Below are 65000 nucleotides of genomic sequence, written 5' to 3'. Positions count from 1 at the left end.
TTGGTATATAAATATTTATATGGCCTCGTATAATTGGATAATACACTCTCCAAATCAGAATAATCCACGTCTCCAGAATATTCCGTCAAGCCGTGATAATTGTTACGCAGCCAAGTCGCCTCTTTAGTATAAAGAATTCTCGCCGGCGATTTAAATAGCCACGTATTACAACATTTGTTCTGGACAGCGATGATTGCCAATTCCTTGACAATAAATTTTCCATCGCTGGTCATAAATCCTTGAAATTCGATAATGGCACTCATCGCGATGTATGTCCAACTTACAAGGTTTTTACACCCAATGCCAGGGGTTGAACTTACATCAAGACCTTTTAACTTACAGAACTTTCATTCGTGCCAGAGGTTAAAAAGTCTTACATTCGCACACAGGAAGCCAAATACTTTTAGTCATCAGCCGAATCATACGCAATGAGTACCTTCTCCAATTCAAGCCTCTGTATATCACAATTTGCAATATTATTTGCTAATTTATTCGCGAGAAACTGTTTTATTTTTTGACGACTATCCAAAAGCCTCTGGAGAAATAGATTTATCAGTTTGAAGAGTTGTATTAGAGCCCCCCACTCATCACCATTCAAGTTGACGGTGTTTTTCGTTAAATTGCTTTTCAAAACCAAATGTCTCTTCCCAAAGTAATTTGCATATGCCAAGCAGGGTGACGTTAACACACCTTTTTCTCCCCTATAAAAGTACACGTTTACAGTCCCTATCGAATTTGAGATGCTTTCCCATTCACTTTGTGAAAATGTTACACTTTTTTTACCGTTAAATTGAACCACTGATTCAAAGTCACTTCCGTAACCAATGCACACGCTCTTTGTCTTTGTCTCATTCAAATAATACACAGTTTGAAGAAGTAAATTGTTCAAAAGTCGAGGCGGAGAGCAAGTCGAATGTCCAGCAGGTCTCTTTCTCTTCACCGGTGGTGACTGGAGAACCGCATCCACTGACGGCTGCATCACGACTGAAGTCTAGCGTGTATTAAAATTGCTTAAGAGATCGGCGATGGAAGAGGGGATGGGGAACAGTCATCTGGGCAGGGCTCAACCTCAGCCTTGAGGCGGTTGTATTGGAACCACTGCGCCAGAGAGTGCGCGTTTCTGAGGGCACAAACGCTACTGCGCAATTTATGACAGGGATTCAGGCAGGAAAATGAGGGGAAGGTACATTTCTCGGGATGGGGGCAGGCCAGCTCCTTTTCCATGCAAATGAACGTGCGCCCCGTGAGATCAGAGAGAAATTCGCACTCTGCCTCGCTAAATGCGTAAAGCCCCGTGACCCCCTCTATGATGGCTTCCAAAGCTGGGGCCAACTCGATGTGTGAGATGAAGCCGTGCTCAAACGAGGTCTCCTCGTTGCAATGCAGTGGATCTTGAAATCGAAGCTTCTTTCCTCCAGCTGTGAGCTTTCCATGACGACGAAAGCTGCCCCAGAAGAGACGATTGCTATCCAAATCGACGGCTGCCATCTCCGTAACTCCCCCCTTTGAAAAGCACACGGCCACGATGATCTGCATCCTTTGGCTTTCTCTTCCGCAATGGATGTTTTCCTCACCAATTCGTCCTATTTATTCTGGAACAGCACCGTTGAGCTCTAGGGTGACATCTGACGCGTCGTAGTTGGTTGAAGGTTAGACGGAACAGCTTCAAGGCTCGGCAGTCGTTGAGATGGGGGATGGTTTGGTGGAATTGGTTGAGGAATTTGTGTAGTTTTTGTCCTAAAGATTTACTCGCGGTATAGAGACAGCAGTATTCACCGCAAATATCCGAATGAAAGCTTTGAATTTGTACGCGATTTTGAGTGACTGTGAATGGTTTTAAAAATTGGCGTACGTTCGCTACGAAGGGAGGCAGACCATAAGAATCAAAATACTCGGCTGAATGATTGTCCAAGTATATCCCCACCCAGTGAGAACCCGGTAAATTAGAAGGATCTAAATTAACTATGTAAACTCCATTTTGAGGTGATTTTGGTAACCTATCAGATGCATAGACTCCGCGGAATATTTTTAATTGTCTTAATAACGTATCTATCTGCACGCTATCCATGACTAAAAGTTTGCGATAATGTTCCTGTCCTTATCTATTTCCAATGTAGCGTCATACTCTGCAAAAAGCAGACACGTGACTGTTTTTGTCAACTCTCGCTCGAATTTAGCCTCTATTCTCACAACACCTCTATCTCCTAAACTTATATGATCCTCATTCCCAGAATTGTCGGGGGTTAGATCAAAGACTAGCATGAAATAACCGTGTCCGAACATGTCGTACGTGATTTGATTACCTCTGTCAGCGTGCTTTATTCCAGTACCCGAAAATAATGTATCGTACGCACGTGCCCAATATTTTTTCCCGTAGAAATTACACTCCAAACCTTCCGAAGGAATCTGAACACCGTTTACAAACATTGAAAAATTCTCCAATGAATAATGAGATAAGGCGAACGGATTCCTCATCACACTGCCCGCATATGATTCATTATCTACCATTGCAAAAACGATTGTGTTAGGTATCCGTCCAACAATAGCATTATCGATATTCAAGGTTCGACCTCCGGCAGGTATAGTAAAAGTCTTTAGTTCAGTTCTTTTGTAATGATATTTCGCATTTTTCCCACTTTGTAATATTTTACTATGCGCCACCAATATGGACGGATTGATTTCAAACTGTTGCACGGAAAGAGTAGCGTCGAGAATTTTCAAGACTCCTTCTTCTCCCTCCATGAGATAGAAGGAGGGAGGTGCAAGCATCAACCTAATTCCAACATCGACTCGATCCAGCAATAGTTGCGACTGATTGAACACGTCCACGTGCAATTTACCAAATAGTTCCACCTCGGTGCTATTCTTGAACCATGATTTTCGTTTCGTGTACCCTGCATTGGAAGAATCCGTCTTATCGATATCATTTCCCGTATCTAATTCCCAGCCTACATTACGCAGGTGCGTTCTGCTCGCATCGACCCCATAGTTTAACGCGTTTTCGAAAAAGCTCCTATAGTGGTAATTATCCTCGGATGGTGTGACAAGAGTTCCATTGAAATATACATTACACTGTTCAAAGAGAGAATGGAGAAGATTGTTGACGACTCCCGGCTGATTGGTATCACTATCGGTAAAGTCAGTTAAATTCTTTTTACAGAGTTTCACCTTAAGTCTCAGATAAACGCTATTCAAGTCCTTGTACGCATCTCCAGAATCTTTTATTAGAAATTCGATAACGGATCTATTATCCAACGAAGAGATGGGTTTATATGATACAAGTCGCTTCGAGAGAATGTTCGTCTGTATCGGAGGATTGGGTTGGAATATGTCCAGCGAACTCAGCATGTGCTCACTCATTATGAAAAAATATCACTCAGCGCGACCTTTCCTCGTTTCCGCCTTCTACTCGAATGCTGTTTTTTCTTACCACCAACGGGTTTTATTTTATTTAGCCTTGGACGTTTCACGAACCTCAATCGTCCACCAGTCATACCTTTCAACTTATCCTCGGCCTTGCGTTTCAAGTTCTGCCCCGCCTCGTTTATTCTACTGCGCAGTATATCCTTTACCGGTTTAGTCCCAAGGTCCGCGAGTGCCGCCGCTCCCGCACTCGCTGCTTCCTTACCCACACTTTTCAGTCCGCTGAATAGTAATGGCTTAGCAAAACGCCACAGACCTGCGAGAAAACTTCCAATACCTCGTCCCTTTTGTACCCTGTACGAAGCTCTATACAATGGCCCAATCTCTCCCCCCACCTGCTTCGCATAATAACTGTAATATCGGTCCACCACCGATGCCATCTCGACGCAGAATGATAAACTAACGTGAATTAGTTCTTTTTTATAAAGTGTAACACTATTATAGAGCTTTGCTCACCACTACGAAAAGATATGGGCTCACCGAGTTTATCACTCAGTAGAATTTCGATGCTTTCGATATGGTTCTTCTCAACGGGGAAATAATATATCGGATTGAATGTCTGATATTCACCAATTTTAGTATTCAAGATGCGTACGCATCGACTGAGCGAATCACCCACAAATTGCGGTTTGATTATATCTGTGTAGACATATATGTTGGAAGAGGAGTTTGCTATGATTCCTTTTACCACATCGCTTTTGTTTATTGCATGTGCTTCCTTCGCTGCTAGTATGGATATTATACCTGATATGTCTCCACGAATGTAATTTCTACTAATCGTACTAAAATCTGACAGAGTAGTAATAAATAAATCTCGAAAGGAATTATACGTGCCCGGAAGTAAAGTGTAAGTAACGTTTTTAGCAGTAATTAACACGCCAGGTTCTATACGCTCACTCAATCCTGATACGTTTTCAGCGAATGGAAGATCATCATTATTCGCATTAAAGATTTCCGTTTGTACTGCTATACGTTTCGCTTTATCTAGTTCGAGGAATGGTTTGACAAATGCCTTACCTAGTGATTCGTATGCGCCAGTAGGTACCACAAAGAACGAACCATCTTTTAATGTAATTTTAACGTCGCTAGATTCATACCTCGGTCCTCCTCCTATCTCTCCGCGAACTAATCCCTTTTCATTTCGCGTTCTATTATCTTTAGAAGACGCTTCTTCTTCCTCCAAAGTTCCAGCATCTCCAATTTCCTCTCTAACTTCACCAGAAAGAATATGAATAGATGGAAGGGAAATTTCCGCCAGACCTACGTACCAATCATCATTCATCAAATCGATACGATGACTCAATTTTGTTTTGTAGTTAGCTATCGTATTTCTCGGATAGAAATCCCTCGAACTGTCGCTAGGTAGTGTAAGATAAAATTCGTTCATAATGTACGCACGGAGGAGGCAGGAATCCAAGAATTAAATGAGGATGGGTATCCTTCCCACTTGACAAAGTATTCCAATTTAGGTCCACTCCCTTTACGTCTCAAAACTTTTTCTATCCTATATTCCGTCTCGGAGGACACATTCACCTTGACTAGTTCTTCCACATAGAAACTACCCTTTATATCCTCACCGTTAAGGTCCTTCAATTTATATGTCGGTATTGACCTCGATCGATCCACGTCCGCGATTTTGAATATTTCACTAGTATAGTTTGGAGTGTATCCTTTGGTAAATGGAAGTCGCTCCTTACTGATTCTCACATAATCATTCGCGTTCAATTTAAAATCCTTGCTAGTAAGTGGTTTCCTCATGTGACTAGCGATTGAAAATGCATTTTTTGCATTCACTTTGGAGGGTGCGATACCTGTGCTAGAATGAACGCAATTGTTATAACTACTAATGAGTTTTGGGAGCACATCGACATATTTGTAGGTTGTGTATTTCGTGAAATACTTGTACATTTTAGACTTTAGCGTGCGATTGAAACGTTCAACGAGGCTAGCCTTAATGTCCGGATTATTTGTGGTGTAAAACTTTACCCCTCGATTCGAGAGAAAAGTTTTAAATTTACTATTAACAAATTCACCCCCTTTATCGCTCTGAATTTTCAATGGTTTGCGTTCGCGAAATATAGCCTTAAATACTTCAATTATCTCCTCCGGCCTCTTTGTCCTCAAAGCTTTCGCCCACGCAAAACGGGAGAATAGGTCTATTATAGTCATAATGTAACAGCACCCGTTGTTGTATTTTTTCAATCTTCTCAAATCATTCAAATCGCACTGCCAGCACTCATCAATGTAAGTTACGTTATAGTGATTTCTGGGGAACCTTTTCCTCACCGGTTTGTGTCGTGTATATGCCTCTTGAGATTCTAACCACTCACGAATCACCTTTCGGCCTATTCCCGTAGCTTTATATAATTTTTCAACCGATGAAAACCCGGCAGGGTGCTCTGGGCTATTATATATGTTCTCAATCACGTCGTGTCCCAATCCGGACCGTATGTCTTCGGTTTTCTTACGCGCTCGCTTTTTCTCGGAATTTTTCTTGGAGACGGTAGCTGTTGTTTTCTTTCTCGCGATAGGTTTCGTTTTTTTCTCGTTGACGTTACGCTTTCCATTCCCCCTAGCCTTTCGTGTATGCGTCCCCATGTCGAGTCTAAATCTTTATTCAACCTTTTCACTTCTGCCAGAGTTTTTCTCAATGCGGGGATTTCCTCTCTCTCGTCAGCAACTCGTGACCTCGTTGGTGTTTCTACCAAGGACTTGACTATTGGAACGTGTACGGGGGAGTTTATATCTGAGACGGCGTCAAGGTATTTATCGAGTATTCTTTTATACAAATGCCACTTATCAATATCCTTTATACTTTTCTTAACCAACACACCTTTCATTTCCTTGTCCAATGTACTCAACCTAGCCTTTACACGACTTCGATCAAAAACTTCCGGAGTCACGACTAGCATCTTACGCAGGCTCATTTTCCCAGCAGGCTACCGATGACACCGCTTAAAATTGATCCCAGCAATAATGGTAAAAAACCACCTTTTTGTACGAGCAGCGCACGTTTCTTCTTCACACTCGCCCCCCGCACAGCTAACTTTCTCAACGTGTTACGATGCTTGGATAGTTTTTGTTTTAACCTATTATCTATCTTATGGTTCCCGTTAAGTGTATTCAAACAACAATCGCAAATGGCTTTGATCAACTCGTCGTCCGAGGTTTTAACAATCGCAGTGCGAAGTTTTGGTTTTGCCGATTTTAAGACGTGGAGCAAATGTTTATTGTTCTTCAATCTTTTCATCGTGTAGGGACATGTAAACTACAGTTGCCCCGTCTTTAGGAAATATTTTCGTTCTAAAACGAAACCTCTCGTCTGAGTCCTGACCAAGATCCAGAACCAAATAACCGAATGGTTGTTGCGTAACTTGTTTATATACCCTCTCCAATTCCCCCGATTTTTCCGGATACACCTGCCTAGCCAAGTGACCAAATTGCGACCTATCTCTAGGATTCTTAAAGACAACGATATACTTGGAATTTAGCGAGATGTTTCTCGCTTGCGGGTTTTGATAAAAAATATTCTGCGTAATTAGGAAAACCGAAATGTTAAAGTGATGGCTTCCTCTAGTGAACAGTTTAGAGACGTCTTTGCTATAGGCCCCTTCGCTCATTAAATCATCAATCACGTACAACGTTGGCACACCACCAAATTCTTCGAAAGGCGGTATTTCGGTTCGAAATTGAACGGGTATTCTAATGCTTGGTTCACTTCCAGGAGCACAGCACCATACTATTTCACGTATCGGGCTATTCACCATATAATCTAAATTTTCCAAAAACTGCGTGACAAATGTGGTTTTCCCGCAGCCTGAGGGACCCGCGCAAATACAGGTAAATGGATGCTTCCAGGCTAACGTCATGGTTAACACTGAAATTTAGATTAAAAATATCTTTCTTTTATAATTTCAATCGCCGTTAAAAGCATCATTATGCGTTCGTTTTCGTGGAATTTTATAGTGACCCCACGCAAACGTTTTTATCCCGTCTTCACAAAGGTATCGCTTATCGTCGGATGCATTCAGCGTGACTTTATTCATCTCCATGGTGTAAATATTATGCATTTTACTCCGTATCACGTTCATTTTTCGAAATACCACCGAGTTCTCCCGGAGACATTGTACATAGTCGTTAAATTTTAAACCTTTTTCCTTAACAACTTTCGTTATTCCTTTTGCTTTCTTCTTTTCTTTACCTCCCTCTACCTTGAACGAATAAAGTTTACTACGTAATCCGACAAAATGTGTCATTAGGTTTCCATCGCATTCGTCCTTGAATTTACCAATTACTTTTTTATTTTGTTCAGAAAAGCAAAAGTGATCCTTTGGATAATTCGACGTGTCAAATGCATCTAGGTTCCCCAGAAAATCCCTATACACATCATCCGTTTTTATTTCATATATGAAGCTATCAGTATCGGTGTAGGCGAGGGATATATTTTCCCCGTATTTCGGAAGCATTGTTCTATAATGAAAGTCATACATTAAAGTCTTACTCAAGTCCAAGACACAGAAACCTATATATATAGGTTTATTCATTTTTATGACTGCCTTCCGCATGTGAATGGCAACTAAACACTCGTGAAAAATCGTCCTATCCAGAAATGTTGCCTTATTAATTAGTTTTTGTAGTCTTTTTTCGTTTACCACTAATTCCATATTCATACGTTTCCTCACGTTCTCCATTGTTTTCCCAAATACTGCATTGTTCATCAGTTTATAGAAATCCTTCTCAAAATCATTGACTGCCATTTTTCTTTTCTCAGTGTTCAAATCAATATAGGTCTTTAACCAAGGTGATTGACTAAACCTGATTACTCTATGCACCTTCTTCAGCACCAGTCCTAGTTCTAAAGCTTGTTTCAAGTTTACGTAATGAATTACATATTTACTCTTATTTTCGAGAGTTGTTAGCAGTTTTTTATGTTTACCGCCAGGTGGTGTCTTGTTTTCCGGGCAAAGAGGGAGATCTGAATGTGTATCGTGTAGCCTATGTGGGTACTCAAGATCAACTTCGAGAATATATCCAGTTTCACTGTCTTCGGGAACATTTTCAACGTTTAAATCATCAATTTCTGCCTGTGTTAACCATCGAAATTTACCGTAGGGAAGGGGTCTCGAAAGGGCCCACCCATAGAGATTGTTAGCGTCTAGATATGTCAAATAGGTTGGACCTGAATCTGGGTCATGACTTGACATGTATCTATTGTTCGATTCGCAGTACCTTTTACAGCATTGTGAAATTCCTCCTCGGATGCCGTTTTCAATCATTAGTATCATGTCGTAGTCAGTCAAAAGCTCTAGTTCTATTTCAGTGTATTTGAGCATTGCATCAAAAGTTAAACCTGGAGCAGTATAATACCACGCAGGATCTAGTTTATACGCGCTGTAGCATACGTCACGAAAATTTTCAAAAACATCAGCTAAAAGGGTCACGTCGCTTTTCAGATAGACATCGCTGTAATCGCCGAGTGTTTCACATTCAAATGCGCCCCAAACATTTTCTGCATGCTGATAATCTTCGTCAGATACATATTCATCGGTCAGTCTGTTGTAAAAATTCTCCTTTTCCGGGAGCAAGGTTTCATCGAGTTTATTCAACGAATCAGTATAATCATAGGGATAAACCCCCTTTCGTGTAACTAAATTTGTCTTTTCACCGAATATTGTGCTTGTGCATTTAAACTCTGTTAAATTGGCAACCAATGAAGCTAGAGAGGTAGGCATGAATCTAAACGTGTCAACAAACCGAATTTTGAAATTTTCCGTGATAGACTTAGAAAAAGATATATATTTTTCTTCAGAATTTGGAATTATAAATATTTCCCTGTCATCATAGTTAAGCTCTCGTACGATGAAATGCCCATCATATGATGAGAGGTTATGAATAAAGATTGGAAGGAAATTCGGCATTTTATATTGAATGTTACAAAAATAGTGCGCAGGTCCTCTATACTTTCCTGTCAAATGATCATGGTCTCTAACTTTATTCTCCTTCAATTCTTTACCACAAATGTGACATGCGTTTGCAGTTTCAAAATCTGAGTCTTCCTCTGGAGTGAGAGGATTCATTGGAATAATATTTTTGTAAAGTTTACAAACTTTTTCAGCCTCTTCTTTCATCCGTAAAATGAATACCCTAGCAGCATTGGGACCTCGGTACAGGTATGGGTCCTCGCATCCCTCAGGTCCCACTACGATGTAACTAAAGCTGAATGGGGTATGTCTCTGCATTAAATTAGTATAGGATGAGTAAGGATAAGGCTCGCAGGTACTAATATTTTCCAGAAGACATTCAAAGTCAGCGTAAATGACAAAAGGTACCCGAAAAGAATAATTTAAGTTTGTGAATTGTAAACTTTTATTGTCCTCGTCAGGTAGAATGATTTTACTCGGCTCGCCTGTACCTTTACATAGCTGTTGATGCTCTTCTAGCCTGTGCTTACTCTGGTAATGTGTGAGGCAGCGTTTGCAAGTGAATATTCTATTAGAATGCTTCGTAATTTGGGAGTGAATCAATTTATCAAAATTCCTAATCCAACAATAGTGAGCGGTTGTTTCGTTGCTAATGTAAAGGAGGTCGCGATGATCCTCGAGCTCATGATCTACAATTTTTAGTGGGTACACGAGGTTCTTATCTGTCAGACCAAAAACGTTGATTGAAATATTATTGACACGTTCGAGTTTGGGAATATCTTTCAGCTCCACCGGGTACGCGATGCAGTCCCAATTGTAACCCATATGGCATGCTCGTGTCTTATACTGGGAAACTCTTTGAGGATCCTTATCGATATTTTTGGCCCAAATGGCATACTTAAAGCAGTATTGATCATCATTTCTGATATTGATAACGGATTTAGTATTCCTAATTTTTATAGGCAGCTCAATGAATGTTGATCCTCGAAATGGCGTGTACTTGTTTATTCGCAGTTCTAAACCTAGCACATTTGATAAGGCCCATCCTGAACCTTTAGCTTGAAATTCGGACTTTTCTTTTAAAAGTTTAGAAAATGTCTCATTGATTACTTCCTCAATTTCATCTGCTAACAATAACCTGCGATTGTTGGTTTTGAAGGAAGCGTTCATTTCATCCCTCTCACCCTTTTTGAATTTGCAAATCAAAACAAGATTGAATTTAATGGCACTATTTTCCACTATTTGATCATTTATCTTTTCGATCAACTGAGTTTTGATGTTATTGAGAAATGAGATCACGTCCTGTTCACCATCTTCCACGGGAGTAATCCAAAATGTTTTCAGTCTGGAACGAATAGCTGATTCAATTTCATTGAATCCTCTCCCTATTTGCTCGTTGATTTTAATCCGGTGCGCGTTGGTATTCTCATGAGGCATAGCCTCGTCAATGTCATAGAAGATTTCACAGTAAGTGCAAAATTTTCTTCCCTTTGCCTTATCCAGCGCATTTTTCATTCGATTATACGTCCCCATATCAGAAATGTTATCGTCATCAAACACTATTTTCATATATATGTCACTTAATGCCTGTTCTAATTCTTCCGAATTGTGATAGCTACCAGCATTGTAATTTTCTAGAATTTCTTGGATAGAGGGCATGATTAAAGGTTCTTTGAGCTGTTGCTGAAATAAAATAAAAAAATGATACGTATGAAAAAATACTTTTTCATCTCATTACATTAAGTGCAGGATCTAGAGGTAGAAAAACCTCGTAACGAATATCATCTACTTCATAACCCCGTTCGAACAGAAACTCGTATTCTTCTGCAATAGTATATTGCTCAATATGATTAAACGTAGTGCGAGGTATTGAATCGGATAAATGGTACAAGATTATGTCAACTTTACTCTGCAAACAATGTCTAAATGAGATACCCGGTGATTGTCTCTTCTCCGTCTTAACGAATGCGCTTTGAACAATATATTTTGATAACTTTAATAATGATATTTTATATAGTGAATTTACGTTAGACATTGCTGTATATATATTACTACTTCTGATTAGTTAACAAACTATGCAATCCTATTGATAAAATCAATTATATATGAATTTCTTTTAGGTATTGCATATACCCTAAGAAATTAATGCGATTATTAATGATATGTACTTACTCCTGACGTCAATGAATACAGCTGATGATTCGGGAGGTGAAATCGGTCCGTAATAGCTCTCTAAGCTGCTCTGGAGGAAATGGAAACTTAACTCTCAGAAGTGGAGTTTTATAGAAATAAAAGCTAATTCCCTCAGCGGAACACCCGTGCAAGAAGGCCACCTAGTTAGAATCAAGTAATGTCATCATCTGTGCATGTGCTGGTCTGGATGTGGATGGAATTAACTAGTTCAACCATTTGAATTATCCACCGACCTAAGCATGTGCCAAGGTTTGCGGAGTTGGCAGCTTCTACTGAAAAAATGCAATGCTCAATGCCGAACATCCGCGCAAGAAGGTTACCTAGTTGAAATCAAGTAATTTCATCATCTACGCATGTGCTTGGATGGAATTGACTAGTTCAGGTATTTCCTTTCAATTATCCTTCGACGCAACCTGAGCATGTGCCAAGGTCTTTGGAGTTGGCAGCTTCTACTGAAAAAATGCAATGCTCAATGCCGAACATTCGCGCAAGAAGGTTACCTAGTTGAAATCAAGTAATTTCATCATCTACGCATGTGCTTGGATGGAATTGACTAGTTCAGGTATTTCCTTTCAATTATCCTTCGACGCAACCTGAGCATGTGCCAAGGTCTTTGGAGTTGGCAGCTTCTACTGAAAAAATGCAATGCTCAATGCTGCATTGCAAACTGCGAACTCCCTTTACCGCAACGAATATCATCAGCTTCTTCTATCTACTATATATAGACGGTACGATTGCTTAGCTTCTCACTTACGATCGTCACGAGAACTAGCAGCCTTCTCACTTACGACCGTTACGAGACCAGCCATCGTCTGCTCAGACCGTCGCAGCAATTGACACTACTAGCCATCGACCGCTAATCAGTCCACCGCAGTCAGCGTCACTACTAACCATCAATCACTACTCCATCACTTCTTTGACAGACTTCTTTTGTAAGCACAAGTAAGTATGATTATATATATATATATATATATACACACACATAGGTATATATATACATATGATTTTTATATACAAAGTTTTCGTTTTTACCTTTGTAGGATGGAGTCCACCCCCTCAACCACGACGCTTACCAGCACCCCCACTGTCAGCGTCACCACCTCCACCTCAACGTCACCCGAAGCGTTGACCTCTACATCAACTTCTGTGGTAGCTTTTTTAACTGGTTATATCAAATTTTAATAATGCTCGAGGTGTAATTAATATCTACTGACGGTACCTATTTTTATTCTGGCAGGCTAGCATCCGGGAAAGATTCTTTCGGTTGCAGGAGGAGGGGTCATTTCTGAAGAAGGAGGACTTAGAGGAGGAAACCCGCTACCGGGTGGAGAAGGTGGAGAAGATGACCACCCGATTCGGGGAGGGGGTGGTGGCGACAATCTTTTTTCGGGGGAGGGAAAAGAAAATTTTTCTCCCCCGAATGTTTACAATGACGGTGGGGGAGGTTATGATTTATAATTATAGCCAAGAAAAGTTTTTTATATGTAAAAAAAATAATCAAATAAAAATTATTTGAAACAAAATGTTCGTTTTAATATATATGAATTTCCACAATTTTGTATCCCTATTCCTTAGAGAAAACATTATATATTTGGTCCACCTATTTGGTATATCAAAGTTTTAGAAATTGGGAATGTTATACCCTTATGTCTGGTATCGTACAGAATTTTAAAAATGGTACCTCAATTAGGGATTTTTCCATACCCTTAGTTTTCCAAGGGTAAACACTTATAATTTTACGGGTAATTCAATGCGGAATAGATAACTAAATTTTCCCTGATAAACTTTCAAATTTAAACCATATTTTTATCTAGAGGGTTTTTTGTAAACGCCACCGCCTAATTCTTATCCTTTCTTTTAGGAATAGTGACCTACCTATTTGGTATATCAAACTTTTAGAAATTGGGAATAGTAAACACTTATGCTCCGTATCATATAGCATTTTGAAAAGGGTACTTCAGTCGGTGATTTTACTATACCCTTATTACCCTAGGGTGAACCCTAATATTTTTACGATTAATTCCACGCGGAATCGGTAGCCAGCTGTTTTCTGATAAACATTCAAATTTAAATCATATTTTTATCTCTTCAAACAACGGAGTTATTGAGCATAATTCCCGAAAATTTCGGCTTTTTTGGCCATAGGGCCAAAACCGCTGGTCCGATCGGTCTGAAAGTTCTGGAAAATACTCAGTACGATAGTACTGAGTACCCCCACGGTGCTCAACCCGCTAAGGGGTACATAGGGGGTGTCCTTTCGACAATGATATTCCCGTACCCTGAAAACCCTTGGATACCCTGGAAAGGGTCTCCGGTTTTCTCGCCGGGAATCGAAGGCGGGCATTGAGAGTGACCCATCTTCACATTTGCTCGCTTCTAGAGCGTATGGAAAAAATGAAAAAAAATCCGAAAAGCCAATTTGGCTAACGGGTCATACTTACCCCACAGCTTTTGGTGTTAGCCCCACGGAGGAAGATCTCATCTGGAACCCTACACGATGATTAGGTGGGCCTATAGATCGGGAATATTTCCCGATCTGCTGGCGACCTACCTCCGATCCGTCCCCTTTATATACTGCGTAGAAAGTGTGGTGGAAAGGGAAAAAGCTAGGGGTGAGGGATGGGCGTTTCCCGGTTAACGCAATTCTACTCTCTCTTCATGCCCTCCGCTTTAAATGTCAATTTCCGAATAGGATAAGGAGACTGATTAATAGGTATAGAATGAGAGAATAGCAAAGCGGAATTAAAGAGAAATAGCGGGAATTTCAAAAAATTAGGTCTTGAGAACTTTAATTAATTTTTACGGGCTTATTTAAAGTGCTATCAAAAAAATAATAAGGACCTTTTTAACATATAATTACGTTGTCTTTCCATTATTTTTGTTTATTTGTTGTTATCGTTATTATTAAACGAGATATTTGATAAAATCTATATATTGTCCAATATAAAGAGGACTCTTTAAGGCATTAATCTGAAGTATAATTGCCTCCCTTTTCACTTGGCACCGTTTGTTGTACTCTACAATCGATAGTTCTGGAGATATAAGAGGCGATGGCCTTGGGTCATGATTTTTCCTGCATGGGTTGAGTTGACGTTGTACAACTAGATTGCATATGAAGGAAAAATGCTCCCTCCCGCCCTCTTTCACGTGACGTTATTTGTTTTTCTCTGCGACCGATAGTTGTTGATGTATCCGGGTTTGAGTTTCAAGGTGAAACTTGCGCCAGGATGATTTTTCCTGCGTGGGTTGGGTTGACGTGATGCAATTATATTGCCTGTGAAGGACAAATGCCCCCCTCTTTCACGTGACGTCATTTGTTTTTCTCTGCGACCGATAGTTCCGGGTTGGAATGTCAAGGTCAAACCTGCGCCAGGACAAACATTTTCCCCCTACTAAGCTGTTGCTCGATGGAGTGGATTGAGAATGCATGTCATGGAAACTAGTGTTCGAAGTCACCGACCTGGGGACGTGAAGAGTGGCGGCGGTGCGTTCGAGAAAGAGTGCGTGACTCGATGCCGTCGTGACATGCCTGAGTGGTCAGGGTGCTTGAGGGTTAGGAAGCATAAGTGGTGAGAGTGGTGCGGGGCAGTGAGTGGGGTGGGCAGGGGAGAAGGGTGCGGGGGCTGAGTGGGAGAAATTAGCTGCAAACGAGTCGTGGGCGGACGGTCTGTCGGGGCCTATCCACATCCTGCTGGACCCACCACCCTGTGTTGATCAGAGTGCAGAATGTTTCGCTTTACTTCACTTGGCACAATATCTGGTGGAATGGCGATGGTTGTCGGTGAGGATCGAGGGTTTGTACATTCGCCCACGTAGGAGACCGGGCTTGAGTCGCAGGAAAGGCGGCAAGTGAGATTTTTTAAACATACGCGTGGTTTGGATATGAGGTTGGGATGGGGATTCGGTGTAAATAAGCGAGATTGTTGGCCCAAGGATTGCGCCACCATTTCAATCGTGGGCAGTTATAAGTTGTTGAGCGGAAGAAAGGGGAGTGGAATTGGCCTTTCTAGTCGATTTCTTAATGTTGCTTAAGTCGCGGGATGTTTGAAAGAAACGGATGGGAATTTAGGGAGAAGGAATGACGTAAATTTATAAGTTGTCGTGATGGAGTAAATCTCTGCTGTTTTTCAAATTTTCGAATGCACGCTGGGAAAAGAGGAGTGGCCTGGAGGAGAATGTTCAACGGGAAGTGATGGAGTGTAACGTCGCGGTCGAGCAGGGTCAAGGTTGAGTTGGCAAGAAGATGCCTCGGCTATCTCGCTCTGTCTTCTCTGCAGTACTTCACTCTCCACTTAATATTTACAACTCCTTTCTGATCTGAAGTGGCATGACCTCTTCGCATTCTAGCCTTGCCAATGGCAAGTGTGCAATGCAAACTTAGAACTTCTCCTCGCTGGGCGTCCATCGTGTCCGGTGTGCCGAGGGTATCCCCATAGGACCCCCTTAGCTCGTTATCTGGTTTCCAAAAGGTCGCAACAAGCCAGAGTTTAACGCCCTACGCCCCTGCTCGCAGTGGGACTCGAACCCACCATCCACCAATCCGGAGACCGAATGAATGGCTCGGTGCGGAACGCGAGGCATTCCCTTTCGCCTGCCCGACGGTGGGCCTCCTGCCGTGGTAAACCTCGGCGTGCGCCCGATGTAGTAACTCCATCCAACCTCTCCCCCTCCGTTGTTGCTGGCGTGTTGCCAAGAAACGGGAGGCGAACCCCAGCGCCCCCCTCGCGAAGAGCGCTCGCTCGCCGCGTGTGTTGCTCATATCCAATTGACGATGACTTTACCTTTGCATTGCAGCCAACATCGGCCCGCGAGGGGACCCTCGGAAGACCAAGAAGCAGACGTATGGTTCCGGCAAGGAGACGCTGAGATTAAGGGCTGACGGGAACGCGGCCATCGAGCAAGAGGTAAACTGTGATGATTATCGTTGACACGTTACCCTTCGGGGCTGGCCACCGTTCAAAAAGTCAGCCGTATCGTTAACGAATCCAAATGCGTGTATTTGAATACGACCATAACGGCAGCAATCGACCCCAATGCTGGTCTGATAGGTAAAGGTATCGGCATTAGCCTACTCTTAACAAAGGACGCCAAGGGGTCCGCAGCTTAGCGTTCCATTCGACGGACGGCGTACTCACTCTAAGTGCCCTCCACATCAAGTTGGGGTCGGGAAAATATCTACCGCCGCCGGGATTCGAACCCGGGCCCTCTGGGTGGGAAGGCGGTACGTTAACCACTGTTCCATCCCGTTCCCTTAGAAAGCCCTGGACGTCCGTTAACGAAACAGTACGACGTGCGAAAATGTGCAGAATGTTAGAGAGACATTCTAAATTCCGATCGACGCCCGAATGTCAGGATGTTAGCATAAGAGCGCTATATCACGGAAAACCCTTGTGTTATTTTGATAACCCCACCACACTTGTGTTATTTTGATATTAATTTGTGCTTTTATCTGCAATAGCATTTCCTTCATCTGCTTCTTCTCTACTTCTTTCTGAGGCAGACGCTGTAGGTGTGTGTGGGCGGTGGAATGGAAGGATAGCGGGGATTATTGGGGCAATAGTTTAAAGATTAATAACCCGATGCCGAGTCAGGAAGGAGGCGATGCTATTGAACGAAGAGGTGGGGTGAAGCGAAGTAAACTTAGAGGTGGGGAGTGATATTAGTAGAAGTGGAATGTATTCCTTGGCATTAATATATTTCGAGACAATTTTGTGTCCTGACATTCAAAATAACTGAAGAATAAATTTGGAATAATCTCTTAACGTGGTTATTTTCTAGTTTCATTTGTGCCGTCTCGTCCGGTAACTCTTAATTAAGTTCTGCGTGTTGTTTTTTGAAGTTTTAACTTTGCGGTTTTAGTAACTCCTAATATTATATTATTATCTGTCAAAAAAGCACGGCGTGGTCAAAACAGCTACACAAACTTCGCCATCGGAAAGATTTAAAATTACACTCTGACCATTTGTGAACTTGATGTTTTCCATCTTTCAGCCAGATGGCACGACGCAAGCGGGGATCGACAAGATAAACAACTTGCTGGAGAGTTTCATGGGCATCAACGACTCCGAACTCGGTAAGGAGGCCTCGAAACGGTGGTGATACAACTACATTGACGCTCATATTTTAAGAATGTGTTCTTTTAATTGTTGTACGAAATGAATTGTCTGCCTTGCGCACCACGGGTGCGGGGGGAAATGACGGCGCTTCCTCCGCGCGAGCACGCCTTCCACTCTCCCTTCCCCCCCAATGGCGTCGGCCTCATGTCGCCCGTGGGTGTGAGAGAGTGCTTGCTATCTCTATTATATGTGCGCTTTTCGTTATTCTTTCGTTCCCAAGCGACCCTCATCTGGGAGAAATCCGAAGGGAAGAAGAACAGCATGGAGTTCGCAGAGGCCATCGACGAGTCGGACTTGGAAGAGCTGGCCTTCACCGACGACTTCATCATCGAGCTGTGGGGGGCCATAACGGACGCGAGGGCCGGCCGCCTCCGTTAGAGGGCGGGGCGCCCGAGGGTCGCATTGCCTTGGGGACGCGTGGTGCCAGAGCGGGCGACGGGGATTCGTCGTCGGAGGAATCTTTGGCGGAGGCACGGGGAAGTTGGAGTCTCTTGAGATACACTTCATATTCCTCGTGACGATTGAAAACATCTGTTCATTGCCTAATAATAAGATCGAAAGACATTGTAAATATGAGTGGTAGTCTTTTGAGATTAGTCGCTGGCAATGACCGGACATGATATTCATCATTACAACTTGTGTATCATATGCGGAAGGCTACGGATATTTGAATTGCGAGAAAGTGTATTAGTCTGGCCTTGTAATCCATTTCGTTCTTTTCAGCACACGAGGACATCGGTAGTGGAAGCGCTCCATTCATACTTGTCTAAACTTCAGCACCAGGAAGATGAAAACTCTTTTTATTTTCTTATACGTAACATTTTCTACTTCAAATGAATCAATCGTCAAACTATGATTGTATCTTCATTTTGTAATTGTGTTACTCAGTGTTTGTATCTAGTCCAATAATGTTGTTTGGATTTCCATTCATGAGACCAAAACTTACTTTGTACTTGAGAAAATAGCATAAATTGGAGGAAATGTCAAAAATATTAAATTTGGAGATATTTTATGCAATAAAAAGTGAAAGTGCCTGAAAAAACCGTATACATGCTCGATTGTAAATTAATGATTTCTTCTCACACCAGAAAAATGCAGCGTTCGGTACATAGTCACCGAAATGGCATCTTGTGATAGGGTCACAGTGAATCTGCACTCCGCTCCTTCTTTCCGAAGATGCTCGCGGGCGCCATCTGCGGCGCCTCGCTCGGGGGCGCCCCGGGCGGTTGGGCCGGCCATGCCTCCGCCGCCGTTCGGAGTTCTCAGATGTCTGTGTCCCGCTTCCCAGGTGTCGGTCCCGCTAATCGGGTGATATCCGTCCAGCCATCGCCATGATGGGGTGCTCCGGACACCCCTGCCGTTGGACGCGAACCCGGTGCGTGGCGCTCCCGATGTGTCATCCTGGATCTTCCAATGCGCGTGCATTTTCGATGCGATGAATGGTTCTTTCGCCTTCGCACAAATGCCACGCCACGAAACACGAGTAGCAGTAACTCGCTAAAAAGATTCCTGGATGCCACCCAGTCCTCGATGTTTGGTCAATGGTTCATTGAAATATATGAATACGAACTCGGCTACTGTTCGGTCGCTTCGATAGAGCAGTCGGAGTGTTTCTAGTTGACTGGAAGAATCATCTGTTCTCTTTCAGCTGTGCAACGGGTCAAGTATGAATTTAGCGTAAGTTATGCCATATTTTCGTTCGCATTTCGTCTCTTGCTCACCCGTTTGGTTTTGTAAGCGAGTCATTCTCTTGAAACCCGAAGTTATGGTGGTGCCGTCGACGGGGGTCACGAAGCAAGGCGGGCGGAAGTGGTGCCTCCTTCAGCTGTGACGTGTCTACCGAATTCGGAGGAAGGTTCCAGCTTTGGTCCTGGGAAGGGGGCAGTTTTCGCCGATATTTCATGTAATTTTAAAAGCCAAACCCTCGTGATATCGCTGGCACGGAGAGTTGTGGTCCTCCCGCCAGAAGCGCTCCCTGCCCTGGCAAGTGCAGGGGGGGGCCGGGGTGCGTCTTTGCGAATCATATGGTACGAAAGTTTTATGAATGCTTAGTCTCATCGAAAGTATTCAACAGTCCTTAATTTGGATGTGGATGGTGCACGTTCGCCGCTGACTGTCCATCTTAGGCTTCATTTCGTGCTTCTGGCATTCGAGAGGTATATGCTGTGTGGGCCTCTTCCGCGTGTTAGAGAGAGAGAGTATTATGAAATTTGAATTTTTTTTAATTACGGCGCCTGTTTGAAGATCAGACACATTCTAAGTAAAAACGAATTATGTTCCCGGTTGGTTACAGCACATGTCTGTGCCATTTCCCATACCTTCTATTGTACCTTAGAAAAATTTCCCTTCGTGCAACTTCCTCTGGATACCTCACGTCTCGCAAGGTGATAATAATAATGATATATATATATATATATGTTTCCCTAATGGGCCCAATAGTATAAACGTTCATTTCACTCATGTGGATCGTTGCATGAGGGAATTGGGAAACGACTGACATTTTTAATTAATGTGCATTGTGACATTAATGTAATTCATGTCAAAGCACTTTGAGTGAAAAAAGACAAATTGGGAACAGTTGGAATACAGGAATAATATCCCAGTTACCACATCCCTTGATAATGCTCATGAACGCTGTTTCATAGCAAGGCTAAATCTTCAGTTAACAACTTTGGAAATAAATGTTTATTTTATTCTATGTTGTCACTTATAGATTTAACTTTGCTACTAATCCATGGACACAAACAATGAAAATTGATGTGATAACTGCAACTTTAGTTCAATTGCTCCTATCATGCAGGATTTCCATAACATCTTTCCTGAGATAGTAATTGGAAATACTCCATTTTCTGTACTGTTTATGTTAAACCAAATGTCTTCATAATTATTCCTATATATGCACATGAACTACAACCTCGATATGGGGTAACGGCTTTTATGTACTGATGACCCCTAGGACTGTGAAGGCTGGAGCAACAATGTTTGCTCCTGAGAGGGTCACCCATGACAGAAGAGGTTGAAGGGTTGGAGGAAAGGTAGTCTGCACAGCATCTGTTCCTTGGTGAGGTGGTGTCCGACCCTAGTGGGGTGACCATTTGAGTGATGGTGTCACATTAAAAACACCATTGAGAAAGGCAATGATTGCTATATTTTGCTAATGCTGGAGATTGAAAAATATTGAAGTTTATCAATGGAGCTCCGCTATTGCTTTACCTGCAAGCAGCACTACCTGACATTTGTCTTCGGTGCGGTAGATGCCAGTTACACATCCACCCCTCCCCTTAGAGCCCTAATGTCCAATTCTTGAAATTGTAGGCTCATGTTTGATGACCCCATTATAAAATATTTCCGAAAGGCAATGGCCACGGTCAACTTCCTTTAGCAGCTCTGGGCATTAGCAACCCCTTTGCTTGCCTTTTGCTCTCTCCTCCCTGCCCTAGCTTATTTTTCTCCCATTTGGCCCCGTGCATTTGACATCCATTCCATCAGTTACTCTCTTGCTCTGAAGTCTATTACCACTACCCTTCCTTTTTTTTAATATTTGAAATTTGTCTTGAAAATAATTTATTACCACTCTAGGCATTCATAGCCTACATCATCGCCCCATGTTCAATGACTTGAAGTTGCTATACAATATTTTGAACGGTTCTATTTGAAATAATGACCTTATCATTCTTTTCATTTCCTCCTCCTTCCATCCATAAAACCAGCCATGCACACATTCCTAAATTCCACATCTCTATATCTTGACACCAATCTCTTCTGCAGAATCCCCTCACTATTCAATCCCCTCACAGAAAAACATCACTTGCTTGACCTTTTCCCCTCAATTCTCTCCTTCAACACCATGATGCTTTCAACTATGTCTGTCAATGTATTTGTTTCACTTTGTTTTTGATACTTCTTGTTGCTATTTGTTTTATCAAGCAATGAAATAGGTCTAGGTGCTGTTTTCGGTTTTATAATAAATAAGCAAAGAAATAAAAGCAATAGCAGAATGTATGCCAAATTAGTTCAATGTCAGCCCCACAAAATGTACCAATTGAAAAAACTGATTTCAAATTCATCCATTACGGAATCACTGCACCAAATTGAGAGAGTTTGGGGAAGGCAAAATGGTATGACCTCTAGTGCCTAAAAGCTATTTCCTTCAAACATTTATTAGGGTTGCAGAGAGCCACCAACAAGAAAATTGCTTGCCATAAGTAAGATAACAATGCAGCAATCCTCGCCATGAAAACATTAAAATTATGGCAAGATGTTTTGAATGTTGCCAAACATATTTTTGGGGACCTCTCAAACTATGGCGAGCATTTTTTCTTCCAGAAGCAATTTCAATGACTCAATCCATTGAAGAGATGAGGAGCATGGCCGTGGATTGTTAGGGAGATTGAGAGTTGATGAGAGCAGGGTATTGAGCTCCTCATTGCCAGAATCTCATTCAGGATCTTCACAGCAATTGTGCTGAGCTTTTCAATTCCATGGTTGCGAAGCTAGCGGGGGAAGCATGTGATTTTTCTGTTATTTTGGTTTGTGGAAGCTGGGGCTTCTTATAACACGGAAATGGTACACTCTTAGTTGAGTCATAGGCTGTACTTGTTTATCCATAGACAGTAGGTCAAAAAAAATGGAAACACAGAAGTACCAAAGGAAGCGGTAAATATGGCAGAAAATATCATGAGGGAATCACTGTTTGGTAAAAAACTGCTGAACCTGATTATGGGTCCTTCCCTACCACACCTCAGAATAGTGATGAAATGCATAAGATCGGGGCAAGTGACATTTTTGGCTCATTACAATTGCCAAATAATGGCAGGAATGAACTACAAAAAGTAACAATTCTTCCGAGCAATTGCACATATATTGTCATAAGAAGAAAGGGAAAGAGATATCTGATATAAATATCCCCAAATAACAGCTTGATTCGCCAATATTCGACTATTCAGGGGAGAACACAAGCCCTTTCATCAAGTTAAGGATGTGATTCCAAGGAACCACCAGATTCTTAACTGAATTTTAAATATCACAAATTAGGTCAATTGGTAAAATTCGCATTGGTCAGTACTTATTTGCCTGTGGGAGTTCTGGAAATTATTTTAGCACAGGCGGTGCTAGGAAATACTAATAAAGCACATATAAAGCGTTTAAATAAACAACCGATTTATTCTGAGTGCTGTAGATAACAGACCAAGGTCAACGCGGTAAGATATATGCCATGGGCGCAACGTGCACCAGAGGGATGAACGCTCGGCTGGGGTTGAGACGTGACTCCTTCCGCGTGGGTCAAAATGCCTCCTCGTGCGTCGTGCCTAGGGTGACACCTCGCGGCACACCTCTGAATCGCACAAACAAATGAACTGCCACATCAACAAATGAACCGACATCTTCGCTCTTTGGCTGCCGGGGTCGTTCCGGACGACCTTTTACGGACAATTTGGTTGAGCCGCCTGCCGCGTCCCATCCACGCCATTTTAGTCACCCAGGCGTCTACGATCTTGGCAGATCTCGCCGCCCTGACAGACAAGGTAGCGGAGGTGATCTCATTCGCCGTACGCTGCCGTAGTGGCCCCCAACCCAGTTATTAGTGCACTGATGGAGAAGATAGAAAACCTCTCTCAACAAGTGGCAGCGCTCGCCAACGAGCGCGGCCCGCACTCGCGTCCCCGTTCCCGCAGCCGTGGCCGAACCCCCCACCCGGCTCCAGCCCTCAATTAATTCCCAGCGAGGCCAAGGCATCTGCTGGTACCATCGCCGGGGAGTAACGCCACTAAGTGTACCCTTCCCTGTTCATACGACGCGGGGAAACGAAGCGGGTAGTCCTTGAGGGCGGCAGGTCACTGCTTAGACCTATCCAACCGACTTTTTGTCGTTGACGCCGCGTCCGGCGTCAAATTCCTTGTAGATACTGGTGCCGATATCTGTCTCTACCCAGTCACGCGGCTCCGTGAGCGTCAAGGGAAGTCGGATCTTCAGCTTTTCGCTGCCAATGACACTCCCATCGCCACATACGGATCTGTCACTCTCTCCCTTTCCCTTGGCCTTCGGCGAGAATTTTTGTGGAAATTTGTCGTTACCGATGTGCCGCAGCCAATAATAGGGGCAGATTTTCTCCGCCATTTCGGTCTCCTTGTGGATATTGCTCGTAAACGTCTGGTGGACAATGTGACGACGCTATCGATTAAGGGCACCGTCGCCTCTCTCAGCAAAGGTCAAGTGAAAGTCATCAGTAATGCCTCCTCGTGGGTCGTGCCTAGGTGACACCTCGCGGCACACCCCTGAATCGCACAAACAAATGAACCGCCACATGTCCCCATGCATACCTAACACACACATTTGTATGTATGTGTGTGTGTGCTTTAATCTGCATATTATTTAAAGGTAGGTGTTTGGCATGCAATAACTTTGTTGCCAGAACCACTTTAAATTTGCTTTGATATAATATTCTAAAAGAGCTTTTTATTACCTCTTATCTCACGTGCTCCTCAAGACAATAAAAATTACTTAGCATGCAGGAGCTGGCGTAGTCATAAATATCCTGCGCTCGATTAAAGACTTTTTAAATGGTCAGTTACAAAGAGTAGTCATAGATGATATCATTTCGAATCCAGTAGGAGTCACTTCAGTTGTTCCCCCAGGAAATGTTATAATACCTCTTTTATTCCTTCATCAGATGACCTTAATGCTATTACAACACTGGTGTGGTACTTGGCAGTTAAAATCAACCTTAAAAAAGTATCTAGTGATGAATTTTGGGAATAAGAGCATATGACTTCCAAATGGCTTCTGGATCAGGAATTTTCATAATCATGTATTCAAAATGATTTCAAGGAAATAATTCAATGACTATCTTCTTTGTCTTTCAGGGTTAGTAATTATTAAACTAAGCAGTAATTTAACATTGAAGTTTTCAATTACTCATATTACCGCGGCCAGAAAAAAGTTGCAAATAAGTATCTTAATGTTTTTTTTTCTTGTCAAATATCCAGCTCAAATCAAGACTCCAGACCAGATTTCAGTGAAAAAAAGTACTATGTACAAAATATATGCTGTTAGTTTGGGCATTAGTATGGATGCATGACTGCAGGGGTTATTCCGTAACTTATAAGTCATATGATGCTATTCGTTGAATGGCATTTGAAAATGGCTGAAGTAGGTAATTATATCGCAAAGCTCCCAGCATCAACATAGACAAGCGGCATTACATACGACCGATGCAATTTCTGGCATTACAGGAACTTACAAGAAGAGTGCTGTTAACACCTTTTGTATTACAAATCATGATGACGGACAGTTGGCGAAGGAAAACATTTTCATTTGACCAATGCTATTAGTTGAAATTAATGACATGCAATTTAAATACAGCAAGCATGTATTATTTATGTTCACCAGTACAACTTGTGCATGTAAAAGAAAGGAAGACATTTTTCTGTATTCATGGTCTTATACCTCATATTTTATGAATACAATTTTTGTATCATGGATAGCTTGTGGTAAGTATTACAGTCTGAAATGGAATTATGAAACAAGAAGTATTATAATTAACCATTAAAATCTGTTTAACTTTGTAAACACATCTCTCGTTTCAAGGCATCAAAGAAATAGATTGCAACATAGAAGCACTCCAAAAAGTAGGAAGCAACCGTAAATATGGCTAAATTTCTGACACTTTTAATATTGTTGAACGCTGATTCTTGGCTTACTGGAACAAGGGAATTCTGAGCAACACCTGGCTGGTAGCCATAAATATTAATTTAAGCTCGATGTTTTTTTGGTAGATTTTCCAAATTATACTGTAACTCAAATTACCCTCCGCAACAAATATAGAGAACTGATAATGGGACATAGTTTTTCATCAAATATTAATAACCATTTTCCTTCCATTTATCTATTAATAATCACATGCAGTAATAATATTGCAGAATATCATACACCATGGCAAAATCTTTATAAATTAAGACGTTTTGGTATTCAAAGTTGTGGGATTGGTGAAATCTAAAGTGTGACTCATATTTCTGACATATTTATGAAGATATAAAGTGCAATTTTCATAGAGTATTATTAAACAGAGGACACGATTTTCGTAGCTCACTTTTGAACGGTTTTATTGACTCCGTAGGCTTTTCTTTTGAATTAGTACAGCTCATACTTTTACCATGCATTGCAAGTGGATACAAATTATCCGCATTAATCCCATGAATCTTCATGCAATTTTCAAGTGGTGTGTTGCATGGCGATGAAAACCAAATACCACCGCGTTAGATGATTCCATTTAAATTATACTATCATGTCACGGCATAAGCTTCCAGAATAATGGATGGACATCAGCATAATAGTATCCGATATCATAATGATATCCTTAAGCTAATATCAACGGGGTTGATAGTAAGTGAATAACCCTAATACCGTTGTTTATAAGCACCCCATCCAATCGTTTCTCAATATAGTTCGTTTGTAAATGCGCGGGAACGACAGCTGACTCCAGAGTAGCGAATCTTACGCATTGCGCAGCTTTTTCTATGCGAGTATTCATATTTAGTGTTGTTTTTCTTGTTGACCTTGACGTAAGTTGATGTGACGACTCGCTGCCAGTGAATTCCGAAGTTTTACTTCTCTCTCATAGAAATGAGTTCAATGTTAAGGCATATTTCATATCCTTCTTTGAGGCGGTGTATAACTAAAATAAATTTGAATGACACTTTCAAGGTAAGACTGGAACTTGTTGCCGTTTTTCTTATATTTCCCGTGTGGTTGTGTATCATCTGGTATGATTGCATGTCAACAGTTATCAACGACCAATTTCTCAGTTGACGCAAAGAAAAATGCTAAGTTTTATCCTAACGCTGTAGAGGCCATTCGGGATATTCCTGACGGTGCCAAACTTCTAGTTGGAGGTATATAACATCATACGCGTTGAGTATTATGTATTTGGTGATGCAAAAATTTTTGGATCACGATAGCCTCCCTTTGAGCCTCTCCAATTGTGTTTTTAAATGTGTTTTTTTATATTTATCAATTAAGGTTTCGGCCTTTGTGGTATCCCAGAAAACCTCATTTCAGCGTTACTTGAACTTGGGACAAAAGATTTAATCGTTGTCAGTAACAACGCTGGAGTTGACAATTTTGGCTTGGGCCTGTTGCTGAAGCAAAAGCAGATAAGGCGTATGATTGCGTCTTATGTCGGGGAGAATGCAGAATTCGAGCGGCAGTATTTAGCAGGAGAATTGGAAGTGGAACTTACACCACAGGTCAGAAAAAAATCAGCCTTTTGATCACTGTACTGTAGCATGGAAAAAAAAACTTGGCGCATTTTTAACGGCAGTGACGAACCGCACGGCTTGCCTTGCTAAAAACAACCATTTCTCTCGGAAGAAATAGTGGGTTCCCTTGTTATCAGTCTCACCAAATGTTTCGAAAAAGGTTCGAAATGTACGAAACAGAAACCTTGATGAAATCTATATCATGCCATGAATTTATTATATGGTATCTATCATACTTACTCAAAACTCCCCATTGGTTACCTTCAAATCCTATTTCTCTTTATATACTACATTCACCATATACTTTTCATAGTATTTCTCCCGATACTATTACCTCTTCCATCCACATTTCCTGTGGCTGGATTTCATGTCAAAATGTTACTCCTTCTGTAATGAATAGTTTCAGGCGTAACTTTGTGGAATTCTTCCATAATGAATAATGTTAAAACAAAGCTTTGTAACTCCTCATAAAAAATAAGCTTTATCTCAACCCAGGTTTCCTTGCAGTGCAGCGTCTTCAGGCTAAGAGGGTACATCCAAACAGAGATATAAATATATTGGTTGTGGGTGTGGGTTAGAGATTGGTTGGAGAGGGATGGTAAAGGGAGGGGTAGAGCACTGTCCAAGACCGGCCATTCATAAGTTAGGTACAAAGTAAGGGGAGGAAAGGGGAAAATGGCAGAGTGGCTCGTCCAGGGGGGGGCCCTTCCAAACGCCCATGTGTTTTGCCAGCCCAAGGAGAGGGGAGGGAGAGGGAAAACAATGTCATTCACTTGAAGGTTTTCACCTCAGTTCTTAAGCATTTCCCACTGTTCCAGAATGTCTAGCCTGACCCCTTTGCTCTCAAAGTGAAGAAGCTGAGGGGTGCAATCACTGAGTGTGTTGGGTGTCCAGTGGATGTTTGGCAAACAAAGAACATGAATCATTCCTCCTGCAGCAATACTTAAGTTCTTGGATCCTTTCCTTGAACTTCCTCCCGGTTTGCCCGATATTTGCCCTGCACATGGCCGGGCAGTCCCTACACTGTAATTTGTCGACTCCACTTTTGTCGAGTTTTTCCACTTTGTCTTTGGTAAAGGATAAGAAGTTTTTTAATTTGTGCTTACTGAATAAGGCAATCTTGTATTGTGGGAAAGGTCTTTGCGATATTAGGGAAATGTAACACTGCTATGGGAACTTTTTCCATTGTACTTTTTCGTCTTTGAAACTGCTGTGCATTTGTCTGGTGGCTATTCTCTCCAATTTTTTACAATGCAGTTTACTTATTAGGTCAACCTGATATCCGTTACTGGTGGCAATTTGTTTGATGATTGACGGCTCCCTTTCCCGATTTTCCTCTTACTTAGGAATGGCTAACAGCCTACGAAGGAAGGAATAGAAGGCTGTGTACTTTTATGATATGTGATGCGTGAATGAAGCATGAATTGTTTGGTCAGTCGCCATGTTCTTCCTGAAGATCTTAAATTGAAGGCTCCTCCCAGTCCGTGAAATCTTCAAATTAAGGGAGCCTTCTTCTATTTCTGTCGTGAACTGAATGACTTTGTTCTGTTTGTTTTAGGCTTTGAAGAACAATGTCAGCTGTCTCACAGTGTCACCTTACGCACTAAACATGTCATTCACATAGCGGAACCACTTAAACATACAGTTAAGACATTTTATGTCACAAGAAAATAGTTCCCATTCCTATCCATGAAAACTTTGGCTATTGATGGTGATAAAGAGGAGTCCATGGCCAGCCCACTCCATTGGTCATAAATTTTGTCATTGAATTTGAAATAGTTCTGAGGCACACAAACCTCCATTAACAAACTTAGCTCAGAACTCACTTGGACCACAATACCGTTCACTAGTGTGGCTTCCGCTAGCAGTAATGCTTCTTTGTGAGGAATGCTGGTGAATAAACTCCTTACATCCAGGGATACTAGGATGCAATTCATTGGGTGGGTAACTTCTCCCAGCTTACAGGATAAGTCCATAGAGTTTTTAACTCCCAATTTCTGGGTAAAATCCGAGGAAATCACTTTCTTGGCAATCAAGTGATTTGGTGCAGAAGTATTGGGCAGTGCTGACCTCATTTGTAAGTCTTCTTTGTGCGTCGTGGGTAATCCAAAGAACCTCGGGGCTCTCAAAGTCATTGGAATCACACAATTGTTTTCATTACGAGCATTGTCAGATAAACGGATGAACATTGTCAGAAACACTTCTGCAGCTCTATTGAAAAGTGATTGTTGAGTCCTTTTTTTAGGAGGGCTACGTCATTGCATTTCAATGATCTCCTCACATTCTTTCATGTAGTCTTCTTTTTCAATGAACTAACGCAGACTTTCCCTTGTCTGCTTTCTGTGCCACTAGGTTCTTATCCTGCCGTGACCTTTTGGTGGGATTAAATGCTAGAGGGTCGGTCGGGCATGACACCACTCCTTACTGGTTTTGTTTTGAAGATGGAATCTGAACAAATTTGATGAAGCCTCACAGCCTGCAATGGACTTGGCGGAGGCAACCAAAGCAGAGCGTACTCATGCTTTGCTCGTCCCAAGCTTAAGGGGAAGTCTTCTTCAAAGCGCCTTCATTTATCCAACCTCTCTGGCCATGTGGAGAAAATCACCCATGATGCCTTCTTCTTGTGCCCTGCAAATTTCCTCTTCAAGTATTAATTTTACCCTCTGAATTCAGTAGTGACACAATTCAATCCACAACCCGTGGGTGGCACGGAAGGGGTTGATGTGGTGCTTGTAAGCTGTAGCCTTGTCCCGAGGATTGATGGTGGTGCTCTGGTTTGGAGAGGGGTGGGAGGCACCAATCAGAAGTTGTCATGTCTGCAGGGATATCGGGGCCTCCTCTGATGACCCTCAGCCAGTAGTCTAAAGGTGTGGGAACCCTCTGAACCACTGTGGTGTTCACTACGTGTCCGAGGCCGCCAGCTGTGTTGTGGTTGAACATTAAGGCTCTGCAGGGCTTTCTTAGATTGAAGCGTAGGGGAGAGCACGTAGGTCAAATGGTGGGTCTCAAAGTGGGGCCCTCTTGGCCAAATATAATGGAATGAGGGCCAGTGCTAGGGATGTATACCACAGGTCTTTTAATATGAATTGGCATCGGATAATTTGCAAGTTATTCAAAATAATTGAGAGAAGGATCCCCATTAAATATTCAATCAACCCTAATGTCAAAGAAGCACAGAAGGTGATGATGTGGCCCTTTTTTATCGGGGAGAATTGATGACTGGGACATTGGACCCCGTCACCACATCTCTGCAATCGCTCTATATATGTACTGTGAACGTATTACCCATGCAGCAACTTTATTTGTCATATGATTCAAGTACACTTATGGAATTCATCAACCTACGTGTTGAGAATTTCCTTTTTAACCTGAATAGTGTATATTTTGGCCATCCACCTGGTCAGATAATCAGATGCTGGCATTTTGAAGGCTGACCCTGCCCCCAAAATGATGGAAGCTGATTACCTGACCCGGTGAAAGACTTAATGCCCAGCGTGTGTCAGCAAAGCACCAATCCTCCTCCACCATGACAGGGTACATTGGCGGAGCGGCTCAGGGCAGGTGGCGCTGGCATTCCAGCCTTCTACACAACGGCAGCCTATGGAACGTTGATCCACGAGGGGGGCGCGCCCATCAAGTACGTGCCCAGTGGCGGTGGACAGGTGAGCACTCATGTTGCTGGATGTTTCACTGCCGGCAGTATATTTGTCTCTTACGGTGTCTCCTTGTCCACAGGTTGAAATAGCAAGCTCCCCGAGAGAGCAGCGCACATTTGGTGGGCGCCAGTACATCATGGAGGAGGCGATCACTGGTGACTATGCTCTCGTCAAGGCGTGGAGAGCAGACAAGGCGGGGAATTTGATTTTCAGGTGAATATGATGACGTGCCCTCTAGGTTAACTACCACTCTAAGGCAAGGTTCTCATCCTTTGTATTTACGTCCATGACCCTTTACTTTGGGAAAATAGATCAGGTTAGCCAAAGTAAAGGGCTGTGAGCTCAGGATAAGGACAAACACTAGGAAAGATGGGAAGAATCTGATGGGAAAGTTCCCTCTCTTGCTCACGTAGTAAATTTTCAATTGTAAGAAATTGTTCGTGGTAGACAAAAAGTTGAAAGAGTAAGAAGATACAGCTAATTGCCTGATCCCATCGTATAAGTTATCAATAAATCATTGGCTTTGACTTGGAATCCTAAAATATCCATGTTGAATTCAATATTCATTCAGGGCGATAATTTGGAATATTTTGCTTTTCTGGTGGTATCACCAATGATGGAAGTGTAGGTGAATGCGTACTCCTGGATACAAAGGAAATATTAGATTTCATGGAGAGTTCCATCAACCACTTAAAGGTTGCGGCACTCGGGGACGGTACCAAACATTAATAATAAATAATAAATCCCTTGCATGCAATTGATGGTGAATGGCATTATTTCTACATAAATTTTGTTAGATCTTTAGTCAAATGTGTAAAATGACCCTGCTTGGCATGACTACCCTTGCTGACAATATTTATGTACTTCCTCTGTTGAATCTCAAAGAGTATTTCAGCAAGTGCACATGATAGTGTGGTAAGCAGCCAACAACATAGTATTGCAAAAGGTCAATGCCTTTATTTTGGTGCTGATGTATGGAGTGAGTGGCCGAGGGGAATGGGATTGTTGATGCGGAAGTGCTGAGATGGAATGAGAGAGGACAGGGGCCAACCAACGACTGCCTGCCCCAGGGCCCTGGGAGGGGGCAGTAGGGTGGTCGGGGAGATTAGAGGCATTTAGAAATGAACCTTGGGTGACTGCCCGTTAGTCTAGTGCTTCCTTTTTTACTATTTATGAAACAGCAGACGTTACTCATGTCATATGTAATGGTATTCAATTGGTTATGATGGGATTGCTGTTTCATTCCCGTACATTAAAATTTTCCCTGTGATAGAGGTAGAATCTGTGTGATTGAAAAATCTAATATTAGTTAAATGGGTCATTGTTTATAAAGGGGACCATTTTACAATTGCCCCTCTTTATAGTACTACCTTAAGTGGTGGTGACCAACTGGTAAAGTCATGTGCACCAATAGGGATGGATGGGAAAGGATGAAGGGTGGGGAGAAACCCGACATCGGCATTAGCCTACTCTTCTCGAAAGGTGCCAAGGGGTCTGCAATTTAACATCCCATCCAACGGGTGTTGTACTCACTCCAAGCGCCCGTCACAAAGCACCCAAAGTAGGGATCGGGATACCTTTGAAAAATGTATGTCGCCTCCAGGTGTCGAATTCAGGCCTTCTGCATGGGAAACTGGTTCATTAGCCACCACACGGCTCCAATCCCGGCATCTCTTGTTCAATGTTGTGATTGATTACCAGTGGTGCCACTGTTTAATGTATGGGGTTTAATGTAAGTGGCAATAGCGTGACTTGCCGGGAAAGCAAAGTCTGTGAATGGGTGTTTGCCTTTGGCAGGAAGACGGCTCGCAACTTCAACCCACCAATGTGCAAGGCGGGGCGCGTGACAGTGGCCGAGGTGGAGGAGGTGGTGGAGGTGGGGGACATTGCCCCCGAGGACATCCATGTGCCCAGCATCTATGTGCAGCGTGTCTTCCAGGGCACCAACTACGAGAAGAGAATCGAGGTGAGCTCTGACTGTGCTCCGCTGTGGCTGGCATTTGCAGGGATCACTTTCAGTTCTGAGCATCTCTGCTTGAATGTGAATGGGCCGTGCATCAAGCCCTCTCCCTTCCGTATTGTATGTCATCGAAAGTAGGCTTGCGGTGCCTCCCACCCTCCCTCCCTGCTTCCATTTCCCCTCCCCTATCCACGGGGTGCCCCCTTGACGGTGGTAATATTATGTGCAGTAGTCCCCCATTCGACATTCGTTTGATCCATGACGCACCCAATGGGGCGCTTCGGTGAAGCTGCCGCAGAAACTATCCCTGTAGCACTGCCAACAAGTCACGCTTGGCTTTTGATAATCAGGATTTGCAAATTTGTGTTTTCAATTTGCAAGTTAGTTGGTCAAAATTCCTTTGACCAGAAAACTTGAGTTATTGTGTTGGCATTAGCATTTCGTGAAGAGGAGAGAGTGAGGTGCATAGTCATGAATTTGTCGGAATCCTTTCACTTCCTAACTGCGTCATCACCATGCATTGAGGGACAGGAAAGGGCACTGTAGAAGGGCGTAGCATCGGAAGCCGCCACAGCTGATTCAAACCCACGATCGTTGCGAAACCATTGTGGCATCTACCATCACGGTGCCTCCACTGCGTATTGTAGAGGCTTATTCCAGCTATGCCTGCGGATAAGTGGTCATCTTTAAGTCACACCATAATATCATCCAAACACTTGAAGGAGGGCCTCACCGAACTTAGAACAATGAAGTTCCAGTCGTGTAAAGCACATCATTATCAGATTTCTTTTATACGCCACTTGCACCAAAACGCCACTTCATGCCGGAACGTGGAAATCCTTATCACTTGAGAACCTGGTGTCAGTTTCTGTACTGTGCTGCGGCTCCATCTGTGGAGAAAAAGAAGTACTCTTGGAAAAAGAAATTTTTATTTTTAGAAAGTGAATGATGTAATGCTTGGTAATGAATGGATAATGGGTGTGACATGGGATAAAGATTCTAAAATAATCCCAAAATTTTAAGTTGTGACTTCATCCTTATTGAGCCATAATTTGGTGCGCTGCTGCTGACCTTCAGTCCCTCTCATTCTGGCGAAGCATACTCCAAAGATTAAATGGGAATCCTAAAAAGCTAGATCACACTTTAACATTCATGATGCAAGGTGTAGTGTTGCTTTAATCTTTACAAATGAAGTTATTTCAAAAATACAAATGTGAATAATTACTCTGAATAACAATCTCTAAGGTTTCTCTCCATCTTTTATTTTGTCATGCATTGGATTCTTTACAACTTGTGCAGAATATTGCACGTTCCCACAATATTGGGAATCAAAGATTTCACTGCGTTCAATAGTTGGCTGGATGGGTTTTATAAATAGGCGCAATCATGTATACAAGGCTACGAGTGGTGAAAGTAGATGTGGTGACATCTCGACTGCAACTCGGTGGAAGGATTCAGAATTGTTTAAACGTTTTGAAGGCTATGGCCTGAAAAATGTTTTCAATGCAGACGAGAAAGGGTTGTTTGTTTAATGAGCTGCCAGCAAAAGCACTGTGCTGCTTCAAGGGGGGGCAATGTCATGGAGGGTTGCTGGGCAAACAAAGGCTTACTATCTTATCACTCAAAGATACAGGCAGAAGTGAGAAAGCTTCAGCCACGAGTGGTTGGTATGTCACCTTGAACTGGATGCTTAAAGCATTTTTTTTTTTATTCAGTATAAGTCCGAAAACAGCACATTTAGGCCTTTACATCGAACTATTAACAACGATAACAATGTCACATATACAAACACCCAAGCCCTAGATGGAGGGAAACTCACCCAGGCGGGAATCGAACCCGCGACCCTTGGAATGGCAGACGAGGACGTTACCCCCGCCGCCACCGGGGCCGGCAAAGGCATTTGAAAAAGTTGCCCACTAGATGTACAGCAAATTTACAAAGCACCTCTGAAATATTCAAGGATGAGCTCCATACTATGTTAGAATGGGGTCTCAGAACTGGAAAATTCTGCTCTTCATTGATCCACGTCCAGGCCATCTGCCAAATGTACGCCTGAGAACTGTCCGGTCACAATGTTTTCCTGCAAACTGTACTAGTGATCTCCAACCGCTGGATAATTCACTCATGTTAGGTACATTGTTGAAGAATGATTATGCACAGAAAATCATGCATGAGCATGATTATGGTAGGATTATAAAGTCAATCAAAGTAAGCACTGGTTGCTTTACGCAACATATCATGGGCTTGGAAGCAAATAAAGGACTCGACAACTCTGTGCAACTGCTTAAGGAAGGCTGGATTTTATGTTGCTTGCGATGAAGAAATTACAGTTGAAGACATTCATAGTGAAGATGATGATGATACTTCAGACAATGTCAAATCAAACATGTGAAGTTGAAAATTCTACTTTTCCAAACATTTTGATTTTCAAGCATTTTACTCTGTTTATCTGGCGTTCCTGGAAAAGTGCATGTAAGGGGTTTAACTGTATCTATATTTCCTCTCTCCATAGCTGACTATTTAGTTTCTAATTTCCCTTGTCTTAACACAATCCCAATATTCCTAGTCCCTATTCTAGCTAGTTTGGTCCTCTTCTCTGCTGCTGCTGTCGCTTTCACTTTGCGAGGGTTTCATGAGATGATGATCACGGAAGCCTTGCCTCTCCCTCTCCTGGGGATGACACTCTGCTGACAGGGCTGAGTGCCTATTTGCCAGGACTCATTTTCATCATAGTGTTCATACTAAAAGTCTTGGGAATAATAATTGAGGTGGTTTCCCATTGCCTTCCTCAATAATGTTTTTACCATGACACCATCACTCAATGGTCAGATGCCTTTGTAGCCACCTCACTGAGGAACAGATGCTGTGTGGATTACCTTTCATCTGGCTCCTAATCTTAGACCTATCTGGCATGGGTCACCCCATGCGGGTAGGAGCAATTACCATTGCTCCTACCCGCACAGCTCTAGGAGTCATCAGAACACATCAAACCTCGGGTGAATGCGGAGGGATCTCTCCATTTACAGTGGAATTATGAGAATTTGTTGAGAACTCTGTAAAAGAAGCAAATATTGAACTCCAATACAAAATCACAAACTTCACAATTTTTTCATGATTGTGAAAACTGCTGATCTTAGTTATAAGGCAAGATGAAGCAATCATAAATATCATACCTTGTTTTTGTGTACTGTATTTTTATACTTATTTTTGATACTATTAATTGCAAATAATTTTCATTTTGGCTCGATGGCTTGCTGCACAAGGCCACTGGGTGCCTACAAAGAAATGGCCTATTTAAATTCCCCTGAAAGTAAAACCTCCATTTCCTCCATTGAAGTGGGTCTTGGCTACTTTTCCATTATTTGTGTCGAATTAATGCATTGATAAATTGCACTAATGCAAGTGAATATTATTAGATGCAGGAAAGTACCCTGTTGGCCTCTGGTGGACACGAGAGGTGCTGCAGTGGCCCACGTCCAAATGAGGGCCAGGTGCCTATGGCTTCACGATCGGGGTGACTCGGGGGGGGGGGGGGGAGTATGTTGAAAGCCGGTTGACGGCTGCATGCACCAATAAACCCCTTCCTTATATTTTGATTCAGAGGCTGACCTTGAAGAAGAAGAAGCGAGCATCTTCGGCAGCGACCACCAACCCAATGGCAGCCTTGAGGGAGCGCATTGTGCGACGTGCCGCCATGGAATTCCGAGATGGGATGTACGGTATCCTTTGCTGAATTAGCTTTATACTTTAATTTTTAACTTATGAATACTGGCTTTCATATTTCTTATAAGATGATTGATGTTGTTGTATTTTTGGTGTGTCTTTGGTGAGGAAGAGTCTATGTGGACTGATTCGTAGCATTTATGAGAGAGGAATCTGGCCAGATAAATTTTCAAAATGTTCAATAAAGATAAATTATTTTGCTATTTTGATCACTGATAGAATTTTAACATGTCTTTATATACGTATATGTTCTGTTTAGGAAAATTAAATTAAAGTGGTGAAAGGATGCAGCATTGTGCTGTGTAACATTTTTCCTTCAGTAAGTCCTTAGAGAGTAGTATTGGAAAGGATTGCTTTTAGCTAGACTGTTGTTTAATTTCAGCTGTATCCATCTCTGATTTTATTGCCATAATCAATTGAAGCCACAAACTTTTGGTCATTTAGAAAAATTGAAGAAATAAGTTTCGTATGGTGATTAAACTCCTCTATGTAAAAGCCATAATATCGAAAGAAATTAAAGCAGAGTTGGATGAAGTTGATGGCACATCTGTTCCTGTGTTTGCAGTTGTTTACAATTGGGCAAATGGGTTTCAAACACAACCATTTATCCAAAAATGAGCGACATCGTTCGAGACATCTAACGGAATCGACTTCCTTCAAAATGCTTGAAAAAGTCCATGTTATGGTTTTGAGTGATCAATGAATCAAAGTTTGCGAAATAGTTGAGGCCATGGGCGTATCAGCGGGCAGTGTTTTCAATTTTGAACAAAATATTGGGTGTGAAAAAAATCTCGGCAAGATGAGTGCCGCATTTGCTCTCGGTGGAGAATAAATGCAATGGTGCTGTTAATTCGGAAGCTGGTTTGGTGCTTTTCCTGATGAGCATCTGCCTTAATATGTGATAACTGTGGATGGAACATGGATGCACTGCCGGGGATCGGGATGGTGCGGGGGCTAATGTACTGGCTTCCCACCCAGAGGGCCTGGGTTCAAATCCCTGGGGTGACCGATATTTTTCAGTGGTATCTCAATCCCTACTTGCGGTGCTTTCTGGTGAGTGCACCGTCCGTCGGATGGGACGTTAAGCTGCAGATTCCTTGGATCCTTGTGTTAAAAGAAGGCTAATGTCAATGCAGAGTTCCCCTCCTCCCTCCTGTCCATCCCCTATGGCACAAATTACCTCAGCTGTCAGCCACCTCCCCCACAACTACTGCTATGGATATACTGCTACACTCCAGAGACAAAGGAACAGTCCAAACAGTGGGTTTCTAAAGGTGATCCTACCCCAAAGAAGGTGAAGACAGAGAAATCAGCTGAGAAGGTGATGGCCATGGTTTTTGGAATGCTCACAGATAAAAGACTCATAATGGAAAATTATGAAGATTTCCTATTTCTGTTTTGAGGACCTTGTGAAATCCTACTCGGTGGACAGCTGATAAAATTGGAGAAACGTCAGGAAAAGTGTATCCAGCCAAAAAGGGATGTCGAAAAATAAAAATTTATCCAAAATAATTCGTTTTTCCTCAGTACTTCTGGAACAACATATTATTTATTTAGTAATTTATTTAGTAAAAAATTGTGCACATACAGCAGGATTGCCAATTTATGCAAAAGGATTCCTCAGGTAAAAGAGAATTAACTAATTTTCTTGAGTCCATCAAAATGATTGCTTGAAATGTAATAGGTAATGAGTAAACGATGTGAGCAAATGGGCAACATGGGCACTGCAACTGGATGCGCAGACATGTTGAATGAGAGAGGTTTTCTATGATGAGGGAAGTGTCATGATTTCTCAAGCAATGCCCGTTTATAAGAGTTGCAGATTAAAATGCTCCAGAGGTACCAAATTAAGAGTTGTCAATGAAGAAGATAAGGTAGTGGCCACAAAAGGTGATGTGGGCATCACTCCTTTCAGAGGTGAGTTGTGTTGGCAAAATCATTTGCAGTTAGTGTTCGTCCGTGGTGTTTGTGGAGCACCCTGCCTGCAGCTGTTGTGCGCCCTCTGAACACCACTCTTTGCTTGCCAAAGATTTGCTTCCTTAATGAGTTATGCAGCCAACCTCGGGATAGGGATCCCAATGCTTGCCAGCAACTATATCCCTGAGGGCATGACCGTGCACCTGCAGAGCGAGAACGGACTGCTCGGCCTCGGACCATTCCCGGAGGAGGGCCTGCAAGTGAGCAAGAGCCTATTTCCCTCCCTCTCTCTCCCAACCTTTTCCAACTACGCAATTAATTTCTCACGCTATTCTAGAGACAGTTGTATTGATGATTATGATTTTTAGTCTTTCAGCCTGTGGGTGTTTGTAGGGATTCTTTGCCCACGTTATTCTAGAGGCATTCACGGTGTTGATTACCTTTCTAAATCTTGGGATGCAATAAATTGCTGAGCAACTGTCTGTCTAAATAATATCCTCAGGAATCTTTTAAGCTATACTGCAATACTAAGAATCCTTTTTTATTTTCTGTGAATATTTGTGATTGTCATTAATCTGAAAGCCACTGTAATGTTGCTCCATGATATCTTGGAGGACTGAGGCTTACTTTGGGGGCCATTTTGTGTTGTTTTTTGAATATATATTCCTAACTTTCAAGTCTAATGCTCTTATATTTTTCTAAACCGGCTTTTTTCACTATCTGAAAATGTGAAATGGTGCTTGAATGAGATTAATGGTGATTGCTGAAAATGCTCTCAATTTATTCTATTTCCCAGGATCCAGATTTAATCAATGCAGGCAAAGAAACAGTGACTGCCCTGCCGGGTGCTGCTTATTTCTCCAGTGATGAAAGTTTTGCTATGATTCGTGGGTGAGTCTATCACATTCTAATGTATGCTATTCTTTGATCTGACAATGTAGACAAGAACAGGGAAGGTTTTAAATTTTTTTTGAGAATTGTGAAAAATATACGGTGAAACCTAATACAATGAGCGCAATTAATTCCAGGAACTTTATAAAGAGAATCAGTCATTGAGTGAAATAATGTCATGCATGTAAATTAATGTAAAATTCTTTGTGTACAAAGTTTATTCAGAGAAAATTATCCGAAGAAAAGTCTCTTGAACCTAGGCTGAATTTATAATCTGCTTACTGATGAGAGGGAGGACACAGAAACCACTCAAAGAGCTGGAGGGAGTTAATGGCAAATCTGCTCCTGAGTTTGTGACTGGTTACAATTGCATGTATTAGTTTAAATATTACTCTATGTCCACAAATGATGTACATTATTCAGGCGTCCAGCGCAAATTGCTTCCTATGAAATGATTGATGTACCTCATGGTATGGTTTTCAGTAATCGATGAATGAAAGCTTGTGGCATAGTTGAGACCACGGGCATATCACAAAGTAGAGTGTTTTCAATTTTGAACAAAAAATGGAATGTGAAAAAAATATCGGCAGGATAGGTGCCACGTTTGCTCTCAGTGGATAATAAATGCAATTGTGTGGTTGATTCAGAGGGCGGATTGTTGCCGTTTGCAACAATCCAGCAATATCGCAATCCTGATGAGTGCATAACTTTGGACGAACATAGATACACTGCAACACTCCCGAAATGGAACAACAGTCGGAACAGTTGGTTTCTCAAGGCCTTCGGCTCCAAAGAGGGTGAAGATGTGATATTTGCCGACAAAGTGATGGCCATGGTTTTTTGGGATGCTCATGGAATCATCTGCATTGTTTACTTGCAAAAGGGATAAACATTAAATGGAGAGTGTGATTCAATATTACGGCACTGATTGAGCCAAGAAATCAAGAATCTTAGCCTCATTTGGCTGAGAAAATCATTCTTATCATGTTATTGCCCTATTGTTGATGTAATCAGCCAATATTTCCGATCTGGCTGTCTTTCCATCTGCCACATAGCCATTACACCCAAAGCATATCTAGTGGATCTGAAATGGTTAGATCCAGCTAATTGAAAATCAGTGTTTCTTTTTCACTGCGTGTGGCCTCTTGTCCTGTTCGTTAATGATCTGCCAGAATATTTCACTGGGAGTTAACAATTAATGTATGCTCATGATACATCAACCTAATATATGTTAGTAAAAATTCTGATTTGAACAATCATTAGACAATCAACGTGTAATGACATGCTGAAGTGTTGTGGCTTAAGTAACATTATTTCAAACAATGAAGGGACTCTTGTATTCATTTTTATACCAAGGGAGCTTGTCTTTTAGATGACTTAACTCTTAATATGCTTTTCTCAGTATCAGGTTCAGTGAAATTTCTCATGTTCCATAGACTGTGAACTTGGCTATATATGTGTCAGAATTGGCTAAGCAAAGGGCTCTCAGTATTTTCATGCTTTGAAAGTGTGCACCTTAAATGTCTGTCCATTGGCACACTTACCTCTCTGTATTATGCTAAAGTGCCTGCTAATCTGGTATGGGGCGTTGCGTTTTGGGGAATTGATCCATCCATTTCTTCAGGAGCATTCTTGTCATAAAAGCAAGTAATTAAAGCCTTGACTGGACAGTATACTATTATTCTATCCTGGTAAATTACTCTCTAGCCCACAAAATGGTAACTCTTATTTAATCTACATTTTTCCATGGCCCTGTTTGTAAATAGTCACCCTCTGTTTTTCCTGTGAATGTTGGCATTCATAATTGTCATGCCTGTATGGCAAAATTAACATCGGAAGGAATCAGTGTTTGTGCACCCTCTGCCTTAAAGAGCGTTGGTGAGGCACCTGGTCTATATTCGGTCAGATTCCCATATGCATCTGGTCTCCTTTCATCTGGCACAATTTTCAAAAGAAGGCCAAAGCTAATCCTGTAAAGTGAACCATAGGCATGAAAGCAAATGTGAAATTTTGGCAGATAAGTTGTGATACATTTACTTATGTTTTGTATTGTGTGTTCATGGTGACATTTATGGTTGCATGAACCTATGGAATGGAAATAAATTAGGCCATGACTTGGTCAAACTCGTGGCCTTGTTTCTGTCCCTGTACAGCTGAGAGGGTGTGGTGAGTGAACATCCCAAATGGCAGTTTGTTCCACAGAATCCCATGAGAGGAAACGAAATCCTCGGATCACGACCACTTCCTCTTGTCCAGGATAAGGGGTGTGTTGGAATGCACTTTGACCTTATGCAAAACACTCTCTTGCAGGGGGCACGTGGACATAACAATCCTCGGGGCGATGCAAGTGTCGCAGCAGGGCGATTTGGCCAACTGGATGATCCCTGTAAGTTCTATGCTGTTTTTCTCTCTTTCTTCACCCTCCGTTGATATGGGGACCCAGGGTTGATTCATTTATATCACTGGTTACTGGCATTAGCCAAAATTCAGTGTGTTACCCCCCCTGGCCAGGGCAAATGACATTTTTAAGCCCTTTCTCAAAGTCTCCCCTTTCTTCCTTGTGAAAAGGAGTGCAGCTTTGATGCATGTTCTCAAACACGGGTGACTCTGCCACCTGGTTGGCCCATACACATTGAGAAAAGACAAGAGCAATGGATGGACGCCATTGGAGGGCCTTTGACGGCCTTGTTTTCTCCCTTTCCGCCCAAGCCTTCAAAAGATTCTTGGGGAATGACGGAGAGAGTTTTAATGACAAGAGTTCAAGTGATTGCACGTGACTTACTTTTGCCGAAGGATATCTTGTAGATGTTTAATAGCAGAGATGTGGAAGGAGAAGAGTGAAAAATAGTGGCATTCATTAATTCTCTCTGCCAGAGTGCCACGAGACGTGGTTTCAAAGTAGAATGAAATGGCACTGCAAAATTAAAATTGAGGTGGCAATGAAAGTGTGCGAATGCTGTACTCCTTGGCGTAACGGCCTAACCGTATTGGCTGCCATTTGTGCTCTCAGTCCCAAACACAAAATGAATCGGAGAGGTGGCATTCGCTTAGAATGTGGCTCAGCCCCTCACTCAAATGGTAGGCTATGATGGGAAATGTCTCAAAATGGGGGAAACCAGGTGCATGGATGATTGATTTCCCTGAAGGTGGCAGTTAGATCCTCCTTAACTCTCCAATTACAAAAATAAATACAGGGTTCGTCCGGAAAATAAGTGTACTGACTCCTGGGCTGGGCGCGCTGCTCCAGGCGCTCCCAGCACCGCTCTGACGGGCTGCGATTGGAGGGGGGTATGTTGGCAAGCGACGCTGAAAAAGGCAGTCGGCTCTGAGCTGTGGTGTAGTGAGGAGCTCTGTTAACGCGAACCTCCACGCTCGACCCACGTCACGGAACGCGATGCCGAAGTTTTTGAAGCAGCGTTATTCCATCAAATTTGCGGTAAAGCTTGGGAAATCGTCTACCGAAACTGTCGGTATGATTAAACAGGCTTACGGGGAGTCAGCCATGTCCAGAAACATGATCTTTCGGTGGCACAAGATGTTCGTGGAGGGCAGAGAAGAGGTCGACGATGAGTCTTCGAGAGGTTCCCGATGATGCCTTCGCGGGAGCATTCCAGGAATGGGAACGCCGCTGGAACAAGTGTATTGACTCACAAGGGTCCTATTTTGAGGAATATTAGCTTAAGATATGTAAAAGTGTAATAAATTTTTTTTCCTGAGCTCAGTACACTTATTTTCCGGACGAATCCTGTACTTTCAGCTTTTTTGTTTTAACTCTGGCTTGTTTTATTGTAATGCTTTATCATTTATCGATTTTAGCAATTTAATTTTTCCATCTGTTAGTTTGTAAATTTTGGCTTCATATTGTTGTCGTTACATTTTTGTTGAATTTTTTCATTTAAGTTCTAATGTCGCTGGAAATTAATGCATTTTACTTTAATTTTGACGAATACCAGGGAGATAAGCACCTCATAAGCCACAAAAAAATATCTTTTTTAAATTTGGGACTTTCTGCTAAATAAGCTCCAAGTTTGTGCCTCAACATAGCTGTCCGCTGCTGCATTTGATTTTCGCAGCATTTTCAATTACCTGCTTCGCAATTCAAAAATACCCTTTCTCCATTAAGTTTTTCCTATTCCTGTCAATGTGAATGAAGCAGGTTAAATGCTTAATTTTTCAATTAAGGAGTAGTAGGGAGCATGACAGGCAGGCTTCATGAGCAATCAAGTGAACGTCCGTCTTTTGTCTTTGTGTGAGTGAAATCATTGAAAAGTGAGCATGACTTGTGAGCATGGCTGAACTAGTCTGCAATTACAACCGATCAACGTCAACGATTTGCAGTAACTTCAAGGACAAGACCAAGGAGAGAGATGCTTCAAAGGGAGTGACGAGAAGATCTCTGTAATGGTTAGGTATTCTGTTAAGATGTCGAAAGGTTGCTTCTCATATGAATAAACGAAAAGCAACACTGTTAACAAGAAAATCATTTTTGAGAAATGGAGATTCTTGCCGACCTCATTAAGAAGATGACAGGAACATCTAGGCCGAAGAAGCATTTAAAGGGAGCCATGCTTGGTTTGATAAGTTTACGAGAAGAACGGACATCCACAGTATTTTGAGGCATGGTGAAGCAGTGAACTCCAACTCAAAGGCAGTAGAGATCTTATTCAAAGACTTTTCATAGATGCTGAGGGTTACCGGCCAGAAAAGGTTGTTGATTGTGATGGAATGGGTCTCTTCTGGAAGAAAGTGCCAAACTATATAACAGCAGAGGAGTATGCATTGCCCAGCCGCAAGCCACCTCACACTGCTATTTTGTGCCAATGCCAGTGGCAATTTGAAAATTAAACCCCTTCTTGTTCACCACTCAGGAACTCCATGAGGCATCAATGAAAAGTTAAGTCCATAAGAGCAGGCAGTGTGTGACTGGTCTTCTGCCAATGGAATTCTCATTCCAGCTCGTTCAGTCGGTCGGGTGTGCCTCAGGAGAGAGGGTTGTCCCTTCTTTACCACGCACACACAAAGTGCTCCCCATCACATGAGAAGCCCCCGACGGATTACAACTCTCTCACAATGCATTATTTAAGGATGTGATGTGGAAGGTTAACCTTGTTGCCTCTGATGCTGGTGTCATTTATGGTGTTCAGCTCAATGAATGTGACTCTTTAAAGGTGGTCAAGTTTTACACTGAATAATTACTTTGCATCCTGGTGGCTTATGGTTTATATTTAGCATTTATTCCGGTTTATTTTAACTGTATTTGAGCAACTTAAATTTTTATTACTGGTCAAGCCACTTAAATTCATTACTTTCAGGTGTCTTCTCGCAAGTTCATTTATACTATACCTTTTTGTGAGAGATTCTACTCTTTTCATAAGATAAGAAAAATTTTGGGAAAAAGCCTGGGAATACTGAAGTAATCAAAATGCAATATATGTAGCCAAGGCAGGGAATCTAGTGCAAGACGCTTTCGGGAAAGTTTGGGAAGTTAAATATAATGTCTCTTAACGACCTCCATGATGATGATGAAAATCTCTGGACTCAGGAAAGATAACTGTAATTTTGATGAATCCTGCCGTCATCGTAGAAGAGAAAATGAATGGGTCATTCTTTGCACGACATCAGTAATTATTAACTCTTCGATGCATATTTGTATTTCCAAGTGCTTAGTTTGCCTCTTGTTTGATGGTGCTCTTTGAATGTGTATTGAGTGCTCCTCTTGTCTTTGGCAGGGGAAGCTGGTGAAGGGGATGGGTGGTGCCATGGACCTGGTGGCAGCAGCTGGCACCAAAGTGGTCGTCACCATGGAGCACACAGCCAAGGGGGGCGTGCACAAGATTCTGAAGGAGTGCTCGTTGCCCCTGACTGGCAAGGGCTGCGTCAACATGATCATCACGGAGAAGGTGAGTCTGACTCTTTGGGAGGAAATGAATAAATTTGAATTTCAACGCACGTTTCACGAGAGGAGTTGGAAGTTTGATGGAATGCCAAAGGAGAAATGCACCAGAGAACATATAATAGCATTGACGAAATGATTAGAGAGTGCAAAAAGAAAAAAATTAAGAGATAATTTTCAAAATATCTTTGAGAGAATTCTGGAATAGGTTTAATTGAAGCTCACCCACAAAAATTTTTAACCTTTTTTTTGCCTGTTTTGGCTCAAGGCATTTTTAAAAATTAAATTGGACTTTTGGAATATTTTTTCTAAATAATGATAAGGATTGAACAAATTTGATATTTTGGGTAATGTATTGCAGTCTTTTTAAAATTACAGAGATGCCTTTCTTCTTCCATGCCTACAACTCAGTGAAATATAATGCTCTCTGAGATTTGCTGCATCATTCAGGAGGCTTGGAGAAAAAGTCCGGAATAAGCACGTTTATGCACTTAGGGAGGAATTATTAATGCATCATTGATTGGAATGACTACACAGGGCACAGAGAAGTCCAGGGAGTTTCGATAGCAATGGAAATGAATTGATGGACCCATTGTGCAAGGCCAGTAACTTGGCCAACAAGCATAATGATTTGAAGAACCCAAAGCACAGTCACAGCCAGTTTCTTGTCATTCTGGATGATTACGATGGCAGTGTAAATGTTTACTTCTGCAAGAGCAGAGATTGGAGCTCCAGGCGCTCTCCTCTGCAATTGATAGTCCCCCCTTCTTTCTTCAATGCCTACAACTCTGTGGCAACTTCCAACTACAACCCTGTTTAAACAGTTGAAACCACCATCTATCTACAGGGAAGACAAGAATATTTGTTAGGCTTACTTTAGCCTAACATAGGTCTTGGATGATGACTTGCTCAGGAGAAAGTAAAATTTCAATATGGAGTCACAAGTTACCTCAATCAAATTTCACAGGAGAACTGAACATGTTTCAAATTAAGACAGATGCAATACTGGAGTCAAATCAACAATTACATATTACACATGAAAGTACCAACGGTGGAACCTTGCCTAACCAGCACTTTACATAATGAGTAATTCATGTGACAAGCAAAAATATTTTTCTAAAAATGATTTGCTTAACAATGGAATTTTTGCATAAAAAGTTACGTAAGGAGAGCAATTCCGAGAATATTTGCATGTCAGCTACTTCAGCTTGTGTTTAGCACTCATTCTGCTAGCATCTTAGTGTCAATAGTGCACCCACATTTTCCCAAACTTTTGTTCCAACATATTATTTGCAATTTTTTGTGCCAAGTTAAATAATATTTTGTGCATAGTTTTAAAAATGTCCATGATGAAAAAGTCACGAGAAGACAGCCGTAAGAGAATGAAAATAACGGTAGAAATTAGAAGTGAAATCATTGAAAAGCAAGGACAAGGTGTGAGCATGGCTGAACTAACATGCGCATACAATCGATTGACGTCAATGATGTGCACCATCTTCAAGAACAAGGACAGCGTTAAGGTAATAGACGTTTCAAGAGAATGACAAGAATATCTACGCAATGGTTACATGCTATCAACAGTGTTGATAGTTTGCTTCTCGTGTGGATAAACAAAAATCAATTGCAATGTGACACACTTAATGAGAACATCATTTGTGAGAAGGTTAAAGTGATTTTCACGGACCTCATTAAGAAGATTCCTGGATCATCAAAGGCTGAAGAAGTAGTTAAAGGGTGCCATGAGTGGTTTGAGAAGTTTAAGAGAAAAACCGGCATCCTCGGTGTTGTGAGGCATGATGAAGTGGAGAGCTCTGAATCAAAGGCGGCAGAGAACTACATTGGTGACTCATTCAAGAAGCTCGTTGATTCTGAGGGTTACCGTCCTCGGCATGGTTATAATTGTGATGAGATGGGTCTCTTCTGGAAGAAAATGCTGAAGCAAACCTATATATGTGCATGTAACAGTAGATGAAAATGCACTGTCTGGCCACAACCCATTGAAGGACCATCTCACACTGCTATTTTGGGCCAATGCAGGTGACAATTTGAAAATTAAACCCCTTATTGTTCAATATTCAGAAACTCCACCAGCGTTCAAGTGGTGAAAAGTCCACGAGAGCTGGCTTAATGTGATGTTGAGGTCATTGGATATTGTTGCACTGTACCATATGTATAGAGCATCATCACCCTAATGAGGCAGTGATTATGCGTGCCAGAAATTAAGTAAACCTAATGCTTAGTCATATTTTGACAAAATTTTGAAGTTTTGGCAAAAACAAGCATCTCAATGCAGCAGTCTAGTAAAAAGTAATTTGGTGCATATCCTAAATAGTAAACTATTTATTTAAATTCTCTTTAGTTTTTACAAATCGAGTTTGCATTCCTGGTTATTTCATTCCACAATAGGAGAAAAGATGAACATAATTCATGGTCCTGAACAATGTACTAGGTCTTCACAAAAAAAGATGAGACTGGTCTCCGTACGCATGAACTGCTTGGCTCGTGGCTCTTTGTCGAATTGGTTGCTGCTCAACAGTGATTCTTGCCTGAGCTTGCACTTGCTTGACGTGCAAATTCTTGTATTTATGAGAATGAAGGTGTTGGAGAAGCAGCGCGTGTGCATTGAATTTTGTTTTAACCTCGGGAAAAGTGCAACTGAAAATTATGCAATGATTCAATAGGCATTTAGCAATGAATCTATGAGGTGAGCATAGTGTTATCGTTGGTACAACTGCTTCCAGTCTGCACAAACCTCATTCAACCAATGAAGAACTGAGAAGTGGACGACCATTGACATCAACAAACGATGCCCATATCAACAGTATGGATGATTTAGTGGGTGCAAACTGTAGGTTAGCTGTCATTGCCAATGTAGTTGACATTAGTGCTCACCATTTTGTTCATGCAGCGTGTGGTATTAGTGCCGCAAGTGTTAACGGATGAGCAGAGGCAGAAACATCGCGACATCAGCCTGGAACTGCTCAATCGCATAAAAGACATCCAAAACTTCTTAAAAGCAATTGTCCCAGGTGGTGAAACCTGGGCTTTTGGTTATGATGTAGAAACCTAAGCTCAATCTTAACAGTGGAAGGAGCCATCTTCCCTGCGACCCAGAAAAGCTCGGATGTCGCAAAAGAACGTGATGGTGATGCCGATCGTTTTATTCAATCGGGAAGGGATACTTCATTGTGAATATGTCCCCCAACGACAAGCAGTGAATTGGCAGTGCTAAATAGAGGTCATGAGAAGGTTATGACCCGCCATGTTGCGGAAGAGACCACAAATGGGGAAGAACAAGTCTTGGTGCTTTCATGGTGACAAACTACTGCTGGACACATTGATTCTTACCAAGTTTTTGGCCAAAAACAGCACACTGACGATCCCCCGGCCACCCTTAACCTCTGGATCTTGCTCCAGTGGACTTTTTTCTGTTTCCTAAGTCCAAATCCCCCTTGAAAGGATGCCGATCTTAAACTATTGAAGACAGCTAACAAAATTACCCTGCAGATGTAAAGGCTATCCAAAAAGAAGCATTCCAGGCAGCATTTGAAGGCTGGCAAAAACATTGGTAGTATTATAATGGGAGCCTAGGGCTGTATTTTGAAAGCCATAAACATGAATAAAGGCCAACTGATAAAATCAAATGTTTATTCAAACAGTCTCATCTTTTTTTGAACAGACCTTGTGTATCTAGTTTTCTTTGAATAAACCTAGAGCATAAAATATTTTACATTAATTTGCACAATAAAAATTGTTTCACTGAACATTTTTTTTTGCTTTATGAGAAAGATAGTGGAATGAATTATGCTTGTTGTGCAACTCTCCACTGCATGACATTAAGTTAAATTTTTCCACCTTCACTTATGAGAATTAAAGAACTGTAATCGATTTTTGTTGAACAGCTCTTCTCAAACAGATTGGCATATGTACCTATTCGATATGTAGTTACTTTACTATTTATTTTATTACTGTTTCAAGTAATAGCAACGTTGGACTTCCTAAGGTTTATGTAACATTTCAATATATCCAGCATTTTAAAGTATGTTTCACTGCATATGACTTTTTTTTGTGTTGTAACTCTAAGTTAATATTTAAAGAGGAGTCTTTAACATGGCAGTCGATATCCATCCAGACATTCATCTTCAGAGCAGAAGGGTGATATGCATTGTGGTATTGTCCAATAGCTTTCTAATTTTGCCCACACATGTGGGAGGTGCATCCTAAAGCTAAGCGGATTATTCCTCTGTTGGTCTCCTCGGCACACATTCTGGCAGGTCTCTCTCTTGGCGCTTCAGTTTGCATCGCATGCTGTGGGCTCAGTCTTATGTTTGCTGAAGGCAAAGCCACACTGCATCGCATTCTTTGATTGGGTTGGTGTGTACTCATCCACGTCTGTCCCAACAGGGTGTCTTCGACGTGGATGGAGAGAATGGTCTGGTGCTGAAGGAAATTGCAGACGGTGTGACAGTGGAGGACATAATCCAGAGCACAGGAGCTGAGTTTAGGGTTTCTGAAAATCTGAAGCCAATGGCCGGGCAGGAAGTCTGAAAGTGGGAGAGATGGAGAGTCAGAGCTCATTTGCCAACTTGAGTTACTGCGGTCGCTGTTCAGAGAACCACTGTGGAGTATGTGAGTGAATTTCTTCCTTCCCTCCCCCCCCCCCTTGGGAGCCGTCCCCCTGTCCATATGGGCACCCTGTAGGCCGAGAGACATGCTCGCCAGGGAAGTGCAACTCTTGGCTCCATGCACTCCCGTGTACAGTGAGTAATACGTAGGATATGCTTATTCTTGGATAGTTTGATTGCGAGGAACTTCACCTCCCCTTCATCCCATGTGGGAGTGGTCCCTCTGATGCAAAACATGAGATTGCTCCGGAAGCAGATGCCTTCCTCCGGGACTTAGAAGAGCCCAGCTTATAAAAACTGATATACTATGCCTCGATTTCACTCGATCACTATTATTGAATGAACCATATAGTTGGAGGCTTAACTTTGTGGACACTTTCCATGTTGGAGAGAAATTGTAATTAGCAAATGTAATTTCCGCTGTAGTATGTTTATTCACTCGACCTGGGTTTCAACACTTTGTGTCATCTTCTCGTGAAAATTGCGTGCATGTTGGGAAATATATTCTTTTGTTGATAAGAGGAAGGAGGGGGTGGATGGTGGGGTGTTCTGGTGGGTGGGAAGTGGGGGGGGGGCTGATGGGCTGGGTGAAAGAGTCAAAGGGGTAATCTGCAGGGGCCGAGTGGGGGAGGGTGAGGGAAAAGGATATGATGCTCTATCTACATTGTGACAATTCACGATCAACGAAACCTCCCGCCACCACCGCTCTTGGTGCAATTTTGATGGTCGAGTGGTCAAAGAGTGCGATTAAAATGTGGCTTGCAACCTGAAATAACAAGATGTCGCCAATGCACCGAAACAGCAAGAAAAAAATCATACACGGGTCTTATTTAGTGAAAAAGGAACCCTGTTTGCCCATGTTCATCCTTGAGCCGTTGCTTCCTCGGTGGGTGGTTGTCCTTAGTCACCTGGCCAAGGGTCAGGGCGACAGGTGGGTGCCGGCCAGGTGGGGGTGCTTGGGATCTTCAATTATCAGCCCAGGAATCGGAAGGATTGCAGGGTGCTGTTGTGTGCCCTTGGGATACACTTAGGGGAGATGGCAGATAATGAATGGGGAGTGGGAGGGAGGCAAGTGTTACGCTTGTTCATTGACTGAGGTTGCGTTGCATCATTGCAAGGGCGTCAAGGGTGTCCAGTCGCCTTCCATCTTCTTGGAGAGTGGGAGAGAAGTCACTGCTGTGGGTATTTTCTAGCAAATGTTTAGCGAACAATGTTGTTGAATTTAATTGCATTCAATGTTCAATGTCAATTCAATTGAATTATTCAACGTTATTGAATGGATCTACCAGAACTGATATTTTAAATGACCATTAAGGAGGGAATATGTTTGATATGGTTGATAGAAAAGCCTATCCACCAGTCCACGGACATACTCATTTTCCGTAACTAACAGAAACTTTTTCTTCGGCCTGATAAAGAAACATTATAGCTAAGCTTAGGGTCATCGGGGAAGATACCTTGTGAAATAATCTGTTAATTACTGCAAAAGCTTGAATAGAAGCCAAGCTCGGAGATAATCCGTCAAAAAAGTTCCAAATTTCAAGTGAGAATGTTACTTTTAGGGGCTTTATGCTGCAGCATCAAGGTTTGAAAGGGAGCCCGGTGGAATTTCTAAAGCTGATGGGCCTGCAGACTCAGCAGCTCTGCCCTCACTCCTCTCGGGTAGTCGGTGCCTCTTTCCTGCATGGCTGCGGTGGAATTCTCTAGAGAACTGGGCACGGTAAAGAAAGAGTGGAGCATATCAAAGAGAGATATCAAAAGTCACAAATGAAAGTAAAGTTCATGGGAAAAGATCAAGAATCCGTGGATTACTGATGAAATGATTAGGAAGATAGACCAGAGAAAGAAATGGAGAACATAAGCACTGAATTATGTGCAAATAAGTTCAAAGAGAAAAAGAGATCGATTGTGTTACTGATAGGGCAAAGGTACGTGGCGTAAGACAGTGCGAGAATATGGAGAGTGTACAAAGGATTGAGGAGGAGGAAGTAGTAATCCTGGTAGGTTCATTTATTGAAGGGGATACTTTTAAAGTCATTAGAATAACCATTAAGTCATTGAGTGATTTCTTTGAGCAGATAAGGAACCAAACTCAACTAAGTCACCACAGATGATATTCACTGAATTCTTAGTATAAACATGTAGTGTCTGGAGAGAGAGGTCCATGAAGACAGAAAAATCACTTGGAGGTGACCTTTAAACACACACAACAGGAACCAGGACTCAATCAGCTTTAGTTTTCACAATGAATATTTAGCATTTTTAGGTAATTTTTCATATAAATTAGCACACCACCATTTCTATGTTCTGATCTTCAAAAATATGAGAAAACGTTGAAACCCTCTTTGCTGACAATTATTATTTCATTTGAGTGCTGCCAGTGTTCTGAAATATGGACACCATCAGGCAAACGTCGGGTGATCAATTAGGAAAAGTTCAAGAACATTCATTTTAGATTCAATGCCCTGAATATTTAAATATAACACCTTGAAGGCACTTCAAAGTCGGTTAGATTAGAGTCACAACTACTCTTATTGAAACTAGCGATTGTTTGTTCACTCATTGTGCCTTTCTAATCACTATTTCTATTCACAGAATGTAGTCTTGGTGGGATATGAAGGACGCTAAGTTAATTGAAATCAAATAAGGCCTTTGGGGTAGATAACATTCCCTGGAACTACCTAAATATTTAGGGATTGGTGAGTGGAAGTGCTTTTATGGACTAATTAGTAGTATTTATGAAGGAGACCATAAACATGGTAATCAACCCGAAGGTTGGTTTGGTAGGAGATGGAAGAGTTCACCCAGTACTAAGCCCTATACGGCGTGTTTATTCCACGTATCAGGGTAGGGAGACCAGTTCCTTTCCCTGTGCCAGCTATGGTTTTCCCAGGAAGTTCTGGTAGTCTGGTCTAGGGGGTATAGTGTTGTACTGCTGACTGGAGGGCTCTGGTTCGATTCCTGGGCATGCCTCTCTGGGCACCCTCATATCCACCCAAACTGTGTGATTTTCCAGGCATTAAAAAAGGAAAAGGCGGTCATATGTGAGGACTGCAGAACAATGAATTTCGTTTTGCGGGCAGCTTGCGGGTCTCGGGATCATCAATGAGAGGATGGGGAGGGGGGCAAATGAGCCTCACAAAGCAAGTAATTCACACTACAAGTTAATTTGCTAGTCCTGAAAATGATTCGCTTAACGAGGGACTTTTCCCTTGATGAGAAACGTGGAGAGGGGAGTTCTCGGAATGATAGTGGGCCTGCTCCTTCAGTTTGTCCCTATCTCTCGTTCCACCAGCAGTGTAGGGTTATCTAGTGATCACACATTTTTCCAAACTGGTGATCAGATAGATTCAGATGTATTATTTGTGATTCTTTGGTGCAAAGTTAAATAACATTTTGTGCATAGTTTTAAAAATGACTTAGGAGAAACATCCATAAGGAGCAAGCCACAAGAGATTAAAAATAGAAGTAAAAATGAAAAGTAAAGTCGTTTAAAATTGGGAGCAAGGTGTGAGTGTAGCCGATCTAGTACACACATCAATAATGTGTACCATTCAGAAACTCCTTGAGCCTAATAAAGAAGTGGCGAGGCACACCAGAAATTTATTCAAAGATAATTCTGAGGTGCATATTTACAAAATTATGAAGTGTCGGCAAAAACAAATGTCCCGAGACAGCTTTCTGGTAAAAAGGAATTGGGTATGTATCATAAATAAAAAAGTATTGTCTTGATTCTCTTTTGCTTTTACAAATAGAGTTCTCTTTCCCAATTACTTCATTCCATGATAGAATGGAAGATAAATGTGATCTATGACCCTAAACAATTTATGCATAAGTTTTTTGATTAAATCTTATATATAATTTATTTTCATCGTGGATTTTGCCTTAATTTATATTCAAAAATTTATTTAACTGCACCAATGTTTTGTTTTATTGGAAATATTGTGGAAAAAATTATACGTGTTGTACAAGGTTCCACTGTATTTATGGAATGGTCAGTTTGGCTTCAGGAAGGGCAGAGTTACACTAGGTCACTAATCGAGAGGAATATAGAACACAACCAGGAGGTATTTGCCTGTTTCGTAGATTTCGAAAAAGCTGTTGATAGAGTGAATTGGGGAAAACTAATGAGTATATTGCAGAAAATAGGAATAGATTGGAGGGACAGGAGGCTAATCTGCGACCTGTACATGTCTCAGACTGCTCAGGTGTTAGGGGGGAACGGGGAGTCCGGATGGGCAGTGCTAGGAAGAGGGGTAAGGCAGGGTTGCCCATTGTCACCACTGCTGGCATGGGAAAAGCTGCGGGTAGGAGTGAAAGTTGGAGGGGAATTCATAAAATCATTTAGGTTTGCTGATTACCAAGGTTTAGTTAGTCAGTCAGCCAATGAGTAGCAAACATTGCTGAATGCTTTGGAAAGTCAGTGCCATAGGTATGGGATGAGAATAAATGGAAACTAAACTATGGTTTTATAGTTTTCCAGAGGGAGATGGGGTGTGTTAAGTATTGAAATTGACATTCAATAACTGGAGGAGGGGGAACAATTGAACTTCTTAAAAGTGTTCTGGATCACTGGGGTCAAAGTAGTGTGGATATAAGGATGAGAGTTGAGTTGGCAAAGAAGCTTTCACTTGGAGCAGGATGGCATTGATGACAGTGAAGGTAAGTAAGGAGGTTAAGAAATCAAGAATCAATCTTGTATGGCACTGAATCGAGACAATGGACAAAGATCAATGGTTTTTGAGTCATAGGTGTGGAGAAGGGCAGAAGGGGTGAAATAGGGGAAGGTAGGAAAAGAAATGAGGAAGTGTGTGGCGATGGGAAAAGGCATTCCATGATGGGAAGGACGGGAAGGATTGAGAGTGGAAGGCTGTGGTAGAGGAGAAGATGTGCGGAGGAGGCGGAGGTGTGTGTGTGGGGAGGGGTAGAATAGGCCGAGGAATGAAGGGAGATGGAGGGCGTGGCTAATTTTAGAACGATTTGTGCGTGTGGTGTCAGGTTGTGTGTTGTTGGGCGAGACTTCTTAAGTGTGGTCGTGGTTAGTTTGCTTCACCAAAAAGCTGTCTTTAGTGGTCGACCACCAAGTAGTGATATGTTAATTGTGGCATTGGTCATTTGTGCTCCTACTGCAGGCTTCCTCTCATGTGATTTTGTCCTGCTAATGCTTCATCCGTTTTCCATAATCCCATCAACTGTCGAGTGACATTTGTTCGACTCTTTGGTCTCTTTATGCCCAGATGCAGCATATTTGATTTGGAGTTCAAATACACAAAAGATGCTTTTGCTTTCACTTTCTCTCTGCTTTATTTTCCAAGAATGCACATTAAAAATGTAATTATATCTCAAAGTTAGCCAGACCACATATCTTCTTCGTTCATGGTGTTTATTCATGAAATTATATCAATTCTACGTATTTCACAAAAAGTATAACCGAATGGAAACTTTGGAACAAGTTCAGTCATGCATTAAGGTGTATTACCTTCTGACTTCGATGCAATTTTGCATCACTTTTAGGGCTCGAGATTTCCAGGCCATTAAAATATCCATTTTTTTGTGTTACAGGACTGCCCAACCTTGATTCAGCCGTCTGTTTTGTTGTGAATTGTTGTTAATTGTGGAAAATGTTGTATATTCAATATTCAATAATGCTTTCAAATACTGTAAAAAAAGTGAATTCTATTGAAAAATATGTATTTGTATCAAATGCTTACCCTATCCTTCAGTATGTCAGGATGATTGAGCAAAATGTAAGTACCTACTGTGATACTTTTTATATAATTACATAAAACAAGTTAATCATACTGGATTTAAATTTGTAATTTTTTACAAGATTAAAGGTTTATTTCAGCAGATAACGTCATTATTTTCAAGAGGGCCAAATGAGAAATTCCCAATTCTTCAAGACTTTATCTTGTTGCTGTAATAATGTACTCACAATTATGTAAATCTATGAGTAATGAAAAGTGAGCAACATTGTTGCTGGAGAAATGCTGACCTTTCAGTTCCTCCTTCAACACCCTGAGCGATTGGAATGCACTTGGAATTACTCTGCACCTGCTTTGGGGGGGGGGGGGTAGTATTTCCTGACATTACTCTGCAATTCAGGCTGGCAGTGTTTGGGTGGGCAGCCATTGTCACCTTAACACAAACACGGTAATCAACCCGAAGGTCGGTTTGGTATGGGTGATGGTAGAGATCACCCAGTACTAAGCCCTATACGGCATGACAAATTCACCCATCAGGGTAGGGGGACCAGTTCCTTTCCCTGTGCCGGTTGTGGTTTCCCAGGAAGATCTGGTACCCGAAAAATCACTTTAGCTTGGGTGGAGCTGCAGGTGCCCAGAGTGCCTTGCCCGGGAATCGAACCCAGGACCCTCCGGTCAGCAGTCCAACGCTCTACCCACTGGACTGCCGCGACCCACATTGTCACCTTACAGAATGCAATTTCTGCAGAAGGGCAGTTTCGATAAATTACAAGTATCATTTGAACTAAGGTTTCACAGCAGCCATTGGTATTAATTGTTGCTTTTATTTTCATGATTTCTGTAATCCTAATGCCTTAATTTTGGGAATACTCTTTAGGGAGTCATGTGTCTGAATAGCTGGGCAAGATATCACGACTCAAGGAATTGTAACATGTTTAAGAAATGAAGGAAAAATTACTCAAAGCAAAATAGTATTATGGATGCACAAATCCTGCTGTTAGAATGTACTTTTAAAATTTCAGAACTAACTCGGTTGATGGACAGTCCACATTGATTATCTGTAGTTTCACCTGTTCAATTGATGTCCTGTCGGCCTTATTCTTTCAATCCTGGGAATTCCATTACAACCGCAATAATATTCAAGATTTAAGAATTCAAAGTCCATTTAGATTTAAGACTCAGAATTTCCTCTAGAGAGTAAGACCATGTATACAATCATACACAATTAATTACCAGACTAAGTGCGCAAGGAGAGCAATTGGAAATGTAATGTAGTGAAAACATGAGAGGCCTTGAATATCATCGCCTGCTTCACATGTGGGAGCCTTCCCTACGATATAATCTATAAAAATTGAAACAATGTTTACTCTTTGAAAATAATATTCATTCAGTACATGCTTTATTAGCCTCCTTAAGCATTCAATGTTCAGGTAGCATTAGAAACCCCAACTTAATAGTTCCGCTGAACTTTAAAATGGCAGCAGTTAAAAATTTGCGAGAGCCTCCTAAAATGGAAAGTGATGAAATGGATCCGATGAGATCCTGCTTGTGGTCGCCCAATGCAAAAATCACTCTTTCGAAGATCCTTGAGAACTCCTGGATGCCCGTGGGAAGGAAGCGGGAGGGTAATGGTTTTCAGTGGATCGTTGGATGATCCATCCGCTCAGGTGGCATCCACTATCCAAACTACAGAGAATTGCACCCCAGAGCAATGCATTTCCTGGTAATTAATCTGACCCCCATTCTTTACACCAAACCGATAGATATATATATATATATATATATATATATATATATATATATATATATATATATATATATATATATATATATATATACTCATATATATAGAAACATACATAAGGAAAAGGGATAGGAACACGTATAAAGGACGAACACAATAGAGGTGGGGAAGGCGGAATCAAACGGATCACAAGAGTAAAAATATCTCCTCAACCGGGACTCGAACACCGGATCTTTCCACTTGCCGGGCGGATGCTCTTAACCACTTGAGCTATCGAGGATATGTAATTTACCCTGAGATCCGTGGGTCTTATATGTCGCCAAGCGCCCCGATTCTTTAGCCAAGAGATGGCGTCAGGGGGCTGTTTCACCCACCAAAGGAGAAATGGACAATACACAAGAGGAAAGGACAGTGGTTAGAATATGTTTCTATATATATGAGTATTTATTCGCCGTTTGGCGGGATTTCGTGTTTGAATGTGTATATATATATATATATATATATATATATATATATATATATATATATATATATATATATATATATGTGCCCCGTGGTTGGGATATATATATATATATATATATATATATATATATATATATCCCCCCTCCCCGGACTACAACCTTGACGTGGTGGAAGGGCTTGTGCGTTCCGATGACCCCTAGAGCTGTGCTGGCGGGAGTAATAAAAATTGCTCCTGGTAGGGTCACCCATGCCAGATAGGTCAAAGGTTAGGAGCCGGACAAAAGGTAGTCCACGCAGCGTCTGTTCCTCGGTGAGGCGGCTGCAATGGCGTCTGACCCCAGTGGGGCGGCCAATAAGTGATGGTGTCACGTTAAAAAAACTATTGAGGAAGGCAATGGGAAACCACCTCAATTATCATTCCTTAGAAAAATATGATGGACAATAGAGATATTTTGAGTCCTGGCAACCACGGGGCTCGGCCCAATCGGCCGTGTGTCGTGCCCAGCAGCGGGGGAGGCAAGGCTTCCACGGTCGTCATCCCACAAAACCCTTGCAAGGGAAAACCAGCAGCAGCAGGACAGAAGACGCAGGAGAAGAAGACCAAATTAGTTAGAATAGGAACGTGGAATGTTAGGACAATGATGAGGACAGGGAAATTGGAGAATGTTAAACGAGAGATGGAAAGGGGAAATATTGATATTTTAGGTCTATGCGAGGTGAGATGGAAAGATAGCGGGGATTACTGGAGTGATAAGTATAGAATAATATACAGCGGTAGGGACAAGAGCCAACGAGGGGTTGCCATAGTATTAAATGAAGAGGTAGGAAGAAGTGTAGTCAACATAGAGCAGGTAACGGATAAAATACTACTAGTGGAGATAAAAGCAGAACCGACGAACTTAGTTATTATTCAAGTATACATGCCACCGAGCAACCATAAGGAAGAAGAGGTCGATAGGATATACGATCAGTTATAGGACATGATCGCGTGTGTTCCTGCAGGGAAACATTTGATAGTGATGGGGGATTGGAATGCGATGGTAGGCGAAGGAAGAGATGGTGATGAGGTGGGGGACTACGGTTTAGGCACGAGGAATGACCACGGGGAGAAAGCAGTTGAGTTCTGCAGGAGACAGGGGTTAGTCATCACCAACACTTGGTTTAGACACCACAAAAGATGCAGGTATACATGGAAAATGCCAGGTGACTCAGGAAGATATCAGCTAGATTATATCCTGGTTAGACACAGGTTTAGGAACAGTGTGATAAATTCCCACAGCTTCCCGGGAGCGGATGCGGACTCAGACCACAATTTAGTTGTTGTGAAATGTAGCGTCTTTTTCAAAATTGTAAGGTAGGGGCGGCGAGTTAGGAAATGGAATGTAGAAGCATGAAATGGATAAACAAGGAAAGAGTACCAGCAGGCTGTATAGAAAATCATGGAGGATGGTAATGGGCTTAGTACTATCGAAGAAAAATGGGAAATGATCAAGAAAGGGTTGTCTAAAGCCGCAAAAGACACTATTGGAACCGTTAGGCTAAAAGGACTAGGAAACCATGGATCACGGATGAGATGATTACGAAGATGGATGAGCGGCAAAAATGGAAGAATATAAACACAGAATTAGGCAAAATGAAGTACAAAGAATTGAACAATAAATTGAGGCGGGCAACAAATAAAGCAAAGGAAGCATGGTGGAAGACGCAGTGCGAGGATATGGAAAGTCTGCAGAGGAAGGGTGAAATCGGTGCGCTGTACAGCAAAGTAAAATCATTATCGGGAAGTAAGAAAGGAAGAGCTATGCTAACAGTTAGAGATAAGGCGGGTAAGGTAATAGTTGACGCAGGAAAGATCCAAGAGAGATGGAAGGAGTATATAGAAGAACTGTATAGTAAAGAACTCAGAACAACAAAGTTAGACATTGAAAAAGAAAATGACTTAGAGGAAGACAGCTTAGGTCCAGGCATACTAGACAATGAGATAGAAAGGGCATTAAGGGAGATGAAACTAAATAAGGCGGTGGGGGTGTATAACATTCCCGCTGAACTATTGAAATGTATAGGAAAATGTGGGAGGAAGAGGCTAAATGGGCTGATCCGTAGTATTTATGAGGAGGGAATCTGGCCGGAAGACTTTGTGAGATCAGTTTTAGTTCCTATTCCGAAAAAGGTAAAGGCCACGTCATGTGAGGACTATAGGACAATTAGTTTTATATCCCACGCGGCTAAAGTTGTTCTCAGGATCATAAACAAAAGGATAGAGAGTGGGGCAAATGATTACTTAGGGGATGATCAGTTTGGGTTTAGGAAGGGGGAGAGGTACGCGCGATGCCATTGCAGTAATGAGATTATTAATCGAGAGGAATATAGAACACAACCAGGAGGTATTTGCCTGTTTCGTAGATTATGAAAAAGCGTTTGATAGAGTGAATTGGGAAAAACTAATGAGTATTCTGCAGAAAATAGGAATAGATTGGAGGGAAAGGAGGCTAATCCGCAACCTGTGCATGTCTCAGACTGCTCAGGGGAGAGTGGGAAACGGGGAGTCAGGATGGGCAGTGTTAGGAAGGTGTGGAGAAGAATGGAGAAGGTGAAATGGACAGAGAAGAAAACAAATGAGGAAGTACTTGGTATGGTGGGTGAAGAGAGGGGTTTGTTGGGAGCAATCCTATGGAGGCAGGAAAGGTGGATGAAGGGGGTGTTGACCGGCAGTGGGATGTTGAAGACTGTGATAGAGGGTAGAATGTTGGGCAAAAGAGGAAAGGGAAGGAACAGGATAGGGATGTTGGACGGGATGAAGGGCGGAAGAAAGTACTCAGAGATGAAGAGGGACCTGATATAGAGTAGGATGCTGGATTTTGTGTTTTGTTAGGAGTAATAAAATATTTGTTTGGTAGTTGTCCATCCAAAAACCTACCTTAACCGGTAGATTACCGTAAAAAAAAATATATATATATATGTGTGTACATATATATATATACATATATACTATATATATATATATATATATATATATATATATATATATATATATATATATATATATATATGTATATATATATGTACACATATATATATATATATATATATATATATGTATATATATATATATATGTATATATATATATATATAAAAACACAGATGTAGATTTTTAGAATATAGAGACACAAGATTCTCAAGACAATAGAGACACAGATTCTGAAGACGACAGCCGTGCTGTCGAAACGTAAAATAACAAATTGTGAGTGTCCTTTCTTTGTGTCTCTATATTCTAAAAATCTACATCTGTGTTTTTATATATTTGTGTGTCGCCGATGAGCGTTCCATTTCGAAGATATTTTATATATATATATATATATATATATATATATATATATATGTATATATATATATATATATATATATGTATATATATATATATATATATATATATATATATATATATATATATATATATATGTACATATATATATATATATATATATATATATATATATATATATATATATATATGTACATATATATATATATATATATATACAGGTATATAAATAGTGTGTATTTCTAGAGAGTAGCCCCCATTCTCCCATTGTTTTTATTTCTCTGGAAATCATTGTGCCATCTGCAAATAATCTAAAGTTGCTGCTAAAATGGGAAAATAGGTCACTTATTTTATACAAAGAGCTGCCTTGGCCCCGTGACACTCTTCAGTGTTACTTCCAAAGTTAGAGTTGCCTCTCAATGGACTAAACCCATCCATCCATGCTCACTTCCTGTGATGCATGGTGAGACAAGAATTGCCTCTTCCAATTGGTCATCCCTTTTTAAGGCCCAGTGGTTGTTTACATGAGCAGCTATTCCTAGACCTCAGATGGTCAGGGCATATTGTTTTTTTTCTGTCTAGGAAGGACATTATATTGCAAAAAAGACATTCTCTAGAATTTTGCAGGATTTTGATGCGAGAGGAATGTAGTTGCAGGGGTCCTCCCTACCGCCGCCTTTGAAGAGGGGGCTAAGTGAGCCACGTAGCTTCCAGGAACTGAACCGAGGCAGCTCGCCCTCACTTCCGCCCTAGCGCAGCCAGCGGAGTGACCTCCTGGGCGCTGACGGAGTCTCTCGCCACCCGTGGAGAAGAGAGGGGCTTCCGCGCGATGATTGGCCGTCCCGGCATCGCAAGGACGTGAATGTCAAGTGTACCACGATCACCCCGTTTGCGTCTTCGGGATCATATCGGGAAATAGGCTCCCGTGCTCGGCTCCAATGGTCATTGCTCCCTTGCAATTTCCGTGCACTCCTCATCCAAGGCCATTCCTTCTTCCAAACGCATCGTAGAAGTGGCGCCGAGTTTCCTCGAGGCGAGTGAGCCCGAGTTCGAGCGACCACCGCCAAGGTTATCGGAGCGGTGATAGTTAGTTATAAGGGGAGGTGACCGAGGTCACAGGCACCATTGGGGATGGGATGGGAAATGGGGAGAGACGGCCGACGTCGGCATTAGCCTACTCTTAACTAACGTCCCATCCGACGGACTCACTCAAAGTGCCCTCCACGAAGCACCTCAACCGGGTATCGGGAAAAAATATCTGCCGTCTCCAGGATTTGAACCCGGGCCCTCTCGGTGGCAATAGCCCCCGCGCCAATCCGATTCCCTCAAGGCAATCCGATCTACGCGTGGTAAGAAGAGCGGGTAGCCCAGTTTGGTTACTCGACTGGTGGTACAGTTTGGGCCCGGGTTCAAATCCGGGAGACTCCTGCACAACCCAAACTGTGCCATGGCACCGGGGGAAAGAACGCCCTTCGATCGACGCCCTCTTAATTTGTGAGTTTCACACCCGACAGCGAGGTGCTGGGCATGACCTCGACATCCGCCGGGCCTCCTGCCCGCGTTTGAATCGCTTCGAGAAGTCACGGGCACAAGAGGCGTGGCAATGATATTTGCAAAGTCAGCGAACACTTCACATGCCAGAACGTCAGCATGAGATCGTCAGCTTCAAAAAATATACCTTTCAAATACCAATATGTTGATTGAGTAAAGGCACTGTTTCGTGGGCATTCCTCGTCGGCCGTGCTGTTAGGGGGAATCGATTGTGAGCGGCACGGGGAGACATTGAGAGAGAGAGGGAGGTCGGTCGGAGGAAGGCGTCGGCGACCTCGCGCGCGCGTGTGTCTGGGGGGGGGGAGGAGAGGGAGAGAGGGGGGCGACGCGGTGTCTCTTGTGCATGGGTGTGTGTCTGCGGGGGAGGGGGATGCGTTTTAAAAGGCCGCTGTCGGGAGGGCCTTTAAAAAGGTCTCCCGAGTCAGTTTGAGGGAGGAGGGAGATTTCCGGCTCCCCGCGTGCGTGCCCGGCCGAGAGAAGGCACCACCACCTGCCCCAATGCCAAGGGCACCCTCCCGTGGCGAGCGGAGTGTGTCGTTGCCCCGGGTAAGCAACCGAAATACGTCTCGGTGTGGCGGCGGGGGCGGCCCCGCGGTTGGTTTGCTGCGAATGTCCCCGCGGCGGGAGGATGTGGCGTGGCCCTGGCGAGCGGGTGTCTCCCCCCCCCCCCCCTGCGAAATGCGCTCCGTTGTGTTGCCGGCGCGTATTGTGTGGATGTTCTTGAATCTGCGTGATTGCGCCGATGCTACGTTTGATGGCGGAATTGAGAGAGGAACAAAAGAAGTCAAAGAGGAGACTATTACGGAAGCGAAGGCCTTTCGAAACAGAACCACCACGCTGGTCGCATATATTGTGGCGGTGCCATCCAAATATGTATGAACTATTACCACCGCTGTTAAAATGGGCAATTCCTGGCGAGAGGCGATTCCAGCCTCGTAATTGCAGGCCGCGGTCGCAGCATCCGAAGAGAAGGGGTCCCTCCTTCCGCGGGGGCGTGGGGCGGGTATTCACGAGCAAAGACGAAGTCGCACATATGCATATGTATTTACACTTATGCACTCATTTCATACCTGTATATATCATGCAATGGGTGTACTTGGCTAAAATATTAAATTTTGTTTCCCAAGCGAAATTATTCGGGTGATTTGGTTCGTCTGAGGGAAGAATGATACTCGAATATGTCAGTGATGCTGTTCTCAATTGATCCCTTTTGTCAAATATACCTGTATTATTCGGTGCCATAATAGACTCATTAAAACTTTGATTTGGAGCTTGGTTCAGAACGGCGCGGAAACATGGCCACTGGCACAGGATGCTAGGTGCAAATTGAGGCTTTTGAAATGTGGGTGTGGGGAAGGATAGTGAAAGTGAAGTGGTAAGAAAAAAAAGAGAAAGTGCAAGGTATGGTGGGGCAAGGGAGGGGATTGTTGGGAGAAATCCTAAGGAGGCACAAAAGATAAATGCAGAGTATTCTGATTGGCAGTGGGATGTTTGAAGATTGCGATGGAGAGGGGAATGTTAGGCGGAAGGGGAAGGAATAGGATGGGGATGTTGGACGGGATGAAGCAACGAAGGAAGTATACGGAGATGAAGAGGGGCTTAGCAGCGTGTCCGATTTCTGGTTGTGTTTGCGATCAAGAGAGGGAAGAAAGATGCTATGTTTTTACGCAGTGTTCATCGAAAACCTACATTAACCGGTAGAATAATAATTATAATACTGAATGACGAAGGAAGGCCTGGGATGAGCTTCGGGAAGGAGGTGATGGGAAAAGCCAATGCAAGGAGCAATGAGGGAATGAAGAAATGGCAAATTGTGAAGGGAAGAAGATCGGAGAGCTGCTAGAAATCAATCCTCGGATTGAAAACCAATACTCATGATGATGAAAACAATGCTTCCTTGCGGGAGACTAGGTCTCTAACGCCTCCGATGCCTGTTGGGTGTTGGAATCCCTTTCTCCTCCCCATCCCAACACAGTTCGCGGCCGGCTGCTCTGTCCCTTCCTTCCCTCCTGCTTGGTATCGCTCCCCTTCCACCCTCCAGTCGTTCCAGACCGACCACGCGAGCGCCTCTCGCGGTCGCAGCCTGACTGACATCCCTCTCACTTTCATGGCCTTCAAGAGTCGTCAATTTTTACTCTTAGACATTTGGTAAAAATGATTTTTGAAGCAAATTTTTTCAATATTCTCTCAAATGCCTTCACCATACAGTGTTGTAATATACGCCTATTTCAAATGGGTAGTTTTTTACAGTATTACCCACCCTTTTGCCGATGAACCCCGCGGGCGACCGCTCGGGTGTGAGGCAGGGAGGATTACACACTCATCCACACTTGATTCAACATCAAAAATTAAGTTTTTAGCTGCGGTTTAATTCTGCGAAATATTTCAAATAATGTAGATCACGAGTTACGTATATCTACAGGTACAGGTACCTCAGTATCTAAGTGAAATACACTTCTCTATAATGCGAGAGCAGCTGTTAGTAATCATTAGGACTATAAGTAAGGTTAGATGAAAGTAAAGTAGCCCTTACGACTGCTCGATTCCCTAAATCTCTCAGCTTAGTCCCGATGATGCCACAGTTGAGTGAAACTGTGTAGTCGGTAATAAAAACCTATTATGTGGAAACGCAGTCTT

At 42.2% G+C, this 65000-nt stretch overlaps 2 protein-coding genes across 2 annotated transcripts in view; both read left to right on the top strand.

Moving 5' to 3' along the window:
- The window catches only part of kermit (PDZ domain-containing protein GIPC-like protein kermit), an 82269-nt gene extending 63577 nt beyond the window's left edge, over window positions 1–18692 (top strand). Inside the window, exons 5-7 of the mRNA XM_071589357.1 lie at window positions 16332–16441; window positions 17529–17610; window positions 17874–18692. Of these exons, the coding sequence (XP_071445458.1) occupies window positions 16332–16441; window positions 17529–17610; window positions 17874–18031 (350 nt within the window). The 3' untranslated portion in view covers window positions 18032–18692. The remainder of the gene's footprint in view (window positions 1–16331; window positions 16442–17528; window positions 17611–17873) is intronic.
- Window positions 18693–26179: 7487 nt separating this feature from the next.
- SCOT (Succinyl-CoA:3-ketoacid CoA transferase) lies at window positions 26180–55381 on the top strand. The gene is made up of 13 exons (XM_071589340.1): window positions 26180–26356; window positions 26436–26544; window positions 26672–26898; window positions 30444–30572; window positions 30646–30779; window positions 32364–32532; window positions 36128–36245; window positions 38305–38426; window positions 38963–39057; window positions 41368–41443; window positions 44787–44957; window positions 49355–49579; window positions 55138–55381. The coding sequence occupies exons 1-12, from the start codon at window positions 26276–26278 to the stop codon at window positions 49496–49498; spliced, it is 1575 nt and encodes a 524-aa protein (XP_071445441.1). The 5' UTR covers window positions 26180–26275; the 3' UTR covers window positions 49499–49579; window positions 55138–55381.
- Window positions 55382–65000: the final 9619 nt, after the last annotated feature.

The sequence above is a fragment of the Hetaerina americana genome, unplaced genomic scaffold (assembly GCF_022747635.1).
Source record: "Hetaerina americana unplaced genomic scaffold, ioHetAmer1.1.p SCAF_37, whole genome shotgun sequence".
NCBI lineage: Eukaryota > Metazoa > Arthropoda > Insecta > Odonata > Calopterygidae > Hetaerina > Hetaerina americana.
This window is presented reverse-complemented; position numbering and strand designations above follow the sequence as displayed.

Excerpts from the sequence above, each read along its gene's own strand:
- SCOT (XM_071589340.1), top strand. The coding sequence starts at position 26,276 with ATGAGTTCAATGTTAAGGCATATTTCATATCCTTCTTTGAGGCGGTGT. Across the intron at positions 32,533-36,127 it reads ACTACGAGAAGAGAATCGAG|AGGCTGACCTTGAAGAAGAA; the intron begins GTGAGCTCTGAC and ends ATTTTGATTCAG. Across the intron at positions 41,444-44,786 it reads TGGCCAACTGGATGATCCCT|GGGAAGCTGGTGAAGGGGAT; the intron begins GTAAGTTCTATG and ends TGTCTTTGGCAG.